We start from the raw sequence: 72089 nt of genomic DNA, 5'->3' as shown, positions 1-72089 counted from the left end.
ACAGGTGTCTCAGTGATGTCAATCCCAAGATCTGTGTTACAAATGGTTGTCACGTCCTGACCATGATAAGCTGTTATTTTCTATGGTAGAGTAGGTCAGGGCGTGACAGGGGGATTTTCTAGTTTTGTTTTTTCTATGTTATGTTCTCGTTTTGTATTTCTATGTTGGGTTGTTCTAGTTTTTGTATTTCTATGTTGGGCTTTGTTTGAGATGATCTCCAGTTAGAGGCAGCTGGTCATCGTTGTCTCTAATTGGAGGTCATATTTAAGTTGGTGTTTGTCCTACCTGGGTTTGTGGGAGATTAATTTTGAGTAGTGTATGTTTAACCTCTGCGTCACGGTTTGTTGTTTTTGTCATTCAGTTTATTTATGTATTGCATAGTTTCACAGTATAAATAAAATGTGGAACGACACACACGCTGCACTTCGGTCCGCTCATTCCTATGACAACCGTGACAATGGTGCATCTCTGAATGCATCCCCACCTCCTAATCTCACGTCTCTCTCGGTCCAACAGATTACACATCACTGACACCACTGACACAAATTTATGCTCCAGCCAGTCACTGATCAGTGTCTAAATCCTCCTAACACATGGATCCTGACAACAAATTGACCTGTACTAATCACCTGTTGGCTCTGGCTTGCTTCTCTCTGTAACGAAGAGGGTGTGCCTCACATCCCAATATATCTACTGTATCTAGCAGCTACATATATCAACTTTCAATGATTTTCCATCCTAAAAATGTTGAATAAGCAAAGTTTTTGATTTCTGGTGAAACAGGTGAAAATGGGTCTTAGAAAACATCTAGCAGAAAAAAGTCTTACAAGTTATTAGAAATATATCAAAACACAATAATGTTGAAATAAAAACCCCTGACAACTAATATCAAAATGTATATTTAGTTTTGCAAAAATTATTTGCCTTCTGTACGTTGTCTAGTGTCTTGTCATTTTGTTACCAAACACCCACATATCTTTAGAATATTTTCTAATTTCTGTCCCTCATAAGGAGGGAGGATAATGAAAGTTCACAGAAGTAACAAGTAAAGGTAGACCAACCAATTAGTTATAGTTTTTTTACTGATAACAATTTAGTTTAGGATTTATTAAGTGAATAAAAAGCATCATTCTGTTACCAAATCAGTAACAGAATGACCCCAAAATCTGTAACAGAATTGGCTACAATATGAATTCTTACTAGTCACAAACCATAATAGCCTGCTACTGTCGTCCCTTCCACTGTTCAGCTCATAACAGTTTCCTTTCTCTTTCTGTCATGTGGTTGCCAAAACAAGTGTGAAAACAGTCTGGACAACCCCCCCTCTCTCTCTCCCGGTCTCTCTTCTCCCTCTCTCCAGTTAATGTCACCTCTCTCGGCTCTTACTGACACCTACCCATGAGCCCCCTCTCTTTCCATTTACCGTAACCAGCCCAAATCTGAAGCAATCATAGATGTCTGTTTCACAAGTTTAGATAGCACACAACAGTACAGTAGAACACAGTGCAGTACAGTAAAGAAAAGTATAGGTCAGTACAATACAGTACAGTAACTGCACAGACACTGATCAGTGACTGGTTGGAGTGTTAGAATGTCTGTATGATATTTGTGCGTCTGTAACTTTCTCACTTAACATTATTCACGATTCATTCAGGATTATTCTTGATCATCGTAGCATCCACATTAATGTATTATATTCTTATTTACAATAAAAATTACTCCAAAATAACACAATACATTATTTACCATTCACTTCTATTGGGCACAAAATAATCTGAAACACAACCAAAAACAATCAGCAAATGCATCCAAAAAATCTTTAGAGTCAAAAGCTTGTAGTCATTGCGTGCTGTGAATATGGGACCAAATACTTTACTTTGTACTACTTTAATACACAAATAAGTGAATTTGTCCCAATACTTTTGGTGGCCTAAAATGGGGGGACTATGTACAAAAAGTGCTGTAAATTCTAAATAGTTCACCGCATATGAAAATACCCTCAAATTAAAGCTGACAGTCTGCACTTTAACCTCAAAGTCATTGTTTGATTTCAAATCCAAACTTTTGAAGTATAGAGCCAAAAAAACGTCATTCTTCGCTGTCACAATAATTACGGAGGGCACTGTACAACAGTCCCACTGTAATACTATTGTACTGTACTAAACTTAACTCTACTGTACTGTATTGAACTATACTCTACTGTACTGTGCTGTACTCTACTGTGCTCTACAGTGCTGTACTGTGATGTCCAAATTTGTGAAACATACTGTAGACGTCTATGACTGGTACAGATTTGGTGCGGTCCGGATCAACCACATTTTGACGGGTTTCCGGGCGGACCTCATTAGAATAATAGCCAGTGAGTAGAATAATACCCAAACATGCAAAGGGGCTCCCGAGTGGCGATGTGGTCTAAGACACAGCATCTCAGTACAAGAAGCGTCACTGCAGTACCTGGTTTGAATCCAGGCTGCATCACATCCGGCTGTGATTGGGAGTCCCATAGGGCGGCTCACAATTGGCCCAGCGTTGTCCGAGTTTGGCTGGGGTAGGCTGTCATTGTAAATAAGAATTTGTTCTTAACTGACTTGTCTAGTTAAATAAAAGGTCAAAGAAAAACAAAATGAAGAGAATAACATTAATAATTAGGCCTTTATGTGTAGTACAGATCAGGCACCCATGATGACATTCTGTTACCATCACTCTGTTATTGGGTGTTAATCCACTTCACTTATTGTAGTTCAATAACCAAAATAGATTTTTTCAAACTCAAGGTGTCATGTCATAGCTGACACCCCATTCTTTCTGCAGACATCTTCAAATCTTAATTCGGAGTAGAAAACGTGGTCACATAAAATGCTGAGTGAGATTTTGCTGTCGTTTTATTACCAAACTTTACATCTGCGCTATTCTTTGTGTAAATGTGTTTCTCTACATTTTTTATTGGAAATTGTTAAAGGGAAACTTTGGGATTTTGGCAATAAGTGTCATGGTTCCATCTGTCACCAGAAGGCAGCCAAGACCGTCCTAGAGACATTAACGACACTCAGGTGTGTCCAATTTACTCATTATGATTTCCCTGTTAAAAGAGGTGTGTTTTCTGTTGTCTGTTTGTTGTTTTTTCTAGTGTACTCTGAACCTGCTGCTACCGTTTCTCAGTAAAGTATCATGTTTATCCTTAACCACTGATTCCTCGTCTGGTCCCTTCTCTGCACCTGGGTCCAACCTTACCATGTCACAGCTATAATCTGCCTCAACATGGACCCAGCAGAGATCACCCAGATCCAGAATGCTATGACCCAACAAAGAGCACTGCTGGGGCGGCAGCAAGAACAACTCTCCCAAATATCAGAGACTCTCTGGACACTTACTGATTCCCTCCAACCACGGCCCAACCCTAACCCAGGAGGAGACAATGCCCAAGTCTCATCGCCCAGTGTTACAGGCGTCGCCGAAGTTCCTCCAGCGAACTCCAGCCCCCGAGCGGTGTGAAGGCCACCCAGGAGGATGCAAGGGGTTCCTCACTCAGTGTTCTCTGGTGTTCGAGCTACAGTCTTCCTCGTTCCACACCGATCGGGCCATGATCGCCTACATCATCAGTCTACTCTTGGGCAAGACCCTGGCTTTGGCAACGATGGGGTGGGAACAGCAGCTACCATCCTTCAGCTCCATATTAGAGTTTACTTCCAAGTCTTCAACCACCTAGTTGGTCGGACCAGAAGCGGCAAGCCAACTGTTCAACCTCCGCCAAGGGGCCAGACCAGTGGCTGACTTCGCCATAGAGTTCCGCACCCTCGCCACTGAGAGTGGGTGGAATACTGAGGCACTGGTCACTGCTCTCCACCGGTGTCTGGCTTACTCCATCAAGGATGAACTGGCCACTTGGAAACTGGGAAAGGACCTCGAGTCCCTGATAACGCTGGCCATCAGGTTGACAACCGCATCCGAGAACGTGTGAGACAGCCATTTTTTGACACCACCCCCATATCCCGGTTTCCGGATCACCCCACGCACCCCGAGCCCAGCATTGGGAGTCCAGGCAGCTGGGATGCACACGTCTGAGCCCACAGGAATGTGACTGCTGCCTCTACTGCGGAGGTCTTAGGCATCTCCGTTCTATATGCCCAGAGTTGACGGGAAAATGCCAGGGCTCGCCAGGACAAGGGGAGACCCTGACGAGCTGTGCAGTTACCTCCCGGTTACCCAGTCACCGTCTGTCACTACCCGCAACCCTCCACTGGGACAACCGTCTGCGCCGGATTCAAGCCTTCATGGACTCTGGGGCCACAGATAATTTAATTGATCAGGACTTTGCCAGAGAATTACAAATCCCCTGTGTGAAGTGTCCCATGCCTCTGCAGATTCAAGACCTCGTTGGACGGCCCATTGGCTTCGGTCAGTTGGAATATCAGACCAAGCCCGTTCTACTGCAGGTTGGGGTGAATCACTCAGACTCTTAGTTTTCTTTTGATCACTGCTCCGGAGAACCCCCTTATCCTAGGGTACCCCTGGCTAGAGCTACATAACCCATACATCCCCGAAGCCGTATGTACTCTCCCTCGACCCCTGAAGCAGCAGTCATGGACATCCGGGAGTCGCTGGAGGCAGGTTTCAATCATCCTTCTACTACGAATCCCAAGTTTTCTTCCTGGGTCACATTATCTCAGTCATCCAAATGTACCCCGTAAAGGTTGAGGTGGTCGCTGACTGGCTCCGTTTCACCAAACTCAAGCAGGTCCAGCGGTTCCTTGGGTTTACCAATTTTTACAGCCGTTTTATACGCAGTGCACCTCTCACGGTCCTAACCTGCATTCCCAGACCCGTTTTTTCTGGACTCCCGAGGCTGACAGTGCATTCATGGAACTCAAGGGATGTTTCACCACTGGACACATCCTCGTTCATCCTGTGGTAGAGGTGGACACCTTGGACACCGGAGCAGGGGTGGTCCTTTCACAGAGGAACGAGGAGGACAAGAATCTGCACCCATGCTCCTTTCTCTCCAAGTGGTACTCGTAGTGGAACGCAACTACGATGTAGGCAACCGGGAGCTCTTGGCAGTTAAGTGGGCCCTTGAGGGGTGGAGACACTGGTTGGAGGGGGCACCTCATCCTTTTGTGATCTGGATGGACCATAAGAACTTGTTCTCCATTCAAAAAGCCAAGAGGTTGAACGCTTGCCAGGCTAGGTGGGCTCTGATTTTTAACAGGTTCGATTTCACACAAGCCTATCGCCCGGGATCCAAGAATCAGAAGGCAGACGCCCCGTCCCGCCTCAATGTCTCTAATTAGGAGAGGGACTCCGAGCCCATCATCCCCAGCTCCCGCATTGTGGCCCCTGTGATATGGGGTATTGAGACCATGGTCCAACAAGCCCAGACCTGAGAACCTGACCCCGGCGGGGGACCCACTAACAGACTTTACGTTCCGCGATCAACCCATTCCCGAGTACTACAATGGGGACACTCCACTAAATTAACTGGGCATCCAGGGGTTAACTTGTTGGGGCTAGGGGGCAGTATTTTCACGGCCGGATAAAAAATGTACCCGATTTAAACTGGTTACTACTCTTTTCCAGAAATGAGAATATGCATATAATTAGTATATTGGATAGAAAACACTCGAATGTTTCTAAAACTGTTTGAATGGTGTCTGTGAGTATAACAGAACTCATATGGCAGCCAAAAACCTGAGAAGATTACAAGCAGGAAGTGGCCTGTCTGACAATTTGTCGTCCAAGTGTTGCATCTCTATCGAAAATACAGTATCTTTGGGGTTACGTGACACGTTCTAAGGCTTCCATTGGCTCTCTGAAGGTGCCAGAAAGTGGATTGCGGCGTCTGCTGTCTCTGGGCAAGGTTCAGGAGCTCTGTTTGTGAGTGGTCAGCCTGGTGGCTCAGAGCCTGGAAATGCTGCGGTCACGAGAGACCACCATGTTTTTCTTTCTCTGTTTGAATGAATACAAAGTTGTCCGGTTGGAATATTATCGCTATTTTACGAGGAAAATCGCATAAAAATTGATTTTAAACAGTGTTTGACATGCTTCTAAGTACGGTAAAGGAACATTTAGAATTTTTTTGTCACGAAATGTGCCCGCACATTACCATTTGGATAGTGACCTGAACGCACGAACAAAACGGAGGTATTTGGATAATAACTATGGATTATTTGGAACCAAAACAACATTTGTTGTTGAAGTAGAAGTCCTTGGAGTGCATTCTGACGAAGTACAGCAAAGGTAATCCAATTTTTGTAATAGTAATTCTGAGTTTACTGAGCCTCGACGTTGGCGAGTGTCTGAATAGCTAGCCGTGATGGCCGAGCTATGTACTCAGAATATTGCAAAATGTGCTTTTCCCGAAAAGCTATTTTAAAATCTGACACCGCGATTGCATTAAGGAGTTCTGTATCTATAATTCTTAAAATAATTGTTATGTATTTTGTAAATGTTTATGCTGAGTAATTTAGTAAATTCACCGGAAGTTTTGGGTGGGTATGATAGTTCTAAACATCACATGCTAATGTAAAAAGCTGGTTTTTGATATAAATATGAACTTGATTGAACAAAACATGCATGTATTGTATAACATAATGTCCTAGGAGTGTCATCTGATGAAGATCATCAAAGGTTAGTGCTGCATTTAGCTGTGGTTTGGTTTTTTGTGACATATATGCTTGCTTTGAAAATGGCTGTGTGATTATTTCTGGCTGGGTACTCTCCTGACATAATCTAATGTTTTGCTTTCGCTGTAATGCCTTTTTGAAATTGGACAATGTGGTTGGATTAACCAGAGTCTTATCTTTCAAATGGTGTAAAATAGTCATATGTTTGAGAAATTGAAGATATAGCATAATTAAGGTTTTTGTATTTCGCGCCACGGTCTTCCACTGGCTGTTGAATAGAGTGGGACGCTCACGTCCCACGTTTCCCATAGAAGTTAATCGGACACTGGAGTTCCTGAGGTGGAAATTCTGGTGGCCCAACATTATTGAGGATGTGAGATCCTTTGCTGTGGCCTGTTCCACCTGTGCCTAAAGCAAGTCTTCACTACAGCGACGGGCTGGGTTGCTCCAACCTCTGCCCATCCACAGCCGGCCCTGGTCCCACCTGTCCATAGACTATCACAGAGTTACCTCCATCCCAAGGGCTTACCAGTATCCTGATGGTTGTTGATCCATTCTCCAAGGTAGCCCATTTCATTGCCTTACCCAAGTTGCCCTCATTGAAGGAGACCCCTGATCTCATGATTACCCATGTCTTTCAACTACACAGAGTTTCCCAGAACATTGTCTCGGATCGTGGGCCCCAGTTCATCACACGGTATTGGAAAGCCTTCTGCTCCCTGTTGGGGGCGTCGTGAGTCTCTCCTCGGGATTCCACCCACAGTCAAATGGGCAAACGGAGCGGGCCAACCAGGAGCTGGAGAAGTTCCTCCACTGTTTCGTCTCCACTCAGGCCAGCAACTGGAGCAAGTTCCTCGTCTGGGTGGAGTATGCTCACAACACATACTGCCAAACTCGTCCACTGGACTGTCACCGTTTGAGTGTCAGTTCAGGTTCGCCCCCCCTCAGTTGGGATCGAGGCACCCTGCAGTACCTGGTGGACTGGGAGGGCTACGACCCCAATTAGCGGGCGGGGGTGCCTGCCAGGGACATCCTGGATCCGGGACTACTTCCACAGAGTCAGATTAACTCGTACATACCATTTGTATGTCTCTGTGTCCAGTATGAAGGAAGTTAAAGGGTACTTTTATGAGCCAATGTGTCACGTCCTGACCATGGTAAGCTGTTATTTTCTATGGTAGAGTTGTCAGGGTGTGACAGGGGGTGTTTTTCTATGTTTTGTATTTCTATGTTTAGGTTCTAGTGTTCTATTTCTAATTAGAGGCAGCTGGTCCTCATTGTCTCTAATTGGAGATCATACTTAAGTAGGTTTTTTTTCCACCTGTGTTTGTGAATAGTTGTTTTCTGTTTAGTTTTCTGTACCTGACAGAACTGTGCGCTTTCGTTTTCCCTTTGTAATTTTTTGTTTGAGTGTTTGTTAGATTCTAATAAAAGATCATGAACACGTGCCACGCTCCATCTTGGTCTACTCCTTTTGATGAGCGTTACAGAACTACCCACCACAACTGGATCAAGCAGCGAGTCCGGGAGGAGATGGATTCCTGGTCTCTGGAGGAGTTGCGAGAGAGGATAGACTGGACTTGGGGGAAAGTATTGGAGAGATACAGAAGCCTGCCGGGGAAGCACGAGAGGCAGCCCCAACATTTTGGGGAGGGGGGGGGCACATGGGTAGATTGGCGGAGTCAGCGTTGAGACCTGAGTCAACTCCCCGTTCTTATCGTGGTGAGCATGAGCCTGCTCCTCGCACTCTCCCTCCAGTGCGCCTCCACAGCCCAGTACGTCCTGTGCCTGCTCCTCGCACTCTCCCTCCAGTGCACTTCCACGACCCAGTATACCCTGTGCCAGCTCTACGCACCCGTTCTCCAGTGCGTCTCCCCAGTCCGGTGAGACCTGTTCCAGCTCCACGAAAGAAGCCTCCGGTGATGATCTATGGCGCGGAACCTGTAGTGATGATCCATGGCACGGAGACTGCAGCGACGATCCATGGCACGGAGCCTGCAGCTACGGTCCCCGGGCCGGAACGTCCAGCGACGCTCCCCAGTCCGGAGCCTCCAGCGACGCTCCCCAGTCCGGAGCCTCCAGCGACGCTCCCAATCTGGAGCCTCCAGCGACGGCCTGTAGCCCGGAACCTCCTGAGACGGCCTGCAGCCCGGAACCTCCTGAGACGGCCTGCAGCCCGGAGCCTCCTGAGGCGGCCTGCAGCCCGGATCCTCCGGCGGCGGCCTGCAGCCCAGAACTTCCGGCGATGATCCACGGTCCGGTGGCACAGAAGCAGAGGGATCAGTGGGCGGAGCGGGGGTTATGCCCCGAACCAGAGCCGCCTCCTCTACTGGAGGATTTCGCTGGATGATAAGGTTCTGGGTACTGCACCAGAGCCGCCGTTGACACTTGTTACCCTCCCTACCCGCCCTTTTGTTTTTTGTTTTTGTTTTTTAGTGGTATTTGGAGTCTGCACCTTTCGGGGGGGGGGGGGGGGTACTGTCATGTCCTGACCATGGTAAGCTGTTATTTTCTATATTAGAGTGGTCAGGGTGTGACGGGGGTGTTTTTCTATGTTTTGTATTTCTATGTTTAGGTTCTAGTTTTCTATTTCTATGTTGTTTTTTTGGGATGATCTCCAATTAGAGGCAGCTGGTCCTCGTTGTCTCTAACTGGAGATCATACTTAAGTAGGGATTTTTTCCACCTGTGTTTGTGGGTAGTTGTTTTCAGTTTAGTTTTCTGTACCTGACAGAACTGTGCGCTTTCGTTTTCCCTTTGTTATTTTTTGTTAGAGTGTTTGTTAGATTCTAATAAAAGATCATGAACACGTGCCACGCTGCATCTTGGTCCCCTCTCTACGACTATCGTTACACAATGCTAATTAGCATTAGTGCAATGATTCAATCACTGGAAGTCTATGGATATCTACTTGCATGCTATCAAATACCCATAGACTTCCATGTCATTGTGCTGACGCTGGTTAGCAACTTCCTTCAAACTGCTCGCAGAGACATACTGTAAAAATGGTATCCACAAGTTCATCTGACTCTGGGGAAATAGATAAAGGGCTTCATTGCCAAAATCCCAAGGTATCCCTTTAAAATTAATAATTGTGCATAGAGTTGTATGGTTTGTTTAACTTTACAATCAATGTTTCCATGGAATTGCCCTCAAGCATCTGGTTCTGGTACTGTGTAATGGCTGTCGTCGGAATGAGACCAAAGCGCAGCGTGGAAAGTGTTCATGATGTTTTATTTTCACCAAAAACACTCAAACAAAACTAACAAAAATGAAACGAAAGCGCACAGTTCTGTCAGGTACAGATACGAAACAGAAAACAACTAACCACAAAACACAGGTGGGAAAAGGCAGCCTAAGTATGATTCCCAATCAGAGACAACGATAGACAGCTGCCTCTGATTAGGAACCATACTCGGCCAAAAACAAAGAAATAGACAACATAGGATGCCCACCCCACATCACACCCTGACCTAACCAAATAGAGAAATAACACGGCTCTCTAAGGTCAGGGCGTGACATATTGTGTATACTGAGTGCACTACACTGTATGTACTAGACTGTGTGCTCTCATCCCAACTACAGAACACCATAAAAGGAAATACAACCTGTTCTACCCAATGGTGTTTATATATATATATATATATATATATATATATATATATATATACTGAACAAAAATATGAATGCAACAATTTAATTGATTTTACAGAGTTACAGTTCATATGAGGAAATCAGTCAATTGAAATAAATGAATTGGGCCCTAATCTATGGAATTGGTTGGTCAAAGATACCTTTTAAAAAAAAATGGGCCTCAGGATATCGTCACAGTATTTTTGTGCATTCAAATTTCCATCTATAAAATGCAATTGTGTCCGTAGTTTATGCCTTCCAATACCATAACCCCACCGCCATCATGGGGAACTCTGTTCACAATGTTTACATCAGCAAACCGTTTCAACACACAATGCCATACACGTGGTCTGCTGCTGTGAGGCCGGTTGGAAGTACTGCTAAATTCTCTAAAAGTCATTGGAGGCGAATTATTATAGAGAAATTAACATGAAGTTCTCTGGCAACAGCTGGACATTCCAATTGCACACTCCCTCAAAACTTGAGACATCTGTGGCATTGTGGTGTGTGACAAAACATTTTAGAGTGGCCTTTTATTGTCCCCAGCACAAGGTGCACCTATGCAATAAGCATCCTGTTTAGTCAGATTCTTGATATGCTACACCTGTCAGGTGGATGGATTATCTTGGCAAAGGAGAAATAACAGGGATGTTATAACGCCGTGGCCATAGAGAGGGGTTTTTTGTTCTTTATTTTGGTTAGGCCAGGGTGTTACATTGGGTGGGCGTTCTATGTTCCTTTTTCTATGTTTTTGTATTTCCTTGTTTTGGGCCGTGTGTGGCTCCCAATCAGGCACAGCTGAAGCTCGTTGTTGCTGATTGGGAGTCACACATAAGGAGCATGTTTTTCCTTTGGGTTTTGTGGGTAATTGTTTCTGTTAGTGTTTGCACCTGACAGGACTGTTGGCTGTCGGTTTTTTCTTGTTTTGTTTGCATAGTGTTCTTTAATAATTAAAAATGATGAACACTAACGTTTTGGTCCACTCTCTCTTCAGACAGCCCTTACAGAATTACCCACCAAAAACGGACCAAGCAGCGGAGGAAGGAGAGGCACCAGGAGAAGGACTCATGGACTTTTGAGAAAATGGAGAGGATCGTTCAGGATTCCTGGAGATGGGAGGAATTACTGGACGAAGGTGGACCATGGGCTCAGGCTGGGGAGTATCGCCGCCCGCAGTGGGAGATCGAGGCGGCGATAGCTGAGAGGCGCTGGTGTGAAGAGAGGGAGTGCAACAGGCACGAGAGGCAGCCCCAAAAAATGTTTTGGGGGGGGCACACGGGGAGTGTGGCGGAACCAGGAAGGAATTCTGGGCCAACTCCCCGTGCTTACGGCAGGCAGCGCAGTACTGGTCAGGCACCGTGTTATGCGGTAAAGCGCACGGTGTCCCCAGTACGCGTTCATAGCCCGGTGCGCTATAGGCCAGCCCCCCGCAAGTGCCATGTGAGTGCAGGCATCGAGCCAGGACGGGTTGTACCAGCTCAGCGCGTCTGGTCTCCAGTGCGCCTTTTCGGGCCAGGGTATCCTGCACCGGCTCTGCGCACTGTGTCTCCAGGGCGCTGGGAGGGTCCAGTTCACCCAATGCCTGCTCTCCGCCCGTGCCAGGCCAAAGTGGGCATTCAGCCTGGAGTAAGCATGTCGAGCGTACATACCAGAACTCCAGTGCTCCCCCACAGCCCGGTTTATCCTGTGCCTCCTCCTCGGTCCAGGCCTCCAGTGGGTCTCCCCATCCTGGTCCGTCCTGTGCCTCCTCCTAGGTCCAGGCCACCAGTGGGTCTCCCCATCCTGGTCCGTCCTGTGCCTCCTCCTAGGTCCAGGCCACCAGTGGGTCTCCCCATCCTGGTCCGTCCTGTGCCTCCTCCTAGGACCAGGCCACCAGTGGGTCTCCCCATCCTGGTCCGTCCTGTGCCACCTCCCAGGACTAGGCCTCCAGTGGGTCTCGTCTGCTCGGAGCTGCCCGCTTGTCAGGAGCTGCCAGAGTGGCCCGCTTGTCAGGAGCTGCCAGAGTGGCCCGCTTGTCAGGAGCTACCAGAGTGGCCCGCTTGTCAGGAGCTGCCAGAGTGGCCCGCTTGTCAGGAGCTGCCAGAGTGGCCCGTCTGCCCGGATCAGCCAGAGTGTACATACACAAAACATTAGGAACACCTGCGCTTTCCATAACATAGACTGACCAGGTGAATCCAGGTGAAAGCTATGATCCCTTATTGATGTCACTTGTTAATTCCACTTCAATCAGTGTCGATGAAGGGTAAGAGAGAGGTTAAAGAAGGATTTTTAAGCCTTGAGGAAATTGAGACATGGATTGTCTATGTGTGCCATTCAGAGGGTGAATGGGAAAGACAAAAGATATGGTGCCTTTGAACGGGGTATGTTGGTAGGTGCCACCTCAAACACAAGAAAGAGGATTTCGACGCCCACCATCTCAAATTGTTCTGAAATCGTTTCTGAAGCTAGTAAAATTATTTTGTTGAAGTAGAATTTGAACTCTGAGAAATTAAGCTAATTCAAGTCACTTACATTATTTACCAAAAAGTATTGTGAAAGTACCATATTTTTACCACTAGATGCTACTGTTCCTGCTATACCCCCACTGTAACGGTTGTCGTCGGGAATGGAGGACCAAAACACAGCAGGAATGTGGATGCTCATCTTGTATTTATTTTAAGTCAAGAAAACACCAAAATAACAAAAACGAAGAACTCACGAACAACAAAACAGTCTTGTCAGGCTCACACACGCAAAACAAAAAACAATCTCCCACAAACACTACACCAAACAATTACCCATATATAGGACTCTTAATCAGAGGCAACGAGAAACACCTGCCTCCAATTGAGAGTCCAGCACCCAAACCTAAACATAGAAAACCTAAACTAGACAGAATGCAGAAATACAACCTAGAACATACTAACCTAGAACATACACCCAAAACCCAGGAACACATAAATCAAACACCCCTCTACAACACACAAAACCCCCACCATACAAAACAAACATCCCTCTGCCACGTCCTGACCAAAATACTAAACAACTACTCCCTCTGCTGGTCAGGACGTGACATCCACACTCTTTTATCCATTTTGCTGGTCTCTTGTGTTTATTAAATGGATCACATTTCCTTTGCAACTTTGGGTAGAAAACCAATAGATTTGTCTTATTATTAATGTCACGACCTGATCTGTTTCACCTGTCTTTGTGATTGTCTCCACCCACCTCCAGGTGTCACCCGTTTTCCCCATTAGTCCCTAGGTATTTATTCTAGTGTTCCAGTTAGTCTTGTCAAGTCTACCAGAGTGCTTTTCCATGCGCCTGTTTTTTCTTATCTCTCTTTTGCTAGTCCTCCCGGGTTTTGACCCTCGCCTGCCTTGACTCTGAACCCACCTGCCTGCCACTCTGTACCTCCTGGACTCTGACCTTGTTTATGATGTTTTGCCTGTCCACGACCATTCTCTTGCCTGCCCCTTGAGTTATAATAAATATCAGAGACTCAAACCATCTACCTCCCGTGTCTGCATCTGGGTCTCGCCCTGTGCCCTTATAGTACGAACTAGCCATGAAAGACCCAGCAGACTTGGACCAGCTACACCACACTGTCTCCCTGCAGGGAGCCACCATTGGGAGGCAATTGGGAGGCATGAGGAGCTACTGCTGGACCTTTTGGAAGGGCTTCGTTCCTTGACGGAATGCCACGACCAAGGGTTCAAGGATATTATGGAGCAAATCAGGGAGTTAGCTTATAGGCAGCCACCTCTGAGACTCCCCAACCACCCAGTAACTTTTTTTACCATTAGTGGTGGGTTTGTACAGCCTAATATGTGGGTATCTGGAAACCACAGTGAGTCAATATAGCTTCTCCTCATTGAGTCTCCCCACATCCCTATTGTTTTGTGATTTTCTTGGCTCCAGAAGCACAACCCCGATATTGACTGGACCACGGGTTTAATCCTGGGTTGGACTCACCAACTGTCTTCCAGGCCCTGCTCAACGATGTGCTCCGGGACATTGAATCGTTTTGTTTTTGTCTACCTCGACGATATCCTGGTTCTCTCGTTCTGCCCAGGAACACATTCTCCATGTTTGTTTGTAAAAGCTGAGAAGTGTGAGTTCCACTGCTCCACTATCTCCTTTCTAGGATACATCATCGCTGAAGGGAATGTTCAGATGGATCCAGAAAAGGTGAGAGCGGTGGTGGACTGGCCCCAGCCCACATCCAGGGTGCAGCTACAACATTTTCGGTGGTTTGCTAATTTCTACCGCCGTTTCATTCGGGGCTACAGCAACCTGCCCCCCCCCCTGCACTCACCTCTCCCAAGGTACCGTTCACATGGTCTCCAGCAGCGGACAAGGTTTTTGGGGATCTAAAGCAGCGATTCCCTACTGCCCCCATCCTCATCCATCCGGACCGACTCGTCAGTTTGTGGTTGAGGTTGACGCTTCCGACGTGGGAGTAGGGGCCATCCTTTCCCAGCCATCCTCCTGGACTCTGACCTTGTTTATGATGTTTTGCCTGTCCACGACCATTCTCTTGCGTGCCCCTTGGATTACAATAAATATCAGAGACTCCAACCATCTACCTCCCGTGTCTGCATCTGGGTCTCGCCCTGTGCCCTTATAAATACAATGAATTGTGTGGTCATCCTCACAATTCAAGCCGATCCTCCATGAAAGCAATTCAATTTGTTTTAATAGCAACCTAATGCTTCACCCCAACTCTCCTTGAATAGTCCAGCAAGTGGCCGCTCTCTGAGAGGGCTATCCCTGTGCAATTCTCATACGAAAACTTTACCTACAAGCTAAAAACTTTGAAGAAATAGGCTAGGGACTAAAATGTTTTGACAACCCTAATAAAATAATTAATTGCATGGCAGTATTAGGTTTCAATTCAACGTCTATTCCGTATTGGTTCAATGTAATTTCATTGAAATGATGTGGAAACAATGTTGGTTAAACCAGTGTGACCAGTGGGGTGTTGGTCTGTGATCCACTCCAAACTGTCAATGTGTAAATCATTAATCCAAATTGTGTTGATATTGCAATAAATATTGTCATTTCACATAGCCATACCACAACGTAGCTACTCTACCTGCTTCATTCATGACAAGAAAACTAATTGGAACTAGCTACCCAGCTAATAACAAACATTCCCACAAACATTCCCACAACAAATTCATGTGTCAAGTTTTCTGAGTGTTGGTTGAATATTCCATCAACATCACACTAAACATATACAGAACATGGTTGCCATGTTCTCAGAATATAAGATAATATTCTAGACATGTTTCATGCTAATGTCGCAGGAGCATTTCAGTGTATCAGAACGTCGCCTGGTGGTCCCAAATAAACATTAGGGGAACTTTATGGGTAACATTTCAAAAATGTTCTCTCTCCCTAGAATTGTTAGTTGGGTAGCTAGTCAAGTTGCTAGTTAATTAGGTTGCTGGTTAGCTTATATTAACCATGAAAACAAAATACGCATGAACGTTTTAAAATGTTAGCTGTCACCTTGAGGCTTGAAAGGGGGTAAACGTTTATTTGTCTGAAAGGAAGTTAGCTTTTTCCCCCCTATCAAGCCTAGCTAGCTAGCCCTACTGGCTTCTGGCCAAATTAGCTAACATTCTTGATTCTAGTTATTAAGCTAAATAAAACATATACAGTTAGCTACTCCCTTTAGCATTATCTTCTTTGAGGTATTTTCTGAACAGCTTCTCACTCCCTTGTTTCTCCAGTTGTCAGTTCGACCACACCGTTTCCACACTCATTTGTGACATCCAAATTCAAAAATTACAGTTAGAACACAGCAGAAAAGACGGGATTCTTGTTATCTGCTGCTATGGACCCTTTTCATCCAGTGTCACCACAGTGAGGCACAAGGTCATTTCACTCCCTCTGTTATCCCCACCATCTTCTGACCCCATCACACTCACCTTACTCTCCTCTCATCCCCACATCCCCTCCCCCAGGCCCTGAGGTGTGAATCCACTTCATACAGTATACGCACACGCACACATGCACTCACACACAACTATGTTTTCTTTACTTGTCAGGACATTTTGGGGAGTAAAAATGTATTCCCATTCAAAATCCTATTTTCCTGAACCCCTAACCCTAACCCTAAACCTAAACCTAAACCTAACCTAACCCTTATCCTCACCCTTACCCTTACCCTAACGTTAACCCTAACCCCAACCTTAACCCAAACCCCTAACCTTAACCCTAACCTTAACCCCAAGCTTAACCCCAAAACTTTAACCTTTAAACCTTAAACCTAAAATATAATTTTTACTTTTCAGGACATGCTAAGTGTTTTCTGAATTGTTCTTGTTTTTCTATGTTGTCAGGACATTCTTGTCACTTGTAAGGACATTCTGGTCCACACACACACACGCCCTCACACACACACAGGCACACACACACATGCAGGCACACACACACACACACACACACACACACACATTCTCCGTCCATTCTCACCTTTCTCGTGTCCTGAGTCGCTAACAGACCTTTCTCATTCACACGCCAGCCATGCCCTGACAACTATATACTCCACAGGGGCAAAATCCAGTGACTCTCCATAAGTAGGATGTAGATGCAGTGTCAAGGGTGGTGTCCCAAATGACACCTTATTCTCTACATAGTGCACTACTTTTGACCAGAGTCCTATGGGCCCTGATCAAAAGTGGTGTATTGGAGAAGCTTCACCTGAGATGGCTGCTGTCCACTGTCCAGTGGTGCTGAATGCCAGCTCTCAGAATCCTCCTTTCACCTCTGTCCATGGCGCTGAAACATTTGCCTTCTTGGTGTCTACACACAAGACACAAGAATAAAACATAAAATCCAGTATAAAACAGTATGTGGTGAACATTTCCTTTACTGTGAACTGGCAGGTCTAGTGCTAGTGTTGCAGCCTCCTGCCTACATGTCTATGGTATGTTGTCAGCATAGCTTTGAATCCGGCCTATTGCCATTTGACTCAACCTCTTTCTATCGTTACCTTTCAGTACAGTCATCCCTCTATCTCTGTTCAATAAAATCAGGAACTACTTATAAATATATATAAAAAAATAATCGTGAGGAACGAGTTTAACGGAAGAGAGAGAAATGCATCTCAGGGGTAACTTAGAAGTTTTGGTTTTTTGTTTTGATAACTAGATAACTAAAAATAAATCCATTACAAATGCTGTGGGATGAGACTGCAGATACCATGCTGCACTCCTTACAATTACAGCTGAACCATCAGTACTCCCAGCCTCCATAAATCTATTGAAATTACCATAAGCAAATTGGTCAACAAATCGGACACATCCCAGTTTTAGGTGTTTACTTATATGACCCTCTTGGTCTCGGTAATGCATTTTAACCTTTGGCACAGTCAGCTGATTGGCTGATCAAGAAAAGTACAGGTACTGCAATGGGCATATGATCTCAAAGTACAGGTACCAGAATGGGCATATGATCTTGGAGTGGAAGGGGTGAGGAGGGAGGGGGAGCTGGGTGAGGTTGTTGAAAAATGCATGAGTTTGTGAGCTGAGGCGTGGGCCAGAAAATTAAACCCTACCTCGCTATATTTGCTGAGTTGCAATGGTGGAGGAGCCGGAATTAGGAGGTTTGAGTAGAATAGAGGTGGGAAGGGGTAAGCGGTTTCCCTCCCTAGTGTGTGTTTGTACATTGGCAGAATAAAAAACACTTCCATTGGCAATGGGAAGGAAAGGTGAGAGAAGTGACTATGCACAACAAAGTTAAACAGAGGAATTACATTTTTTCCCTCTAATGTGTAATGGAATGCCATGCTCAACCTTCCTCTCATTTACTTTCAGTCTCTCTTCATCATCATCCTCACCCTGATCTGGAACAGCAGGAGCAGAGGAAGCAAAATAAAAGGAAAAAATATATACAAATGGATTATTCCTCTTCTTTTTCATTTGAGGACAGAATATAACGCAAAGCAATGGGGGCAAATGGTTTTATCGTTTTTTTGGGCACTGACATTAGTACCTGGTTGATTAGATATAAACCCCAGCCAAAAGCCTAGCTATCCCCCCCCACACACACACACACTGGTTGATTAGATATAAACCCCAGCCAAAAGCCTAGCTATCCCCCCCCCCCACACACACACACGCACTCACACAAACGCACACACACATTAGAACACACACAAAAACACACACACACACACTCAGACACGCGCTCACACTCAAACGCACACACATGCCAAAACACACACGCCACACACGATACACACGCTAGGACTGACCTTGATCTCCAGTCGCTATTTTTAGAAACATACTTAATTCCCCCCTGTAACGACCAGAACACCTCTACTACGCCCGTTGGTCATAAAAGATTTGAGAACCACTCTTGTACCAATTAAAGCAAGAAAATACATGTTTACACTCCAACAAACCTGATGAATATTCACCACACAGACCTGGCATCTACAGTATTTTTAGTTAACCTTCATTTAACTAGGAAGTGCCATCATTGAGGTCAGAGCAAAGGTTTGGCCCAGTTTACTTACTGAATCGAGTTTATTCTTTGGTTACATACTGCTGAAGTACTGAACACACAGAAGGAGTAATGACATTGTGTAATATCAATGGTGTTATCTTTCCCGTATGATGTCATATCATTGTGTGTCATGTAGTGTTATGTGATTGGGAGGAGTAGTGATACTGTGTTAGTGTAAAAGTGGGGTGAGTCTGAGGGAGATGCTTTAGGCTGTTCTGTGTAGCTTTGAGGAAAAACACTCTGTTATGTGCTTAATTGTTCTTAAACTGCAGTATTTCAGGCCTCAACCCTTACTTCCCAGACTGGTACGACAATGAATAGCTTCACCATTGAGCAGAGCGCTCCCTCACAAACAAACAAGCAGAACCAAAATAGCGTCTGCATTGATCTTGAACGGAACATGAATCAGAGAGAGAGAACAGGTAGAAAAAGTCCTGAGGAGGGGGAGGGGGAGAGCAAGAGAGAGAGAGAGAGAGTGAGAGACACAGACAGACAGACAGACAGACAGACAGACAGACAGACAGACAGACAGACAGACAGACAGACAGACAGACAGACAGACAGACAGACAGACAGAGACACAGAGACACAGAGACACAGAGACACAGAGACACAGAGACACAGAGACACAGAGACACAGAGACACAGAGACAGACGTCATCACCTGTTTTTACTGTATCACTAAAGCTTTATCTACAGTCATTCCATTTTCCTCCAGCTCCTCCACCAATTTGGATAACTGTGCTAACAGTATGCTGTGTAAACAGACTGTTTTCATGCAGGGAAAACCTTCCTGTCAGCGGGAATAGAGCTCGTTGAACAACAGCACCTGGCTTAAAGGGATAAATATTTATAGTACTGGACTCCAGAGAGGATACAGGAGCTGAATACACACTATGTCACAATAGCAGGGTTACTGACTCAAAAGCAAACGGGATAATTTTCTAAAAGTGGATGACATATCAATACTCTCTATGTTTTACTAGGGTCTCACAGAGTAGCAAGGGAGCCATTTGCATCGGATTACAAGCTGTAAATCTGGAGGATGATTCCATGCTGGCTGGACAGTAAGGCTAAGGGTTTCATATGAGTATTGATTGCTAAGTACACATGAGTAGTTTAAACAGAGCAAACACACAAGTGTACAGTAGGGTCCGAAATTATTGACACTGTTGATAAAGATGAGCAAAGTCAGCTTTTTAAACCAACATGGCTCAGTTTAAATTGTTTTTACATTGTAGTAAAACAAAATCTCATTTGATATGCATTTTGACATAAAATTAAATATTGTATGCAAAAAACAATGGAACATTATATTATTTTCTCATAATAAAATTGCTCATAGAACAACATTTTGTTTAACAAGTAATAAAACAAAATCTGAAATATGTACACTACTGTTCAAAAGTTTGGGGTCACTTAGAAATGTCCTTGCTTTTTATTGAAAATTAAAAATATTGTCCATTAAAATATCATCAAATGGATCAAAAATACAGTGTAGACATTGTTAATGTTGTAAATGACTATTGTAGCTGGAAACAGCTGTTTGTTTATGGAATATCTACAGAGGCCCATTATCAGCAACCATCACGCCTGTGTTCCAATGGCACTTTGTGTTAGCTAATCCAAGTTTATAATTTTAAAAGGCTAATTGATCATTAGAAAACGATTTAGCAATTATGTTAGCACAGCTGAAAACTGTAGTTTTGATTAAAGAAGCAATACAACTGGTCTTCTTTAGACTAGTTGAGAATCTGGAGCATCAGCATTTGTGGGTTCGATTACAGGCTCAAAATGTCCAGAAACAAAGACTTTTCTTCTGAAACTTGTCAGTCTATTCTTGTTCTGAGAAATGAAGGCTATTCCATACGAGATATTGCCAAGAAACGGAAGATCTCGTACAACGCTGTGTACTACTCCTTTCACAGAACAGCAAAAACTGTCTCTAACCAGAATAGAAAGAGGAGTGTAAGGGCCCGGTGCACAACTGAGCAAGAGGACAAGTACATTAGAGTGTCTAGCTTGAGAAACAGACAAGTCCTCAACTGGCAGCTTCATTAACTTTTTTAGGATAGGGGGCAGCATTCGGAATTTGGGATGAAAAGCGTGCCCAAAGTAAACTGCCTGCTTCTCAGGCCCAGAAGCTAGAATATGCATATAATTGGTAGAGTTGGATAGAAAACACTCTAAAGTTTCTAAAACTGTTAACCTCTACGGGCTAGGGGGCAGCATTGAGAATTTTGGAAAAAATATGTACCAATTTTTAACTGCCTCCTACACCAACTCAAAAGCTAGAATATGCATATTATTGTTCAGGTTTGGATAGAAAACACCCTAAAGTTTCTAAAACTGTTTGAATGGTGTCTGTGAGTATAACAGAACTCCTATGGCAGGCAAAAACCTGAGAAGGTTTCATGCAGGAAGTACCCTGTCTGACAAGGTGTTGTTGTTCTTGCTTCTGTTTATTGAAGAGTCAGGATCTTAGCTGTAACGTGACAATTCCTAGGGCTCCAATAGGCTCTCAGAACCCGGGAAAAACCTGAACGATGACGAGGCAGCCTCAGGCTGAAACACATTATCTCCTTTTCCAAGTGTCCCATCAGAGGACAATAGAATTAGGCGCGTGCGCGATTCGCCCCCGTGGAGTATTTTCCTTCGGCTGTTTAGCTAATTGCAGATTCCCGGTCGGAATATTATCGCTTTTCTACGAGATAAATTGCATAAAAATTGATTTTAAACAGCGGTTGACATGCTTCGAAGTACGGTAATGGAATATTTAGAATTTTTTTGTCACGTTCTGCGCCATGCGCACGACCGTGATTTAGCATTCTGAGTGTCTAGAACGCACGAACAAAACGCCGCTGTTTGGACATAACGATGGATTATTTGGGACCAAACCTACATTTGTTATTGAAGTAGAAGTCCTGGGAGTGCATTCTGACGAAGAACAGGAAAGGTAAGACCATTTTTCTTATAGGAAATGTGATTTTGGTGAAGGCTAAACTTGCCGGGTGTCTAAATAGCTAGCCCGTGATGGCTGGGCCAAGTACTTAGAATATTGCAAAATGTGCTTCATCCGAAAAGCTATTTTAAAATCGGACATATCGAGTGCATAGAGGAGTAATGTATCTATAATTCTTAAAATAATTGTTATGCTTTTTGTGAACGTTTATCATGAGTAATTTAGCAAATTGTTAGTAAATTCCCCGGAAGTTTGCGGGGGGTATGCTTTTTCTGAACGTCACATGCTAATGTAAAAAGCTGGTTTTTGATATAAATATGAACTTGATTGAACAGACATGCATGTATTGTATAACATAATGTCCTAGGTGTGTCATCTGATGAAGATCATCAAATGTTAGTGCTGCATTTAGCTGTGGTTTAGGTTTTTGTGACATTATATGCTAGCTTGAAAAATGGGTGTCTGATTATTTCTGGCTGGGTACTCTGCTGACATAATCTAATGTTTTGCTTTCGTTGTAAAGCCTTTTTGAAATCGGACAGTGTGGTTAGATTAATGAGAGTCTTGTCTTTAAATAGCTGTAAAATAGTCATATGTTTGAGAAATTGAAGTAATAGCATTTCAAACGTTTTAAAAATCGCGCCACAGGATTACACTGGCTGTTACGTAGGTGGGACGAATTCGTCCCGCCGGTCCCATAGAGGTTAAAATAATGTCTGTGAGTATAACAGAACTTATTTGGCAGGTGAAACCCCGAGGACAAACCATCCAGGATTTTTTTTTTTGAGGTGACAGTGTTTTCAATAAGGTTTCTATGTGGATTTAGATTTCTAAGGCACTTGCTTGCAGTTCCTATCGCTTCCACTGGATGTCAACAGTCTTTAGAAATTGGTTGATGTTTTTCTTTTGAGTAATGAAGAAGTACGGCTGTTCAGAACGAAGGTCGAGTCTAGTGTACTGTTGTGGTTGGGGGCGCGCGACCTGAAAGCTCGCTCTACTTTGTTTTCGTCCGGTATTGAACACAGATTATCCCGTCTTAAATTTGATTGATTATTTACGTAAAAAAAGACCTAAAGTTGTATTAGGAAAGTTGTTTGAAATGTTTGGATCAAGATTACAGGTAACTTATTAGATATTTTGTTGTCATGTTGCGCGAGTTTGAACCGGTGTTTTTCTGAATCAAACACGCCAAATAAATTGACATTTTGGAGATATAACGACGGAATTTATCGAACAAAAGGACCATTTATGATGTTTATGGGACATATTGGAGTGCCAACAGAAGAAGATCTTCAAAGGTAAGGCATGAATTATATCGTTATTTCTGAGTTTTGTGTCGCACCTGGCGGGTTGAATTATGATTGTCATGTGTTTGTTTGATGGGGTGCTGTCCTCAGATAATAGCATGGTTTGCTTTTGCCGTAAAGCCTTTTTGAAATCTGACACAGTGGCTAGATTAACAAGAAGTTAGGCTTTAATTTGGTGTATTGCACTTGTGAATGTATGAAAGTTAAATATTTCAATTTATTTTTTTTGAATTTCGCGCTCTGCCATTTCACCGATGTTGTCGAAACGTTCCGCTTGGTCTTTTTTGAATAAATTATGATTGCGGAATACTTTTGCAGGTACGTGGGGCACATCATGTCATCACTTAACTATAAACTCCACTCCACATTTAATTATAAATGCCTACTTCCTGCAAATATTTATTTGCAGGACAAGGATTGTCCTGACTTTCAAGAATGCCTGAATTGCTTCACGTTGTTTTTCTGGTTGGATGCCAAATTTCACCATCCAATTATTTTAGATGTCCAGTACTGCAAGTTGCACCATGGCATGGACCTTGGAGATATGTTGGTACATGACAATTATTAGAATGTGGCAAACATTACTCAATTATTGCATTCTATCCATGTTGGCTTTTGCGGGCTCATTGAGACATGAAACAGATACAGGCATAAAGGCTGTCGCCAATTTATTAATGCGCAATTTGTCTAAATGGGTAATGGAAACACTTCAACCACTACATTTGTATTAGACAATGTATGTTTTTGCAAAACAGTGTTTTTTTAGGTGTGACATCATTATGCCCAGCTGTTTTAATCGACACAAGATAGTTATTAAATGGTAACGCACCCTAACAGGCACTTGTCACATCTATTTTCTATGCAAACTTTCTAAACGTCAACAAAAAAATCACTGGACAAGTTCATGGAAACATAGCTACTGAGAATGAAAAGCATAGTTAACATGAAAGGTGTTTCTCACCTTGAATCAACTTAGAAGTGGGTGTGTGTTTGTCTGCGTGCATGCGTGGGTCTGTGCTTGCATGTGTGTTTGTTGTGATAATCCCTCATAGAGAATTCCAGAGAAAGACTTATCAAGAGCACTTTTAATTGTGGTAATTGTGAAATCAATTAGTTACACTGATCGGTTTGATCAATAGCCATTTAGTAGACATTTTTAGGCTGGGTATCATGCCTGATCACTATATCCTCTTTCTCTACCTGCCTTTCGCCTTTCCTTCCTCATCGGCTGCTCGGTTGGTTTGGGTGAGTGGTACTCTACTAGTCAGCCTGTTTCTCTGAAGGACATCTGAACACTTTGAAAGGGGATAACAAATCTAATATCAAACAAGCCTGGTGTCAGCATTTATTAGAGAAATCTGATTCTCTCTCCCTCTCCTTCTCTCCATCCCTCTATCCTCTCTACTCCCTCCTCCCTCCTTTCTCAGTATTCCGACACACAGCGGATCCTTTGAAGTTTGAAAGAATGCAGGATCGCAAATTACCCAAGAGACATGGCTGATAGTGTTTGAAGCCCTCCGTTGATAGCGCTGCACCCCCTTCCCTCTCTGTCTTTCCTTCGCTCCCTCTCTCCATTCACAACAAGTTTAACAAATAAACCCATGCATAAATGCGCACACAAGCTACATTCAATCAGTGTACCAAGTAGGACCCTAGGGGAATGGACGTAGTGGTGTGCCATAGTAGCCCTCCAAGCAGCATTACAACAGTAAACCCACTGACAGTGATGGGCCAGAGAATACTGGGGGAAACTGAGAATTCTGATCCATTGAACAGCCTGTAGCATGGGGAGGGGTGGGTAGGAGTCTCTCTCTGAAGTATTGTACGATAAAATGCCCATTACGGCATTCCCACAACCCAGTACTACTATTCATTCAATTTGCCCTTGCTTCCTCTATAGAGATGTTGACACCTCTTCTTGAAGTAATCTCTGATAGAACATTGGATAGGTGAATTCAAGTGTTTCTTTAACCTATGCAGTTATGGCAGATCAAGGATCACTTCTAAGAAGGGAAAGAGGGTGGAAGGGAGGGAGGATGAAGGGAAGGAAGAAATTAAGGATGGAAGGAAGGAAGGCAGGAAGGAAGGAAATAAGTACAAAAGGAAATATGAAAGGAAAGACGGAAGGAAGAAAGGAAGGAATTAATTAAATTAAATAAGGAAGGGAGGAAAGAAGTTAAGAATGACAGAAGATAGGAAGGAAGAAAGGTATGCAACTACATTTTCCCCATGTGTGGAAAATTAAGATTGTTGTCTATTGGTCATTTGTCATATCCATCGACGTCTGAGTCCCAAGGACACCTGCGATCATCGATGTTCCGATCCATGTTGTGAACCTTGGCCTTTCATGTACAGTTTACAGTCCTGCTTTGATTGTTGTCACTGTACACTGTTGGAGCGTATATTACTGTACCACAGATTCATTCGAAAAAAAGACTATGGAGGCAAAATGCTGACAAAAAAAAGTTTCAGCACAGTTTCAGTTTCACAGTCAAAATACTGTCCATGTTCTTGTAGATGATGCAACCACTTTCAATCTCAGTGTAATGCTCTGTTGTACTTTGAATATTAAACTCTTTCTTTAGTAGCCAAATATATTTTGCATTGTTAAAGCTCTGTTGTTCTAGCGCTTTTTGTGTGTATACATGTGGCAAAGCTTATGTGTTTACTGTATGTAAATGTGTGCTGTTGTGTGTATAATCTGTTCGTCTGGGAGTGTGTAATGTGGTGAAGGTGGAAGCCTGCCTCATTTGATGATAATCACACACACACACACACACACACACACACACACACACACACACACACACACACACACACACACACACACACACACACACACACACACACACACACACAAACACACACCTACACACACATTACCATGTGTTGGTAGTTTGGGGGCCTCACATCCAATCCCGTAATGAACCAGCCAGGTAGTTCAAGACTTACGTCGAAATTGGAAAATGTCCTGAGGAAAATGCCTTCAAAACCAGCCACTACGGGCAACAGTGAGTGCTATCACCATCAAGTAGGCTTTGGTTTTGCTGGGGCGTTGTGGCTGAGTGTAATCCCATGATTCTGGTTTAGAAGGTTACGTGTTCGAACCCAGTCGTGGACAGTGTTTTTTAAATGTATGGTTTTAACCCTATCCCAAACATTAACCCTTATCTTAACCATTCGGAATTTGACGTTTGGAGAAATGGAATGATACAGAGCAGCGGGAGCAACAAAAACACTTTCGAAATTTGATGTTCAGAGAACGTGGAAGAACGTCAAATTCTGCAGTGAGACTGTGAGCGCTTGTTGAATGAACAGTGATCAAGGGTCATCCCAGCTGTCATGATCAAGGATCATCCCTGCTGTCATAGTTGCCTCGTGTTATCGCCTGTTCAAAAGTACTCAAACTCCCTTGCCTGAGCTGAAAGGAAAGTTACACGCACACACACTCATATTCACATCCAATCAGGAGGAGTGTATGTATGCGAGGTGGGGGCTGGAATCTAACCTATTTAATATGAACAAGGGAAGCTCAAACGTGCCTCCCTTTTCCTGCATCCATGGAATGGTTTGCCAGAGATCCCAAATGAAACAATCATTTCCATACCCCATTTGTTTCACTGGAAGAACTCGTTTAAATATATAATTGAACGGTAGCAGTACCAAACAAAGCTTGAGTATGTCGATACAACGTAGTAAACACAACAACCTGTAAGCTCGGCCAATAGGGATGCAGTGGTGACAGTGTATACGGAGATGCGTACAGATGGAAAGATAACTTTAGTAACACTCGCGCGCACACACACACCCACATACACACACACTCCCCTATCCTTCATCTTACCACATACAAACAGTATGACCAGACCACAGTAAGATGGATAGAGGGTATGGTGTACTGAATGCCCTCTGGTCGCACGCTCGATCAACAGCTACCGAGTCACCACAATTTGCTTTTAGCACCTCCTAAAGTCTCCTAGGAGGTGTGTGTATGTGTGTGTGTGTGTGTGTGTGTGTGTGTGTGTGTGTGTGTGTGTGTGTGTGTGTGTGTGTGTGTGTGTGTGTGTGTGTGGGTGCGTGAGCATGTGTGTATATATTTGTGGATGTGTGTGTGTACCCCTTTGCATGTGTGTTTGAGTGAAAAAAGAGAGTAAGAGTGACAGACAAACAGATAGAAAGAGTATATGAGGAAAAATGATTCTAGTTGCTTCAACAATCTACTTATTGATAGGTCAAAAAGGATGTTCCAACTCAAGAAGCATAAGAAAGAGGATTTTGACACCCACCATCTCAGAGTGTTTCTGTAATTAGAAACAGATCAAATCAAATCAAATGTTATTGATCACATACACATATTTAGCAGATGCTATTGCAGGTGTAGCGAAATGCTTGTGTTCCTAGATCCAACAGTGCATTAGTATCTAACCATTCACAACAATACACACAAATCTCAAAGTAAAATAATGGAATTAAGAAATATATAAATATTAGGACGAGCAATGTTAGAGTGGAATTGACTAGAGTAAAGTAGACTACAGTATACAAACTCAGCAAAAAAAGAAAAGTCACGTTTTCAGGACCCCATCTTTCAAAGATAATTAGTAAAAATAAAAATAACTTCACAGATCTTCATTGTAAAGGGTTTAAACACTGTTTCCCATGCTTGTTCAATGAACCATAAACAATTAATGAACATGCACCTGCGGAATAGTCATTAAGACACTAACAGCTTACAGACGGTAGGCAATTAAGGTCACAATTATGAAAACTTAAGACACTAAAGAGGCCTTTCTATTGACTCTGAAAAACACCAAAAGAAAGATGCCCAGGGTCCCTGCTCATCTACGTGAACATGCCTTAGGTATACTGCAAGGAGGCATGAGGACTGCAGATGTGGCCAAGGCCAGGGAAATTGCAATGTCCGTACTGTGAGAAACACCTAAGACAGCGCTACAGAGAGACAGGATGGACAGCTGATCGTCCTCGCAGTGGCAGACCACGTGTAACAACACCTGCACAGGATCGGTACATCTGAACATCACACCTGCAGGACAGGTACAGGATGGCACCAACAACTGCCCGACTTACACCAGGAACGCACAATCCCTCCATCAGAGCGCAAACTGTCCACAATAGGCTGAGAGAGGCTGGAATGACGGCCTGTTGTAGGCCTGTTGTAAGGCGGGTCCTCACCAGACATCATCGGCAACAATGTCGCCTATGGGCACAAACCCACCGTCGCTGGACCAGACAGGACAGGCAAAAAGTGCTCTTCACTGACGAGTTGCGGTTTTGTCTCACCAGGGGTGATGGTCGAATTTGCATTTATCGTCGAAGGAATGAGCATTACACCGAGGCCTGTACTTTAGAGCGGGATCGATTTGGAGGTGGAGGGTCCGTCATGGTCTGGGGCAGTGTGTCACAGCATCATCGGACTGAGCTTGTTGTCATTGCAGGCAATCTCAATGCTGTGTGTTACAGGGAAGACATCCTCCTCGCTCATGTGGTACCCTTCCTGCAGGCTCATCCTGACATGACCCTCCAGCATGACAATGCCACCAGCCATACTGCTCGTTCTGTGCATGGCTTCCTGCAAGACAGGAATGTCAGTGTTCTGGCATGGCCAGTGAAGAGCCCGGATTTCAATCCCATTGAGCACGTCTGGGACCTGTTGGACTGGAGGGTGAGGGCTAGGGCCATTCCCCAAAGAAATGTCCGGGAACTTCACAGTTGCACACCAGATATTGACTGTTACTTTTGATTTTGACCCCCGCCCCTTTCTTCAGGGACACATTATTCCATTTCTGTTAGTCACATGTCTGTGGAACTTGTTCAGTTTATGTCTAAGTTGTTGAATCTTGTTATGTTCACACAAATATTTACACGTTTTGTTTGCTGAAAATAAACGCAGTTGACAGTGAGAGGACGTTTCTTTTCTTGCTGAGTATACATATGAAATTAGTAAAACAGTATGTAAACATTATTAAAGTGACCAATTTCCCATTAATAAAGTGACCAGTCATTCCATGTGTACTGTATGAACAGTTGAAGTCAGAAGTTTACATACATTTAGGTTGGAGTAATTTTAAAACTCGTTTTTCAACAACTCCACAAATTTATTGTGAACAAACTATAGTTTTGGCAAGTCGGTTAGGACATCTACTTTGTGCATGACAGGAGTAATTTTTCCAACAATTGTTTACAAACAGATTATTTCACTTATAATTCACTGTATCACAATTCCAGTGGGTCAGAAGTCTACATACACTAAGTTGACTGTGCCTTTAAACAGCTTGGAAAATTCCAGAAAATAATGTCATGGCTTTAGAAGCTTCTGATAGGCTAATTGACATAATTTGAGTCAATTGGAGGCGTACCTGTGGATGTATTTCAAGGCCTACCTTCAAACTCAGTGCGTCTTTGCTTGACATCAAAAGAAATCAGCCAAGACCTCAGATAAGAAATTGTAGACCTCCACAAGTCTGGTTCATCCTTGGGAGCAATTTCCAAACACCTGAAGGTACCACGTCCATCTGTACAAACAATAGTATGCAAGTATAAACACCATGGGACCACGCAGCCATCATACCGCTCAGGAAGGAGATGCGTTCTGTCTCCTAGAGATGAACTTTAGTGCGAAAAGTGGTAATCAATACCAGAACAACAGCAAAGGACCTTGTGAAGATGCTGGAGGAAACAGGTACAAAAGTATCTATATCCACAGTAAAACGAGTCCTATATAGAAATAACCTGAAAGGCCGCTCAGCAAGGAAGAAGCCACTGCTCCAAAACCGCCATAAAAAAGCCAGACTATGGTTTGCAACTGCTCATGGGGACAAAAATTGTACTTTTTGGAGAAATGTCCTCTGGTCTGATGAAACAAAAATAGAACTGTTTGGCCATAATGACCATTGTTTTGTTTGGAGGAAAAAGGGGGAGGCTTGCAAACTGAAGGACACCACCCCAACCGTGAAGCACGGGGGAGGCAACATCATGTTGTGGGGGTGCTTTGCTGCAGGAGGGACTGGTGCACTTCGCAAAATAGATGGCATCATGAGGAAGGAAAATTATGTGGATATATTGAAGCAACATCTCAAGACATCAGTCAGGAAGTTACAGCTTGGTTGCAAATGGGTCTTCCAAATGGACAATGAACCCAAGTATACTTCCAAAGTTGTGGAAAAATGGCTTAAGGACAACAAAGTCAAGGTATTGGAGTGGCCATCACAAGGCCCTTACCTCAATCCTATAGAACATTTGTTGGTAGAACTGAAAAAGTGTGCGCGAGCAAGGAGGCCTACAAACCTGACTCAGTTACACCAGCTCTGTCAGGAGGAATGGGCCAAAATTCATCCAACTTATTGTGGGAAGCTTGTGGAAGTCTACCCGAAATGTTTGACCCAAGTTAAACAATTTAAAGGCAATGCTACCAAATTTTTTATTTGTATTTTTTTATTTCACCTTTATTTATCCAGGTAGACCAGTTAAGAACAAGTTCTCATTTACAATTGCGACCTGGCCAAGATAAAGCAAAGCAGTTCGACAACATACAACAACACAGAGTTACACATGGAGTAAAACAAACATACAGTCAATAATACAGTAGAAAAATAAGTCTATATACAATGTGAGCAAATGAGGTGAGATAAGGGAGATAAAGGCAAAAAAAGGCCATGGTGGCAAAGTCAATTCAATATAGCAAGTAAAACACTGGAATGGTAAATTTGTTGTAGAAGAAAGTGCAAAGTAGAAATAGAGATAATGGGGTGAAAAGGAGCAAAATAAATAAATAAATAAATACAGTAGGGGAAGAGGTAGTTGTTTGGGCTAAATTATAGATGGGCTATGTTCAGGTGCAGTGATCTGTGAGCTGCTCTGACAGCTGGTGCTTAAAGCTTGTGAGGGAGATAAATGTTTCTAGTTTCAGAGATTTTTGTCGTTCGTTCCAGTCATCGGCAGCAGAGAACTGGAAGGAGAGACGGCCAAAGGAGGAATTGGCTTTGGGGGTGACCAGAGAGATATACCTGCTGGAGCGCGTGCTACAGGTGGGTAATGCTATGGTGACCAGTGAGCAGAGATAAGGGCGGACTTTACCTAGCAGGGTCTTCTAGATGACCTGGAGCCAGTGGACTTGGCTACGATTATGAAGCGAGGGCCAGCCAACGAGAGCGTACAGGTCGCAGTGGTGGGTAGTATATGGGGCTTTGGTGACAAAACGGATGGCACTGTGATAGACTGCATCCAGTTTGTTGAGTAGGGTATTTGAGGCTATTTTGTAAATGACGTCGCCGAAGTCGAGGATCGGTAGGATGGTCAGTTTTACGAGGGTATGTTTGGCAGCATGAGTGAAGGACGCTTTGTTGCAAAATAGGAAGCCAATTCTAGATTTAACTTTGGATTGGAGATGTTTGATGTGAGACTGGAAGGAGAGTTTACAGTCTAACCAGACACCTAGGTATTTGTAGTTGTCCACATATTCTAAGTCAGAACCGTCCAGAATAGTGATTCTGGACAGGCGGGCAGGTGCAGGCAGCGATCGGTTGAAGAGCATGCATTTAGTTTTACTTGTATTTAGGAGCAGTTGGAGGCCATGGAAGGAGAGTTGTATGGCATTGAAGCTCGTCTGGAGGGTTGTTAACACAGTGTCCAAAGAAGGGCCAGAAGTATACAGAATGGTGTCGTCTGCGTAGAGGTGGATCAGAGACTCACCAGCAGCAAGAGCGACATCATTGATGTATACAGAGAAAAGAGTTGGCCCAAGAATTGAACACTGTGGCAACCCCATAGAGACTGCCAGAGGTCCGGACAACAGGCCCTCCGATTTGACACACTGACCTCTGTCAGAGAAGTAATTGGTGAACCAGGCGAGGCAATCATTTGAGAAACCAAGGCTATTGAGTCTGCCGATGAGAATGTGGTGATTGACAGAGTTGAAAGCTTTGGCCAGGTCAATGAATAGGGCAGCACAGTATTGTTTCTTATCGATGGCGGTTACGATATCGTTTAGGACCTTGAGCGTGGCTGAGGTGCACCCATGACCAGCTCTGAAACCAGATTGCATAGCGGGGAAGATGCGGTGGGATTCGAAATGGTCGGTAATCTGTTTGTTGACTTGGCATTCGAAGACCTTCGAAAGGCAGGGTAAGATAGATATAGGTCTGTAACAGTTTGGGTCAAGAGTGTCCCCTCCTTTGAAGAGGGGGATGACAACAGCTGCTTTCCAATCTTTGGGAATCTCAGACGACACGAAAGAGAGGTTGAACAGGCTAGTAATAGGGGTTGCAACAATTTCGGCAGATTATTTTAGAAAGAAAGTGTCCAGATTGTCTAGCCCGGCTGATTTGTAGGGGTCCAGATTTTGCAGCTTTTTCAGAACATCAGCTGAATGGATTTGGGAGACAGAGAAATGGGGAAGGCGTGGGCGAGCAGCTGTGGGGGGTGCAGTGCTGTTGACTGCAGTAGGGGTAGCCAGGTGGAAAGCATGGCCAGCCATAGAAAAATGCGTATTCAAATACTAATTGAGTGTATGTAAACTTCTGACCCACTGGGAATGTGATGAAAGAAATAAAAGCTGAAATAAATTATTCTCTCTACTATTATTCTGATATAAAGTGGTGATCCTAACTGCCCTAAGACAGGGAATTTTTACTAGGATTAAATGTCAGGAATTGTGAAAAACTGAGTTTAAATGTATTTGGCTAAGGTGTACGTATCTTCCAACTTCAACTGTACATAGGGCAGCAGCTTCGAAGGAGCAGGTTTGAGTATCCGGGTGGTAGCCTGCTAGTGACATTGACTAAGTTCAGGGCAGGGTACTGGATGGAGGCCGGCTATTGATGGCTATTTAGCAGTCTGATGGCCTTGAGATAGAAACTGTTTTTCAGTCTCTTGGTCCCAGCTTTGATGCACGTGTACTGACCTCGCTTTCTGCATGATATTGGGGTGAACAGGCAGTGGCTCGGGTGGTTTATGTCCTTGATGATCTTTTTGGCCTTCCTGTGACATCGGGTGATGTAGGTGTCCTGGAGGGCAGGCACTGTGCCCCCGGTGATGCGCTGGGAAGATCATACCACACTCAGGAGAGCCCTAACAAGTGGTGATACAGCCCTCAGTATGCTCTCAATGGTACATCTGTAAAAGTTTGTGAGGGTCTTAGGGGCCAAGCCAAATTTCTTCAGCCTCCTGTGGATGAAGAGGAGCTGTTCCGCCTCCTTCACAACACTGTCTGTGTGGGTAGATCATTTCAGATTGTTAGTGATGTGTACGCCGAGGAACTTGAAGCTTTTCACATTCTCCACTGTGGTCCTGTCGATGTGGATGGGTGTGTGCTCCCTCTGCTGTCTTCTGAAGTCCATGATTTGCTCCTTCGATTTGTTGACGTTGAGGGAGAGGTTATTTTCCTGGCACCACTCCACCAAGGCCCTCAACTCCTCCCTGTAGGCTGACTCATCATTGTTGGTAATCAGGCCTATTGCTGTTGTGTCGTCTGCAAACTTGATGATTGAGTGGAGCCATCAGGCTTGTGAGGGTTAACACTTTTAAATGTCTTACATCGGCCACGGACAACAAGAGCCCACAGTCCTTGGGAGCGGGCCTAGTCAGTGGCACTGTGTTATCCTCAAAGCAGGCGAAGAAGGTGTTTAGCTTGTCCGGGAGATACACGTGGCTGGTTTTCCCTTTGTAATCCGTCATTATCTTGAATCCCTGCCACATACATCAGGTGTCTGAGCCGTTGAATTCCAACAGAACAATGACCCTAAGCACACAGCCAAGACAATGCAGGAGAGGCTTAGTGACAAGACTCTGAATGTACAGTCATGGCCAAAAGTTTTGAGAATGACACAAATATTAATTTTCACAAAGTCTGCTGCTTCAGTTTGTATGATGGCAATTTGCATATACTCCAGAATGTTATGAAGAGTGATCAGATGAATTGCAATTAATTGCAAAGTCCCTCTTTGCCATGCAAATTAACTGAATCCCCCAAAAACATTTCCACTGCATTTCAGCCCTGCCACAAAAGGACCAGCTGACATCACGTCAGTGATTCTCTCGTTAACACAGGTGTGAGTGTTGACGAGGACAAGGCTGGAGATCACTCTGTCATGCTGATTGAGTTCGAATAACAGACTGGAAGCTTCAAAAGGAGGGTGGTGCTTGGGATCATTGTTCTTCCTCTGTCAAACATGGTTACCTGCAAGGAAACGCGTGCCATCATCAATGCTTTGCACAAAAAGGGCTTCACAGGCAAGGATATTGCTGCCAGTAAGATTGCACCTAAATCACCCTTTTATCAGATCATCAAGAACATCAAGGAGAGTGGTTCAATTGTTGTGAAGAAGGCTTCAGGGCGCCCAAGAAAGTCCAGCAAGCACCAGGACCGTCTCCTAAAGTTGATTCAGCTGCGGGATCGGGGCACCACCAGTACAGAGCTTGATCAGGAATGGCAGCAGGCAGGTGTGAGTGCATCTGCACGCACAGTGAGACAAAGACTTTTGGAGGATGGCCTGGTGTCAAGAAGGGCAGCAAAGAAGCCACTTCTCTCCAGGAAAAACATCAGGGACAGACTGATATTCTGCAAAAGGTAAAGGGATTGGACTGCTGAGGACTGGGGTAAAGTCATTTTCTCTGATGAATCCCCTTTCTGATTGTTTGGGGCATCTGGAAAAAAGCTTGTCCGGAGAAGACAAGGTGAGCTCTACCATCAGTCCTGTGTCATGCCAACAGTAAAGCATCCTGACGCCATTCATGTGTGGGGTTGCTTCTCAGCCAAGGGAGTGGGCTCACTCACAATTTTGCCTAAGAACACAGCCATGAATAAAGAATGGTACCAACACATCCTCCGAGAGCAACTTCTCCCAACCATCCAGGAACAGTTTGGTGACGAACAATGCCTTTTCCAGCATGATGGAGCACCTTGCCCTAAGGCAAAAGTGATAACTAAGTGGCTCGGGGAACAAACATCGATATTTTGGGTCCATGGCCAGGAAACTCCCCAGACCTTAATCCCATTGAGAACTTGTGGTCAATCCTCAAGAGGCGGGTGGACAAACAAAAACACACAAATTATGACAAACTCCAAGCATTGATTATGCAAGAATGGGCTGCCATCAGTCAGGATCTGGCCCAGAAGTTAATTGACAGCATACCAAGGCGGATTGCAGAGGTCTTGATAAAGAAGGGTCAACACTGCAAATATTGACTCTTTGCATCAACTTCATGTAATTGTCAATAAAAGCCTTTGACACGTATGAAATGCTTGTAATTATACTTCAGTATTCCATAGTAACATCTGATAAAAATATCTAAAGACACTGAAGCAGAAAACTTTGTGGAAATTAGTATTTGTGTCATTCTCAAAACGTTTGGCCATGACTGTACTTGAAAGGCCCAACCAGAGCCCAGACTTGAACCCGATCGAACATCTCTTTAGAGACCTGATAATAGCTGAGCAGCGACTCTCCCCATCCAACCTGACAGAGCTTGAGAGAATCTGCAGAGAAGAATGAGACCCAAATACAGGTGTGCCAAGCTTGTAGCGTCATACCCAGGAAGACTCAATGCTGTAATCACTGCAAAAGTTGCTTTAACAAAGTATTAAGTAAAATGTTTGAATACTTATGTAAATGAGATATTTCAGTTTATTTTTATTTTTTTAATGCATTTGCAAAAATGTAAAAACAGTTTTTGCTTTGTCATTATGGGGTATTGGGTGTAAATTCATGAGGAGGAAAACAACTATTTAACCCATTTTAAAATAAGGCTGTAACATAACAAATGTGAAAAAAGTCAAGGTGTCTGAATACTTTCTGAATTCACTGTATTTACTGTATATACAATACTAATTAAAACATTTCTGCTACTTGTTTCAAATGTTGTGGAAAATATGTTTTACAGTGGTAAATATGAAAATTAAAGCTTCCAAATGAAATGAACACTCCCACCTGTCATGGTTTAAACCATTTGTTTTCTCGTGCGGTAGGGCTGAATTTCGGCCTCAGCTGAGCTCCTTTACGCATAGACTTTCCTTAGTACTTCCTCATTTTCGCCATTTGTTTGCCATTCGTCCTTGATAAAAATAGCCTTTATTCCAATGCATTAGATTTATCTGTTGATTCATCATTGTTTGCTTTTGTCAATCAGCTGTTTAGAGCGCTCATTGCTTTGTTTTTCAGGTGTGCGTGGGTACTGGTGTTGTCACAGTATCCACAGAAGATGGCGCCCCTCCTCGGTCGGGCGGCGCTCGGCGGTCGTTGTCGCCGGTCTACTAGCTGCCACCGATCTATGTTTCTGTGTTCTTTGGTTTTTGTCTGTCTAGGTCCGCACCTGTTTCTTGTCTGTCATTAGTGTGTGTGGGGGGGGGGGGGGTCCTTTGGGTTCGTTTTTTGTGCGGGATTAATTGTATGTCAGCGAGCAGTGTTTGTGTACGCTGTTGTTGTGTGTTCCCAGTTGCGGAACACGTTGAATTATTATTATTGCTGGGCTGTGCCCCGTGCGTATTTTTCATTCATGGATTACCTGTTTTTCCCTTTTGGGTATTGTGCTCACCCTGTGCCTTTTTGACCACCGAGTGTTCGGTGTAAATAAACTTCGGCACTACTGGACATAAGTCTCCTGCGTTTGACTCTGCCCCTTCCTCCTGCCCTTGAGGATCCGTGACAGAATCCCGCACCGAATTTATATGGAGTCAGCAGGAGCAGAAGCACCGTCAGTAGCGGAGCAGGTGTCACAGCACGCCAGCCTCCTCCACCGCCTTGGCTCGGCGATGGACCAGGTGCTGGCCCGATTAGAGAGCTGGGAGAGAGGTGCTTCCCCCACCGGACCAGCTCCGGTTCCTCAGCTGGCGCCCCTACCGACACCCCCTGAAGCGGGTTCGAGTGGGATCCGGATTACGCCGCCGAGGGAATTTGATGGGACGGCCGCAGGGTGTAAGGGGTTTTTGCTCCAGATTGAACTGTACCTGGCGACCGTCCGCCCCTCTCCCTCCGACGAAGAAAAAGTGAGCGTCCTCGTCTCTTGTCTTACGGGTAGAGCCCTGGAATGGGCCAACGCAGTCTGGGATGGCCCAGACTCGGCTCAGGGCGACTACCCGGAGTTCACCCGTCGCTTCCGGGCGGTATTCGATCATCCCCCGGAGGGCAAGGCAGCGGGTGAGCGGTTGTTTCACTTGAGACAGGGGACGAGGAGCGCTCAGGACTTCGCCCTGGAGTTCCGGACTTCGCCCTGGAGTTCTGGACCCTCGCCGCGGGATCGGGGTGGAATGAGCGGGCCCTGATGGATTACTATCGTTGCAGTCTCCGAGAGGATGTCCGCCGGGAGCTGGCTTGTAGGGACCACACCATCAGCCTAGAACAGCTGGTGGATTTGTCCATCAGGCTGGACAACCTGCTGGCTACCCGGGGACGTGCTAGTCGGGGCCTGTTCGTTCCACCTCCCAGCCCTCCTGCTCCACTGCCCATAGAGATAGGAGGAGCTGCTTCGAGGAGGACCGGAGGGGGGGGCCTCTCCTGAACCCACTGTGGGCGCAGAGGACACACTGCGGACCGGTGCTGGAGGGGTCCACCCGGGAGTTCGGATGGCAGGCAGAGCACTACGTCGACCCCCCAGGTGAGTCAGCACCAGCCACACCCAGAGCCCCCTGTTGACCACATGTACACTTCAGTTTGTTTTCCCGATTTTTCCCCTCACTTCCAGTATAAGGCACTAGTCAATTCAGGTGCAGCTGGGAGTTTTATGGACCGTGGGGTCGCTAATAGGTTAGGGATTCCCCTGGTTCAGCTGGACCACCCCTTCCCTGTGCACGCCCTAGATAGTCGACCGCTAGGATCCGGCCAAGTGGGGGAGGTTACTGTGCCACTGGTTATGGTGACGTGGGGGGGTCATGTGGAACGTATCAGCCTATTCCTCATTGACTCCCCGGCGTTTCCGATGGTACTGGGAATCCCCTGGCTAGCCACTCACAACCCTCAGATTTCGTGGAGGCAGAGGGCTCTTAAGGGGTGGTCGAGGGAGTGCTCAGGTAGGTGTATAGGAGTTTCCATCGGTGCAACCACGGTGGAGAGTCCAGACCAAGTCTCTACCGTGCACATTCCCTCTGAATATGCCGATTTGGCTATCGCCTTCAGTAAAACGAAGGCAACTCAATTACCACCCCATCGACAGGGGGATTGTGCGATAAACCTCCAGGCTAAAAGTCACATGTATCCTCTGTCTCAGGAGGAGACAGCGGCTATGGAGACATACGTCACTGAGTCCTTGAGACAGGGATACATTCGGCCATCTAAATCACCCGTCTCCTCTAACTTCTTTTTTGTGAAGAAGAAGGAGGGAGGTCTGCACCCGTGCATTGACTATAGAGGTCTAAATTCTATCACAGTGGGGTTCAGTTACCCACTACCTCTCATTGCTACGGCAGTGGAGTCATTTCACGGGGCGCGCTTCTTCACCAAACTAGATCTCAGGAGCGTGTATAACCTGGTGCGTATCCGAGATGGAGACGAGTGGAAAACCGCATTTAGTACCACATCTGGCCATTATGAGTACCTCGTCATGCCGTATGGGTTAAAAAATGCTCCTGCTGTCTTCCAATCCTTTGTGGACGAGGTTCTCAGAGACATGCTCGGACAGGGTGTGGTGGTGTACATCGATGACATCCTGATCTACTCCGCCACATGCGCCGCGCATGTGGCTCTGGTGCGCAAAGTGCTTGGGCAGCTGCTGGAGCATAACCTATACGTCAAGGCTGAGAAATGTGAGTTCTCCAAACGAGCTGTCTCTTTTCTGGGATATCGCATTTCCACCACAGGGGTGGTGATGGAATGTGACCGCGTTACGGCTGTGCGTAATTGGCCGACCCCTACCACGGTGAAGGAGGTGCAGCGGTTCTTGGGGTTCGCCAATTATTACCGGAGGTTTATCCGGGGTTTTGGTCAGGTGGCAGCTCCCATTACCTCACTGATGAAGGGGGGTCCAGTGCGACTGCAGTGGTCGGCAGAGGCGGACAGAGCCTTCCGTCGTCTGAAGGTTCTGTTTAACGACACTCCGGTGCTGGCGCATCCGGATCCCTCTTTGCCATTCATAGTGGAGGTGGACGCGTCCGAGGCTGGGGTAGGAGCAGTGCTGTCGCAGCGTTCGGGCACTCCTCCGAAGCTCCGCCCCTGCGCATTCTTTTCCAAGAAGCTGAGCCCGGCGGAGCGCAATTATGATGTGGGGGACAGGGAGTTGTTAGCCGTGGTCAAGGCTTTGACAGTGTGGAGACATTGGCTTGAGGGAGCACGTCACCCTTTTCTCATCTGGACCGACCACCATAACCTGGATTACATCCGGGCAGCGAGGAGACTTAATCCTCTTCAAGCCAGGTGGGCCATGTTCTTTACGAGGTTCCAATTTACCCTTTCATACATTCCGGGTTCTCGGAACCAGAAGGCCGACGCACTGTGGCGTCTCTACGACACCGAGGAGCGGACCATCGATCCCACTCCCATACTCCCTGCTTCCTGTCTAGTGGCACAGGTGGTATGGGAGGTGGATGCGGACATCGAGCGGGCGGTTCAGTCAGAACCCACTCCACCTCAATGTCCCGCGGGTCTGAAGTTTGTTCCGTTTGGTGTTCGCGATCGCCTGATCCGATGGGCCCACACTCTACCCTCCTCGGGTCATCCTGGGGTGGAACAGACAGTGCGAGGCCTGAAGGGAAAGTACTGGTGGCCCAACTTGGTTGAGGATGTAAGACACTATGTCTCTTCCTGTTCGGTGTGCGCCCAGTGCAAGGCTCCTAGGCACCTGCCTCGGGGGAAACTACAGCCCCCCCCCACAGCGACCTTGGTCTCAACTCTCGGTGGATTTCCTCACGGATCTCCCGCCATCTCAGGGGAACACCACGATCCTGGTCGTTGTGGATCGGTTCTCGAAGTCCTGCCGTCTGCTCCTGTTGCCCGGTCTTCCTACGGACCTACAGACCGCGGAGGCCCTATTCACCCATGTCTTCCGGCACTACGAGGTGCCCGAGGACATCGTATCTGATCGGGGTCCCCAGTTCACTTCCAGGGTGTGGAGGTCGTTTATGGAGAGGCTGGGGTCTCGGTCAGCCTGACCTCGGGTTTTCACCCCGAGAGTAATGGGCAGGTAGAACGCATTAACCAGGATGTGGGCAGCTTTCTGCGGTCGTATTGCCAGGACCGGCCAGGGGAGTGGGCGAGGTTCGTGCCATGGGCCGAGATGGCCCAGAACTCTCAGCGCCACTCCTCTACTAACCTGTCACCTTTTCAGGTTGTATTAGGTTATCAGCCGGTCCTGGTTCCCTGGCAGCAGAGCCAGACGGAGGCTCCTGCCGTGGAGGAATGGGTACAGCGCTCTCAGGAGACCTGGAGTGCTGTCCAGGAGTGCTTGAAGTGGGCGATAGGTCGACAGAAGGAGAGCGCTGACCGCCACCGCAGTGAGGCCCCCGTGTATAATCCGGGGGACAGAGACTGGCTCTTGACCTGGAACCTGCCCCTCCGCCTGCCCTGCCGGAAGCTGGGTCCGCGATTTGTGGGGCCGTTCAAAGTCCTGAGGAGAATAAACGAGGTGTGTTATAGGTTACAACTCCCTTTATATTACCGTATTAACCCCTCGTTTCATGTGTCTCTCCTCAGGCCGGTGGTAGCTGGTCCACTGCAGGACGCTGGGGTGCGGGAGGTCCCTCCGCCCCCCCTGGACATCGGGGGGGCCCCGGCGTACACAGTCCGGGCCATCCTGGACTCCCGACGTCAGGTAGGGGGCCTGCAGTACCTCGTGGACTGGGAGGGGTACGGCCCGGAGGAGAGGTGCTGGGTTCCGGTGGGGGACATTTTGGATCCAGCTATGCTGCAGGAGTTCCATCGTCTCCGTCCGGACCGGCCGGCGCCTCGCCCTCCGGGTCGTCCCCGAGGCCGGCGTCGGCGCGCTGCGGGAGCCGCGCGTCAGGGGAGGGGTACTGTCACAGTATCCACAGAAGATGGCGCCCCTCGGTCGGGCGGCGCTCGGCGGTCGTCGTCGCCGGTCTACTAGCTGCCACCGATCTATGTTTCTGTGTTCTTTGGTTTTTGTCTGTCTAGGTCCGCACCTTTTTCCTGTCTGTCATTAGTGGGGGGGGAGGGGGGTATTTAGTTTGGTCCTTTGGGTTCGTTTTTTGTGCAGGATTAATTGTACGTCAGCGGGCAGTGTTTGTGTACGCTGTTGTTGTGTGTTCCCAGTTGCGGAACACGTTGAATTATTATTATTGCCGGGCTGCGCCCCGTTCGTATTTTTCATTTGTGGATTACCTGTTTTTCCCTTTTGGGTATTGTGCTCACCCTGTGCCTTTTTGACCACCGAGTGTTCGGTGTAAATAAACTTCGGCACTACTGGACATAAGTCTCCTGCGTTTGACTCTGCCCCATCCTCCTGCCCTTGAGGATCCGTGACAGGTGTTCTCTGTACCATCCATGGCCAGAAGAAGACCATTTATTTGTTGTAGCCTAGTCTAGTAGTTGACCTTGAGTGTTAGGGTGACCATCCCTTTTCTCCCTATACGGAGGGTGCTCTAGCAAACATACAGCAGAGACCTGAGGACACCATCCAACCTGGAGTGAGTAGTGTTTGATGCTATTTTGAAAGCCAAGAGGAAAAATAATACAATTAAAATAAAGTACATTACAATGATTTATTTATGGGGACTGAATTCTGTGTTAAGGCTCCCAGGCTTGCAAGGACAAACCAGATACAAATTCAATTAGCACTAAGGTGTGATGTAAAAGGTGTTGAGACCTTTGGGCCCAACAAGTGGCAAGGAGTCTTTGAAGCATCCTCTGAAGCTCCCTTCTGCTGTGGCATGTGACTGTGAATTTACAATGACTATCCCAAAGTCATTATATCTTAAATTTTTTTGCATTTAATTATTTTGTCATTTGCCTCATGACTCCTGCATACTTTGTTGACTACAAACTTTCTTTACCCAACTGTGGGACAGACTATATTTGTTGCTGGAGGCTCCGGGCCGCGGACCGTCTCAGGAGGCTCCGGGCCGCGGACTGTCTCAGGAGGCTCCGGACTGGAAACTGTCACCGGGAGCTCTGGACTGGGAACTGTCACCGGAAGCTCTGGACTGGGAACTGTCACCGGAAGCTCTGGAACAGGAAGGCGCACTGGAGGCCTGATGCGTGGGGCCGGCACAGGTGTGGCCAGACTGGTAACACGCACCTCAGGGCGAGTGTGGAGAGCAGGCACAGGACGTATCTGACTGAGGACATGGACTTCAGGGAGAGTACGAGGAGGAGGCACAGGACGTACCTGACTGAGGGCACGCACTTCAGGGAGAGTGCGAGGAGGAGGCACAGGACGTACCTGACTAAGGACACGCACTTCAGGGAGAGTGTGAGGAGGAGGCACAGGACGTACTGGGCTGTGGAGGCGCACTGGAGACCTGGTGCGTAGAACCGGTGCAGGATATACTGGACCATGGGGGCGCATTGGAGGTCTGGAGCGTAAAGCTGGCACAACCCGTCCTGGCTGAATGCTCACTTTAGCCTGGCAAGTGCGGGGCGCTGGCACAGGACGAACTGGGCTGTGAAGGCGCACTGGCGAAACAGTGCGTAGAGCCGGTGCAGGATATCCTGGACCGAGGAGACGCACCGGAGACCAGGAGCGCTGAGACGGCACAACCCGTCCTGGCTGAATGCTCACTTTAGCCCGGCAAATGCGGGGAGCCGGCAACGAGCGCCCTGGGCTGTGAATGCGCACTGGAGATACGGTGCGCATCACCGCATAACACGGTGCCTGACTGGTCACACACTCCCCACGGTAAGCACGGGGAGTTGGCTCAGGTCTAAAACCTGACTCCGCCAATCTCCCCGTGTGCCCCCCCCAAACAAATTTGGGAGCTGCCTCTCGGGCTTCCGTCGTTGCCGTGCTAATTCCTCGTATCGTCGCCGTTCCTCTTTTGCTGCCTCTATCTCCTCCCTTGGACGGCGATACTCCCCAATCTGCGTCCAGGGCCCCTTGCCGTCCAGGATCTCGTCCCATGTTCCCTCCTCCTGGCCACGCTGCTTGGTCCTCTGGTGGTGGGAGATTCTGTCATGCTTGTGTATAGAAACGGACCAAGGCGCAGCGCGAGTATCGTTCCGCATCTTTATTATATTGTGAAACTTAGCCAAACAAACAATAAACTATAAACAAAACACAAACCGTGACGACAGACGTGCAACATGCACTAACTCAAAATAATCTCCCACAAACACAGGTGGGAAAAACAACTACTTAAATATGATCCCCAATTAGAGACAACGATGACCAGCTGCCTCTAATTGGGAATCATACAAAAACCCCAACATAGAAAAAATAAACTAGAACACAACATAGAAAAAATAAACTAGATAATCCCCCAAGTCACGCCCTGACCTACTCTACCATAGAAAACAAGAGCACTCTATGGTCAGGACGTGACAGTGCTGCTACCATGCCGTGTTGTCATGTGTTGCTGCCTTGCTATGTTGTCTTAGGTCTTTGTTTACATAGTGTTGTGTTGTCTCTCTTGTTGTGATGTGTGTTTTGTCCTATATTTATATTTAATTTTTAATCTCAGACCCCCGTCCCCGCAGGAGGCCTTTTGATAGGCCGTCATTGTAAATAAGAATTTGTAAATAAGACTTGCCTAGTTAAATAAAGGTTGAAAAAAATAACCAAATAAATGCCCCGTGTTATTGAATAGGGGAAACTTTATATCGGTGGAAAGTGGGGATTAAGCTGCAGCCACTACAAGAAATGTAACATAAACACAAGGGGAGCTATTCAATAGAGGAGGCGAAAACGCTACATCAGGAACCACAGCTGTGCCGCAGCAAGGCAAATTGGTGCTGTGATTTTGTCATGGCAATGGCAAAACATAATCTAGTGACGAATCAAGGAGCCAATAGCGATATTTACTGAAAAACAGTTGGCAACACTGTCAGGAATTGTCATAATTGTTTTGGTGGGAAAACGAAGGTGCAAGCCAAATACAGTGCCTTCAGAAAGTATTCATACCCCTTGACTTATTCCACATTTTGTTGTGTTAGTCTGAATTCAAAATGGATGAAATAAAAAAACACACAATACCCCATAATGTCAAAGTGGAAACATGTCTTTAGAAATGTTAGCTTTTCAAATGTATCAAATTTATTGAAAATGAAATACATATCTAATTTACATAAGTATTCACACCCCTGAGTCAATAAGGGGTGTTAGGTAGCCTAGTGGTTAGAGCTTTGGGCCAGTAACTGGAAGAATGCTGGATTGAAATCCCAAGCTAACAAGCTGAAAAATATGTCGTTCTGCCCCTAAGCAAGACAGTTAACCCACTGTTCCCCAGGTGTCGAAGACGTGGATGTCTAAGGCAGCCCCCTGCACCTCTCTGATTCAGAGGGGTTGGGTTAAATGCGGAAGACACATTTCAGTTGAAGGCATTCAGTTATACAATTGACTAGGTAGCCCCTTTCCCTTACTTTGTAGAAGTACATTTGGTAGTGATTACAGCTGTGATTCTTTATAGGTTTGTCTCTAAGAGGCACCTGGACACCTGGATTTTGCAACATTTGCCCATCATTCTTTTCAAAATTCTTCAAGCTCTGTAAAATGTGTTTTTGGTCATTGCCAGACAGCCATTTTCAGGTCTTGCCATAGATTTTCAAGTAGATTTAAGTCAAAACTGTAACCCGGCCACTCATTCATTGTCTTCCTTGTAAGCAACTCCAATGTAGATTTGGCCTTGTGTTGTAGGTTATTGTTATGCTGAAAGGTGAATTAATCTCCCAGCATCTGGTGGAAAGCAGACTGAACCAGGTTTTTCTCTAGGATTTTGCCTGTGCTTAGATCCATTCTGTTTCCTTTTTATCCAGAAAAACTCCCCAGTCCTTAGCGATTACAAGCATACCCAAGACATGATGCAGCCACCACTATGCTTGAAAATCAGTACTCAGTAATGTGTCGTATTGGATTTGCCCCAAACATAACACTTTGTATTCAAGACAAAAAGTTAATCGCTTTGCCACATTTTAGTGCCTTGTTGCAAACAGAACACATGTTTTATTCTGTACAGACTTCCTTCTTTTCACTTTGTCAATTGGGTTAGTATTGTGGAGTAACTACACTGTTGTTGATCCATCCTAAGTTTTCTCCAATTACAGCCATTAAACTATAACTGTTTTGAAATCCCCATTGACCTCATGGTGAAATCCCTGAGTGGTTTCCTTCTTCTCCGGCAACTGAGTTAGATAGGATGCCTGTAGTGTCTCAGTGTATTGATACACCATCCAAAGTGTAATTAATAACTTCACCATGCTGAAAGGGACATTCAATGTCTGATTTTTATTTTTACCCATCTTTGCAAGGCATTAAACCTCCCTGGTCTTTGTGGTTTAATCTGTGTTTGAAGTTTACTGCTAAACTGAGGGATCTTACAGATTGTATGTGTGGCGTACAGAGATAAGGTAGTCATTACAAAATCATGTTAAACACTGTTATTGCACAGAGTGTGTCCATTCAACTTATTATGTGACTTATTAAGCACATTTTTACTCCTGAACTTATTTAGGCTTGCCATAACAAAAGGGTTGAACACCTACTGACTCAAAAGATTTCAGCTCAAGAGATTTTTAATTCATTAGTAAACATTTCTAAAAACATTATTCCACTTTGACATGAGGTATTGTGTGTAGATCAGTGACAAAAACATCTAAATTGAATCAATTTTAAATTCAGGCTGTAACACAACAAAATCTGGAAAAAGTAAAGGGGTGGAAATACTTTCTGAAGAGACTGAAAATATAAACACTTGGTTTTATTTTTTTTCCATGTTTCATGGCACTCCAGTTGTCCGTTTGTCTCAATAATACAATTCCATCATGTTAGTATGAAATATATCACATTGCTGTATGTTAAAATGCACTTAATTTAGAAGTTAAATCCTATTTAAGTGTTTACCATTATGGTAGTTTAATCTCAATCACCCAAAGAGCTATGGTTAATTTAGGCTCCACATTTCCACCCTGTTAGGATTATGCAATGACTGTATGGCAGGGATTGTCAATGGCAGGCCATGGATCAAATTAGATTTTATTTGTCCCCCCATAGTTTTTTTATTTAATTTAACATTTGCATTGGATATACAAGATCATCACTAAGAATTCACCTGAGTATTTCCACTCATGAATAAAATGTGAAATTATTGTTTTTGTCAAATACAATAACTCTGGGCTTCTGCATCAATTTGCAGAGTACACATTATTTATAATTATGTTCCGCCCCCCGACCATCCACTCAAGAAAAAAAATCGGCCCACGGCTGAATCTAGTCGATGACCCTTGCTGTATAGGATTATGCACCTAAGAGCGATTTAAGTGCCTGAGATAGACCAATATGTTTTTCTGAAAGCCAAACATATTCTTTTCAAGAGTCTGCAAAGCTGTCATCAAGGCTTTCAAAGTACTGTAGCCACCCTTTGCCTTGATGACAGCTTTAAACACTCTCGGCATTCTCTCAACCAGCTTCGTGAGGTAGTCACCTAGAATGCATTTCAATTAATAGGTGTCCATTTTTAAAAGGTAATTTGTGGAATTTCTTTCCTTAATACGTTTGAGCCAATCAGTTGGTGTTGTGACAAGGTAGGGGTGGTATACAGAAGATGGCCCTTTTTGCTAAAAGACCAAGTCCATTTTATGGCAAGAGCAGCTCAAATAAGCAAAGAGAAACAAGTCCATCAATACTTGAAGACATGAAGGTCAGTCAATACAGAAAATTTCAAGAACTTTGAAAGTTTCTTCAAGAGCAGTCGCAAAAACCATCAAGCGCTATATATACTGAACAAAAATATAAACGCGACATGCAACAATTTAAAAAATATCAAAAAAAATTTGAGTTACAATTCATATGAGGAAATCAGTAAATTGAAATAATCATTCATTTCCAGCCAGTTTGTGCTGTTCTGTGAAGGGAGTAGTACACAGCGTTGTACGAGATCTTCAGATTCTGGCAATTTCTCGCATGGAATAGCCTTCATTTCTCAGAACAAGAATAGGCTGACGAGTTTCAGAAGAAAGGTCTTTGTTTCTAGCCGCTTTGAGCGTGTAATCGAACCCAGAAATGCTGATGCTCCAGATACTCATTTAGTCTAAAGAAGGCCAGTTTTATTGCTTCTTTAATCAGGACAACAGTTTTCAGCTGTGCTAACATAATTGCAAAAGGTTTTTTTAATGATCAATTAACTTTTTAAAATGATCAACTTGGATTAGCTAACACAACGTGCTATTGGAACACAGGAGTGATGATAGCTGATAACCGGCCTCTACACGCATATGTAGATATTCCATAAAAAAATAATTTCCAGCTACAATAGTCATTTACAACATTAACAATGTATACACTGTATTTCTGATCAATTTGATATTTTAATGGACAAAATGTGCTTTTCTTACAAAAACAAGAACATTTCTAAGTGACCCCAAACTTTTGAACGGTAGTGTACATATTTTCTCAATTACCTCGACTAACCAGTGCCCCCGCACATTGACTCTGTACCGGTACCCCCTGTATATAGCCTCGTTATTGTTATTTTACTGCTATTCTTGAATTATTTGTTGCTTTTATTTGTATATTTTTTTTCTTAACTGCATTGCTGGAACCTCTACAGGATCGGTGTGCTAATGTGATTAGCATGAGGTTGTAAGTAACAAGAACATTTCCCAGGACATAGACATATCTGATATTGACAGAAAGCTTCAATTCTTGTTAATCTAACTGCACTGTCCAATTTACAGTAGCTATTACAGTGAAAGGATACCATGCTATTGATTGAGGAGAGTGCACAGTTTTGAACAGAAATGCAATGGTTCATTGGATAAGTCTAAAACTTTGCACATACACTGCTTCCATCTAGTGGCCAAAATCCAAATTGCACCTAGGCTGGCATAATTCATTATGGTCTTTCTCTTGCATTTCAAAGATGATGGTACAAAGAAACACGTTTTTTTCTTTGTATTATCTTTTACCAGATCTAATGTGTTATTCTCCTACATTAGTCTAACATTTCCACAAACTTCAGTGTTTCCTTTCAAATGGTATCAAGAATATGCATATCCTTGCTTCAGGTCCTGAGCTACAGGCAGTTAGATTTCGGTATGTCATTTTAGGCGAAAATTGAAGATAAAGGGGCGGATCCTCTTAAGGGTTTGTAAGTCAGCATTTCACTGTAAGGTCTACACCTGTTGTATTTGGTGCATGTGACAAATAAAATAAAATTGTATTTGTTACTATGACAAACAGACCAACTTGCTATCTGTCTTGCTCAGACACTTTCACCTTCTATGATATGGTGGAGATCTCATTTCAAAATGTAAACAATGTTGCAAAGGTCGGAGAGGCAAACGGCAAGGTTTATACAAATTTCCACTGTTGCAAACCAATTGCTAGGCTAGAAGCAAGGGGAAATAATGTTTAGGTGCTTTTTTTACAGTGGAGATCAAAATTGTCTGGCTGGGCCAATGGGACAGTTGCTTGCACAGTGAGATGGAACAGTAAATATGCCAGAGTGTGAATTATACCGTGACATTCGGGGGTCTCAATTTTTTAGTAAAGGCGTTGTTTTTTTTGTTAGCGTTTAATTTGGCATGAACACAACCAGTCATGATTTCATATTATTGTCATACAAATCACTTCAAAGAGTAGGCTACCTGCGCATGTTCGTCCACTCCAAAATAATTCCAGCATCCAAACAGTGCACAATGCACTCGCGCCATTTGATGAATGGAAAGAGACATTTGATACAAAGCACCGAAAACTGTAATGACATTCAACAATTGTCATTCGGTCTCCACTCTTGTAGCCTGAATTAATTGATGCATCTTGCTGATAAAAGTACCTTTTCCGTAGAAAGAAAAGTTGGAATACCTGAAAAGGGGCTGAGATAGAGGACGATCTTGAGATGACAAGTGCAGCCACATGGATAGTAAAAAAAATAAAAAATATGACACAGAGGTGAGGGTGTTAGTTTAATTAGGAATATGCTTTTATTTTAATATTTACCACTGTAGCAGTACAAAAGCATTGTAAACAAATATAATGGTTAAATTAGCATTATTTATAGACCCCCCCCCCCTCAATTTTGACTTTGTTGCATGTAGAGGTACTCATGTTTCATTCAGGGGGTCTGAGACCGCCCTGGGCACCCTGTAATTCGCATTCTGAAATAGGTTTTTGCCATAATAGCCGGTGGCAGACGTTTTTGACCAACCAGCATCCAGAATTAGACCTCTGCATTATACAAGCGCAGGCCTATAATCTGTTCCAGAGAGACTGTGACAGTGCCAATCACGATTTACACAAAATGGGCCCTTTGAAACATTCACTGAGCCCTTCACTGCAAACGCACCTTTACTTCCCTTTTTTGGTGTAATGCATAGCGTAAGCTCATCATAAAACAATGCTAAACACATTCTATACATTCTAAAGACAAAAGCCTCTCAGTGGCCTTCCATCCTCACAATTCTCTCTCTCTCTCTCTCTCTCTCTCTCTCTCTCTCTCTCACACACACCCTCAGTTCCTTGTCTCTACAAACAGGGCTTCAATAATAGCTCTCTGATGAGATGATGAGTGGTGTAATGCACAGTGTAAGCTCATCATAAAACAATGCTAAACACACAGGCACACCAGACATCTTAGCACTGTGAGATTACTAATGATGTTTGTTGTGTTTAAGTGGAACCATCTATTCAGTGCTTTACAAGACTATTAGGCATGCTGCCAGTTTTCGGTATTATACGAATACAGAAGGGAGACGATACATGTGAATCATACACTATTGGGGACCGTACCGGGGCATCTGGGAAAACAGAGAGAGAAGGAGAGTCTCTTTTTTAAACATTTTTTTGTTGTTGTTGCATTTCATCAGTTTGGCTCTACGGTGAGAGGCGGGGAGCGGTGAAGGGGGTGGGCCGCCCCCTACCAGGACGTGCTGGGGAGTCTAGTCTTAGGGTTGAGGGGGTGGAATCAATGCCTTATGTACATGGGGAATAGGATGAGAAAACAAAAAGTTAATTGTCTTATGACCTTTTGTTTGCCTTCCTTTTACTCTTGTGGGGAAAGTGTTCTGTTCATTTATTAATTTTCTTAAAGTTGGATGCTTTAATTTTAAAGCTTTGTGGTCCTCTGAAATGTTGCTGTGTCAGTGTATACAGGCCTACAATTTAGCAATGTCATGGTTGCCTATTAGTAATTGTGATACAGTCACATTTTACATTATGTTGATCTTATATCTGTTTAGTCATGTGGTTCTGATCACAAAATTGTATTAGCATGTCATTAGATTTACTTGAACTGAATAGTAATGGAGTTGAGCATTTTTTTTATTACTGGACTACAAACTGTTCCTTATTTCACTACTCCATTACTATGCAGTGACAAAGCAATTACTAATATACTATGTAACAACATGTAAATGCAATGTTAGTTACTATTCTATTCTTGTCAGAATGGTGTCCACATATCCACAAACCCTAAATCAAGAAGCATTTTTGACTGTTCTACGCACCAGATTTAGCCCTGTCTTACAGCTAGACAGTTTTCTGATGCTGGAAACCACCCACTAGCTGGCCAGAAACTACGAAAGGGTCTTGTTGCAAAGTTACTGTAAGCTATGTAACTGGAGAGATGATCAGGGAACACACTTTAAAGGGATGAAGATGACTGGCAATGAAGTGATAAATAAGAATTTCCTCCTGCTCTCTTTCGCTCTCTTTCTCGAGTGTGTGTATGAGAGAGATAGGGAGGGGGGGCCTTGTTTAGCGAAATAGTATGGAAAACCTTTTCCATCTGGCCAAGGGCCCATCAACTTAACCAGAAAAAAAGTATTTGTGATGACAAACAAATGAGACTTTCCTCTGAGTGAACATCCACCCAAGAAGGTTAAAGTACTGAGATAGCACCAACACAAATTTGTACATATGAAAATACCTAAAACAACTTCTGTTCTAACTGTTCCTAATATCAAATATGCATACTTTATCTATTTTACATCATGGGCTGATGTTGACATACTTCTGCCTAACACAAATGATCAAGTACCAAAACCATCACTCCTGCTACCATACAGAGCTGCCAAGATCCGACACAGACATGCAAAAGCTGAACAGTTTGAATTGACACAACAAAAGAAAGATATTTCTATATCCTGCTCAGACTAGTGAAGCAAGAGAATTGGAAACTAGAAACATTATCAAGCAGCGTTGAAAAATGCAGAAAGTTATTGATACTTCATAAGCAAGGCCTCACACATCTCCCTCACACACACACACCTATAACTCTTAGTAATGAGTTTAGACTCATATAGGAGTTTAGACTCATTACAAACACTTTTTATGGAGGCTGGAGCTGAGAGAGAGAAAGAGAATTGTGTGTGAGAGAGAAGTATCACAGGAGCAATAGGAAACCATGAAAATAACTTTACTTTTTGAGACAACATTGAACCTCATACCTGGCCTGTCTGAATGTGGTGGATGAAAACTTCTGAGATGGCAACAATTAAACTTTTTTTGTCCAGGTTCTGTTCCACACTTGGATGTGCATAAGCACACCGTTCTCAGAGACAGTAAAGTCTGAAAACACAGAAAGAAGAGACCCCAACCCCAAAGATCCTTGAGAGACAGAGTTACTTCAGTAACTCCCACTCATCCTCTGACACGACCCTGTAAATCTGACTTTAGCTGAGTAGACATGGCGAGTAATAACACAGCATTCACGCCAGGGAGCCATTGACCAAGAGCAGACGCCTGGGGTGTCATAATGACAATATTGCGCTGGCGAAGTGCTAAATGACAGTGAGCTAAGGGACGAGGAGATGGAGCAAAGATGGCGGATCGATATAGGATCAATAGGACCCTGCCAGGTAATCAAAAAGTTCTGTGATTAACAACAGTTGATCAATCCACCATTAAGATGTGTGGGTGTGTGTGTGATAGATGTCCAAGATAGAAGACAATAGAAGACCATGTTGAAAGTTCGTTAAATATCGTTCATTTACACTGAGTGGACAAAACATTAGCTCTTTCCATTACATAAATTGACCATGTGAAAACTATGAATCCTTATTGATGTCACCTGTTAAATCGACTTCAATGAGTGTAGATGAATGGGAGGAGACAGGTTAAAGTAGGATTATTAAGCCTTGAGACAATTGAGTCATGGAGTGTCTTTGTATGCCATTCAGAGAGTGATTGGGCAAGACAAAATATTTAAGTGCCGTTGAACGGGATATGATAGTAGATGCAAGGCACACCGGTTTGAGTATGTCAAGGACTGCAACACTGCTGCATTTTTTTCATGCTAAACAGTTTCCCATGTGTATCAAATTATGGTCCACCACCCAAAGGACATACAGCCAACTTGACACAACTGTGGGAAGCATTGGAGTCAACATGCCTCCACAAATTGATGGCTGTTCTGAGGGCAAAAGGGGGTGCAACTCAATATTAGGAAGGTGTTCCTAATGTTTCGTACACTCAGTGTATATAAAAGTGGTCTTTCAACCTGCCAATAACGGCAGACATATTTTGATATGCGTTGCTGAAAGCTCAGTATAAACTCAGCAAAACAAGAAACGGCCCTTTCTCAGGACCCTGTCTTTCAAAGATAATTCGTAAAAATCCAAATAACTTCACAGATCTTCATTGTAAAGGGTTTAAACACTGTTTCCCATGCTTGTTCAATGAACCATAAACAATTAATGAATATGCACATGTGGAATGGTCGTTAAGACACTAACAGCTTACAGACGGTAGGCAATTAAGGTCACAGTTATGAAAACTTAGGACACTAAAGAGGCCTTTCTACTGACTCTGAAAAACACCAAAAGAAAGATGCCCAGGGTGCCTGCTCATCTGCGTGAACGTGCCTTAGGAATGCTGCAAGGAGGCATGAGGACTGCAGATGTGGCCAGGGCAATAAATTGCAATGTCTGTACTGTGAGACGCCTAAGACAGCGCTACAGGGAGACAGGACGGACAGCTGATCGTCCTCGCAGTGGCAGACCACGTGTAATAACACCTGCATAGGATCGGTACATCTGAACATCACACCTGTGGGACAGATACAGGATGGCAACAACAACTGCCGAGTTACACCAGGAACGCACAATCCCTCCAACACTGATCAGACTGTCCGCAATAGGCTGAGAGAGGCTGGGCTGAGGGCTTGTAGACCTGTTGTAAGGCAGGTCCTCACCAGACAAAACCGGCAACAACGTCGCCTATGGGCACAAACTCACCGTCGCTGGACCAGACAGGACTGGCAAAAAGTGCTCTTCACTGACGAGTAACGGTTTGGTCTCAAAGCGACATTCGTTCATGTCGTTATAGAATGGATGTTTCGTCGGTCTTCATGTTCAATGATACCTAATTTCTAGCTGCAGACTAGTACTTAATATCAAAGACTTGTTATTATGCTGTATTGATAGTTTAACCACGTGGTATGGTTAAAGTTCAGTAGAGGAATGCATGGTCAAACCTATTGGCCAACTCGTAATGGAGTGGAGGCCTGGTCTGAAGAAAGTAATTCTGGGTGGGGCTTATATACTGAACGTGACAAGCTGTCACATGATGCCTTGTCCTGTCTGTGTCCCTGGGGGCATGCCGATGACTGAGTTAAGCTTTGTACAGAAATACAAATCTATCACATTAACATCAGTACATAGCATCTCAACATATTCCAAATAGCTTTATCCTTATTAATACATTTTATACAACCATTTAGATGCAAGTCCCATAGCTGAGGCTATTATATAAACATTATTATGGTAATATGGCAATATTGTCTCTCCTGAGTTCCATTTAATTGTACCAAGCGGACCAGTTCGTAGCTGGATTCTTCACCGATCTTTTATTCCTTCTCCAGAACATTAATGTCGTTCGGTTCCCCAATTCTGTGAGGTGGAAGAATCCTTTGTTCTCTTCATGAAAACACTCTGTCTCTTTATACTGGGGCCATGAGGCAGGTCATTCTCCTTTGGAATTTTACGACCGCCTTCACACAGCCTTGTGTCAGAAGTATAGAGGTCGGGGGATGGTGCATAGAAAACCCAGAGGGCAACGACATGACAGAGGACAGATGATATTTACGTACTATGCTTTTAGCACTAGGCGGTACCGTTCTGTGAGCTTCTGTGACCTACTACTTCGCATCTGCTCAGTTTTTGCTCCTAGACGTTTCCACTTCACAATAACAGCACTTACAGTTGACCAGGGCAGCTCTAGCAGGGCTGAAATTTGAAGAACTAACTTGTTGGAAAGGTGGCATCCTATGAAGGTGCCACGTTGAAAATCACTGAGTTGTTTAGTAAGGCCAATCTACTGCCAATGTTTGTCTAAGGAGATTGCATGGCAGTGTGCTCAATTTTGTACACTTGTTAGCAACGGGTGTGGATGAAATAGCCGAATCTACTAATTTCAAGGGGTGTCCACATACACTATATAAACAAAAGTATGTTTCGCTAAGAGGGTTTTAACCAATACGGGAGTGATTGTCTCTCTTGCTTGTAATTGTGGGTTCATCAAAGTCAAAGGGTCATCAAATGGTTCTGAATAACCTAATGAATAAATACATATGCTTTGCCAATATTAATTTGTCATTAGCCAAGAATGACGCCGGAGGGGATGGCTGCTGTTTTACATGCTCCTAACCAACTGTGCTATTTTATATATTTTTTGCATTGTTTGCAGTGTTTCTGGTGGACGGAAACTTTAACGCGGGGAGACTTAAACCCGTCTCCTGCGCCACTAGGGGTGCTAAAACTCTAGCCCTCCCTCGTCCTCCCTTCGGCAAATCTGACGATGACTCCGTTCTCCTGCTTCCTGTTTACAAACAAAAGCTCAAACAGGAAGTACCAGTGATGTGCTACATACGGAAGTGGTCGACTGTTTTGCTAGTACAGACTGATATACAGTATGTTCCTGGATTCATATCAACTGGATTCATCCCTTTGCAACTGGATCCTGGACTTCCTGACTGGTCGGCCCCAGGTGGTGAGGGTAGGCAACAACACCTCCGCCACGCTGACCATCAACACGGGGGCCCATCTTGGGTGTGTGCTTAGTCCCCTCCTGTACTCCCTGTTCAACCATGACTGAGTGGCCACGCATGACTCCAACACCATCATCAAGTTTCCTAATGACACAACGGTGGTAGGCCTGATCCCGAGGGCAATGGGTCAGCATACAGGGAGGAGGTCAGAGACTTAGTGTGTGCAAAGCTGTCATCAAGGCAAAGGGTGGCTACTTTGAAGAATCTCAAATATAAAATATATTTTGATTTAACACTTTTTTGGTTACTACATGATTCCATATGTGCTATTTCATAGTTTTGATGTCTTCACCCCAATTCATAGTGCCAACTGTAAAGTTCGGTGGAGGATGAATAATGGTCTGGAGCTGTTTTTCATGGTTTGGGCTAGGCCCCTTAGTGTCAGTGAAGGGAAATCTTAATGCTACATCATACAATGACATTCTAGACTATTCATTCTGTTCTTCCAACTTTGTGGCAACAGTTTGGGGACGGGCCTTTCCTGTTTCAGTATGACAATGCCCCCGTGCACAAAGCGAGGTCCGTACAGAAATGGTTTGTCGAGATCGGTGTGGAAGAACTTGACTAGCCTGCATAGAGTCCTGACCTCAACCCCATTGAACACCTTTGATTTGGAACACCGACTGCAAGCTAGGCCTAATCGCTCAACATCAGTGCCCAACCTCACTAATGCTCTTGTGGCTGAATGGAAGCAAGTCCCCGCAGGAATGTTCCAAAATCTAGTGGAAAGCCTTCCCATATTAATGCCCATGATTTTGGAATGAGATGTTCGACGAGCAGGTGTCCACATACTTTTGGTCATATGGTGTATCTACCTCAAGTACCTCGTACTTCTGCATATTGATCTGGTACTAGTACTCCCTGTATACAGCTCCATTCTTGTGTATTATATTTAATTCCTCTTGTGTTAGTTACTATTTCATGTTTTATTATTATTATTGGGAAATCCTTGGGAAAGGTTCGTAAGCAAGCATTTCACTGTAAAGTCTTTTTGGCGCATGTGATGAATGAAATTTGATTTGATTTTGATTAGATATTTACCTAAACTCTCTCTCAACCAGCATGCACGTACATGCGCGCACATACACAATCTTTTTATCCCCCTTTTACACCCTCCCTTAATACCATTCCACTTCCTCTCATATGTTCACACCTTTCTACTCTTTATTTTATCCTCTCCCGCTCTTCGCCTCCTTTCCTCTCTGCTCCTCTCCCCTCCCTTACCCAACCCCAGTGCTTTGCTCAGCAAAACTCCCAAGCTTTAGCCGTCACTGAATCCCAACATTTCCACACACCCAAGCATTCTGACTCTGCGGTTAGCTACTTGGCTAAAGCGGTAATTTTGAGTTTGGTCGAGTGTGTGTGCGAGTGCGTACGTGCATGCATGTGTGTAATATTTTTATAAATGCAGATCAGTAGCAACAATATTTTTCCTCAATGTGTGGCCCATAAAGTGTACACAGCATACAACAACACAGAGGTTTAACAAGCTTATGTACGATATGAAATATTGTATGGTGTGTTTGAGGTTCAGTGATGCTTTGATAGTTGAATTTGAGGCTGTAAGTTAGTAGTGTTAATTACAGTCTACTAATTAGCACAGAGACGTGTCATTAAGCACAATGAGCCACCCGAGGGCCTGACGGGGAGAGGACTGCTCTCTCTCCTTCATTTGCTAGGTCTCTCTATCCTGACCCCGAACTCCCAATTTGCATTGCCCTGCTCACTTTCTCTCTCTCACTCTCTCTCTCTCTGTCTCTCTCTCTCTCTCTCTCAACAACAAATATTAGAAAGGTGCAAGTATTCTAGAGAAATGTAATTGGCATAGTACCTTTTACAGGGCTTTACATGTAGTATATTTGATGCTGAAAGCTATCATCTTCCATATTGAGAGCTCTCCCCACCAAGTCAGAAAGGAGGGAGGTGTAAAGATGCGCGCTGAGAGTCGGGAAGCAAGTTCAGGGAGTGAGTGTTTTAATAAATAAATGCAACATAATACAAAACAAGAAACATGAACAATGCACAGACAAGAAACAGAAACAATAACGCCTGGGGAAGGAACCAAAGGGAGTGACCCATATAGGGAAGATAATCAGGGAAGTGATGGAGTCCAGGTGAGTCTGATGACGTGCAGGTGCACATAACGATGGTGACAGGTGTGCGCCATAACGAGCAGCCTGGTGACCTAGAGGCCAGAGAGGGAGCAGACGTGACAGGAGGGGAGGCCATGGCCACATCCTGTAAATATGGAATGGATACTGTAGCTTTCAGGTCAAGTCTCATGGTCTGACAAACACCGCTCTAGCTCTGCCACCTTTCACCACAGATGTGGAAGTGCAACATCGGCGGATGCAGTGGACTAGGATGCATCCAATGAAAAAAACATATCTTTAGCTTAAACTGATGTATTTTGATGGGGATTTTTTTATTATGTTACTTTGAATGACGTACCGGTGTAAATAGTGAAAAGGGGAATATTTGACATGGTTTCTCTCTCCAGACCAGGCAGGGCAGAACTGACGAATCCACACCCAGAGGGGGGGGGGGGGGGGGGGCTCCTCTTCGGGTGTGAGTCCCGTCTTGGATCTGGATGCCGGATCTCCATGTTGTATGTTCCTCTATAATGGAGAACATGGATAACGAGTCATGTTTTGCGTGGGGGAAACGTGTACAGTAGGTGTCTATATAAGATGTGGACATGGGGGAGGGGTGCAAAACTACAGCAGGGGTTGATACAGTAAGAAGCGGCGGAAAGGATGATATCTTCTTCTTGCTATCTAAAAATGTGTCTAGTCAATTATGATGCAAAAGGCACCCTTATTAATTAATGGCAGAAGAAAAAACTAAATACTTTGAATCTTGTTGAGAACTTTCTGAGATATCTCTTTGTTATTGCGTCTATTTGTATCTCAATGGTGTTTGTTTGTTGCTAGTTAATCCACCAGTCAACACATTCTAAAGCCAGCGATGAGGATTCTAGTCGGCCAGGCCTCCCTCAGTATGTTTGATCACTTAACCGCTGCCTGCTGAGCTTGTGGCCCCTATAGTGTGTGTATGTGTGGCTGCTGCTGTGCACTGTATATGCACACACATAATCTACTAGTAAGGCACACACATACTGTATGCATGAAGATACACACGTGTGCACTGTGCACAAACACAGATATACACTAATGGGACGAAACGTTAGGAACATCTTCCTAATATTGAGTTGCACCCCATTTGCCCTCAGAACAGCCTCAATTCATCGGGGCATGGACTCTACAAAGTGTCGAAAGCGTTCCACAGGCATGCTGGCCCATGTTGACTCCAATGCGTCCCACTGTCACGCCCTGACCGGAGAGAGCTGTTTTTCTCTGTTTAGTTAGGTCAGATTGTGATATGGGGTGGGCATTCTATGTATTTTATTTCTATGTGTTGGCCAGGTATGTTTTCCAATCAGAGGCAGCTGTCTATCGTTGTCTCTGATTGGGAACCATATTTAGGCAGACTTTTCCCACCTGTGTTTTGTGGGTAGTTATTTTCTGTTTTGTATTTCATTACCTGACGGAACTGTTTGGCTTTTCGGTTTGTTTCTTTGTTCTAGTGTTTTCATTGTTTAATAAATATAATGAACACTTACCACGCTGCGCTTTGGTTCCCTCTCTACGACAGCCGTAACATCCACAGTTGTGTCAAGTTGGCTGGATGTCCTTTGGGCGGTGGACCATTCTTGATACACACAGGAAACTGAGCTAAAGGCTAGAGCTGCCGTTTTCAAGGAGCGGGACTCTAATCCGGAAGTTTATAAAAAATCCCGCTATGCCCTCCGACGAAGCATTAAACAGGCAAAGCGTCAATACAGGACTAAGACCGAATCGTACTCACCGGCTCTGACGCTCGTCGGATGTGGCAGGGCTTGCAAACCATTACAGACTACAAGGGGAAGCACAGCCGAGAGCTGCCCAGTGACACGAGCCTACCAGATGAGCTAAACTACTTCTATGCTCGATTTTGGGCAAATAACTCTGAAACATGCATGAGAGCACCAGCTGCTCCAGACGACTGTGTGATCATGCTCTCCGCTGCCGAAGCGAGTAAGACTTTTAGACGGGTCAACATTCACAAGGCCGGAGGGCCCGACGATTTACCAGGACTTGTACTTCACTGACATTTTCAACCTCTCCCTGTCCGGGTCTGTAATACCAACATGTTTTAATCAGACCACCATAGTCCCTGTGCCCAAGAACACTAAGGTAATCTGCCTAAATCAAATCAAATCAAATCAAATGTATTTATATAGCCCTTCGTACATCAGCTGAAATCTCAAAGTGCTGTACAGAAACCCAGCCTAAAACCCCAAACAACAAGCAATGCATTTGAAAGAAGCACGGTGGCTAGGAAAAACTCCCTAGGAAAAACTGCCAGGTAGTCCTGAGGCATGGTCCTAGGGCTCAGGTCCTCCGAGAGAAAGAAAGAAAGAGAGAAAGAGAGAATTAGAGAGAGCATATTTAAATTCACACAGGACACCGGATAAGACAAGAGAAATACTCCAGATGTAACAGACTGAGCCTAGCCCCCGACACATAAACTACTGCAGCATAAATACTGGAGGCTGAGACAGGAGGGATCAGAAGACACTGTGGCCCCATCCGATGATACCCCCGGACAGGGCCAAACAGGCAGGATATAACCCCACCCACTTTGCCAAAGCACAGCCCCCACACCACTAGAGGGATGTCTACAACCACCAACTTACCGTCCTAAGACAAGGCCGAGTATAGCCCACAAAGATCTCCGCCATGGCACAACCCAAGGGGGGGGGGGGCGCCAACCCAGACAGGAAGACCACGTCAGTGACTCAACCCACTCAAGTGACGCACCCCTCCCATGGACGGCATGGAAGAACACCAGTAAGCCAGTGACTCAGCCCCTGTAATAGGGTTAGAGGCAGAGAATCCCAGTGGAAAGAGGGGAACCGGCAAGGCAGAGACAGCAAGGGCGGTTCGTTGCTCCAGCCTTTCCGTTCACCTTCACACTCCTGGGCCAGACTATACTTAATCATAGGACCTACTGAAGAGATAGGTCTTCAGTAAAGACTTTAAGGTTGAGACTGAGTCTGCGTCTCTCACATGGGTAGGCAGACCATTCCATAAAAATGGAGCTCTATAGGAGAAAGCCCTACCTCCAGCCATTTGCTTAGAAATTCTAGGGACAATTAGGAGGCCTGCGTCTTGTGACCGTAGCGTACGTGTAGGTATGTACGGCAGGACCAAATCAGAAAGATAGGTAGGAGCAAGCCCATGTAATGCTTTGTAGGTTAGCAGTAAAACCTTGAAATCAGCCCTTGCCTTAACAGGAAGCCAGTGTAGGGAGGCTAGCACTGGAGTAATATGATCAAATTTTTGGGTTCTAGTCAGGATTCTAGCAGCCGTATTTAGCACTAACTGAAGTTTGTTTAGTGCTTTATCCGGGTAGCCGGAAAGTAGAGCATTGCAGTAGTCCAGCCTAGAAGTAACAAAAGCATGGATACATTTTTCTGCGTCATTTTTGGACAGAAAGTGTCTGATTTTTGCAATGTTACGTAGATGGAAAAAAGCTGTCCTTGAAACAGTCTTGATATGTTCTTCAAAAGAGAGATCAGGGTCCAGAGTAACGCCGAGCTCCTTCACAGTTGTATTTGAGACGACTGTACAACCATCCAGATTAATTGTCAGATTCAACAGAATATCTCTTTGTTTCTTGGGACCTAGAACAAGCATCTCTGTTTTGTCCGAGTTTAAAAGTAGAAAGTTTGCAGCCATCCACTTCCTTATGTCTGAAACACAGGCTTCTAGCGAGGGCACTTTTGGGGCTTCACCATGTTTCATTGAAATGTACAGCTGTGTGTCGTCCGCATAGCAGTGAAATTTAACATTATGTTTTCGAATGACATCCCCAAGAGGTAAAATATATAGTGAAAACAATAGTGGTCCTAAAACGGAACCTTGAGGAACACCGAAATTTACAATTGATTTGTCAGAGGACAAACCATTCACAGAGACAAACTGATATCTTTCCGACAGATAAGATCTAAACCAGGCCAGAACTTGTCCATGTAGACCAATTTGGGTTTCCAATCTCTCCAAAAGAATGTGGTGATCGATGGTATCAAAAGCGGCACTAAGATCTAGGAGCACGAGGACAGATGCAGAGCCTCGGTCTGATGTCATTAAAAGGTCCTTTACCACCTTCACAAGTGCAGTCTCAGTGCTATGATGGGGTCTAAAACCAGACTGAAGCGTTTCGTATACATTGTTTGTCTTCAGGAAGGCAGTGAGTTGCTGTGCAACAGCTTTTTCAATTTTTTTTGAGAGGAATGGAAGATTCGATATAGGCCGATAGTTTTTTATAATTTCTGGGTCAAGATTCGGCTTTTTCAAGAGAGGCTTTATTACTGCCACTTTTAGTGAGCTCGGTACACATCCGGTGGATAGAGAGCCGTTTATTATGTTCAACATAGGAGGGCCAAGCACAGGAAGCAGCTCTTTCAGTAGTTTAGTTGGAATAGGGTCCAGTATGCAGCTTGAGGGTTTGGAGGCCATGATTATTTTCATCATTGTGTCAAGAGATATAGTACTAAAACACTTTAGTATCTCCCTTGATCCTAGGTCCTGGCAGAGTTGTGCAGACTCAGGACAATGGAGCTTTGGCGGAATACCCAGATTTAAAGAGGAGTCCGTAATTTGCTTTCTAATGATCATGATCTTTTCCTCAAAGAAGTTCATAAATTTATTACTGCTGAAGTGAAAGCCATCCTCCATTTGCGAATGCTGCTTTTTAGTTAGCTTTGCGACAGTATCAAAAATAAATTTCGGATTGTTCGTATTTTCCTCAATTAAGTTGGAAAAATAGGATGATCGAGCAGCAGTGAGGGCTCTTCGATACTGCACGGTACTGTCTTTCCAAGCTAGTCGGAAGACTTCCAGTTTGGTGTGGCGCCATTTCCGTTCCAATTTTCTGGAAGCTTGCTTCAGAGCTTGTGTATTTTCTGTATACCAGGGAGCTAGTTTCTTATGACAGATGTTTTAAATTTTTAGGGGTGCAACTGCATCTAGGGTATTGCGCAAGGTTAAATTGAGTTCCTCGGTTAGGTGGTTAAGTGATTTTTGTCCTCTGACGTCCTTGGGTAGGCAGAGGGAGTCTGGAAGGGCATCAAGGAATCTTTGGGTTGTCTGAGAATTTATAGCACGACTTTTAATGCTCCTTGGTTGGGGTCTGAGCAGATTATTTGTTGCAATTGTAAACGCAATAAAATGGTGGTCCGATAATCCAGGATTATGAGGAAAAACATTAAGATCCACAACATTTATTCCATGGGACAAAACTAGGTCCAGAGTATGACTGTGGCAGTGAGTAGGACCAGAGACATGTTGGACAAAACCCACTGAGTCGATGATGGCTCCGAAAGCCTTTTGGAGTGGGTCTGTGGACTTTTCCATGTGAATGTTAAAGTCACCAAAAATTAGAATATTATCTGCTATGACTACAAGATCCGATAGGAATTCAGGGAACTCAGTGAGGAACACTGCATATGGCCCAGGAGGCCTGTAAACAGTAGCTATAAAAAGTGAGTGAGTAGGCTGCATAGATTTCATGACTAGAAGCTCAAAAGACGAAAACGTCATTGTTTTTTTTTGTAAATTGAAATATGCTATTGTAAATGTTAGCAACACCTCCGCCTTTGCCGGATGCACGGGGGGTATGGTCACTAGTGTAACCAGGGGGTGAGGCCTCATTTAACACAGTAAATTCATCAGGCTTAAGCCATGTTTCAGTCAGGCCAATCACATCAAGATTATGATCAGTGATTAGTTCATTGACTATAACTGCCTTGGAAGTGAGGGATCTAACATTAAGTAACCCAATTTTGAGATGTGAAGTATCACAATCTCTTTCAATAATGGCAGGAATGGAGGAGGTCTTTATACTAGTGAGATTACTAAAGCGAACACCGACATTTTTAATTTTGCCCAACCTAGATCGAGGCACAGACACGGTCTCAATGGGGAAAGCTAAGCTGACTACGCTGACTGTGCTAGTGGCAGACTCCACTAAGCTGGCAGGCTGGCTAACAGCCTGCTGCCTGGCCTGCACCCTATTTCATTGTGGAGCTAGAGGAGTTAGAGCCCTGTCTATGTTCGTAGATAAGAGGAGAGTACCCCTCCAGCTAGGATGGAGTCCGTCACTCCTCAACAGGCCAGGCTTGGTCCTGTTTGTGGGTGAGTCCCAGAAAGAATTATCTACAAATTCTATCTTTTGGGAGGGGCAGAAAACAGTTTTCAACCAGCGATTGAGTTGTGAGACTCTGCTGTAGAGCTCATCACTCCCCCTAACTGGGAGGGGGCCAGAGACAATTAATCGATGCCGACACATCTTTCTAGCTGATTTACACGCTGAAGCTATGTTGCTCTTGGTGACCTCTGACTGTTTCATCCTAACATCGTTGGTGCCGACGTGGATAACAATATCTCTATACTCTCTACACTCGCCAGTTTTAGCTTTAGCCAGCACCGTCTTTAGATTAGCCTTAACGTCGGTAGCCATGCCCCCTGGTAAACAGTGTATGATCGCTGGATAATACTGCGGGTAATGGAGTCGCCAATGACTAGGGTTTTCAATTTGTCAGAGCTAATGGTGGGAGCCTTCGGCGTCTCAGACCCCACAGCGGGAGGAGTAGAGACCAGAGAAGTCTCGGCCTCCGACTCCGACTCGCTTAATGGGGAGAACCGGTTGAAAGTTTCTGTCGGCTGAATAAGCGACACCGGTTGAGCATTCCTACAGCGTTTCCCTCCAGAAGCCATGAGAAAGTTGTCCGGCTGCGGGGACCGTGCGAGGGGGTTTATACTAACGTTACTATCTGTACTTGCTGGTGGCACAGACGCTGTTTCATCCTTTCCTACACTGAAATTACCCTTGCCTAACGATTGCGTCTGAAGCTGGGCTTGCAGCACAGCTATCCTTGCCGTAAGGCGATCGTTCTCCTGTATATTATAAGTACAACGACTGCAATTAGAAGGCATCATGTTAATGTTACTTAGCTTCGGCTGTTTGAAGTCCTGACGAACCATGTCCAGATAAAACCTCCGGGGTAAGAAAGTTGAATGAAAAAAGTTGAGTGAGGGAAAAAGTAAAAATATACGGTAATGAAAAAGTAAAAACCGTCAGGTAGCAAAGTAAGATCGGCCCATAGCAACAACTACCGACCCATAGCAATCATCAATACCATCATCCCAGAAACCCTTGACCCACTCCAATTTGCAAACTGCCCCAACAGATCCACAGCACTCCACACTGCCCTTTCCCACCTGGACAAAAGGAACACCTATGTGAGAATGCTATTCATTGACTACAGCTCAGCGTTCAACACCATAGTGCCCTCAAAGCTCATCAATAAGCTAAGGACCCTGGGACTAAACACCTCCCTCTGCAACTGGATCCTGGACTTCCTGACAGGCCATCCCCAGGTGGTAAAGGTACACAACCGCCACGCTGATCCTCAACACGGGGGCCTCTCAGGGGTGCGTGCTCAGCCCCCTCCTGTACTCCCTGTTCACTCATGACTGCATGGCCAGGCACGACTCCAACACCATCATAAACTTTGCCGATGACACAACAGTGGTAGGCCTGATCACCGACAACGATGAGACATCCTATTGGGAGGTCAGAGACCTGACCGTGTAGTGCAAGGACAACAACCTCTCCCTCATTGTGATCAAGACAAAGGAGATGATTGTGGACTACAGGAAAAGGAGGACCGAGTATGCCCACATTCTCATCGACGGGGCTGTAGTGGAGCAGGTTGAGAGCTTCAAGTTCCTTGGTGTCCACATCACCAACAAACTAACATGGCTACCAAGACTATTTGCAGTGCCCCCCACCCCCCCTTTACACCACTGCTACTCTCGGTTGTCATCTATGCATAGTCACTTTAATAACTCTACTACACGTACAGTTGAAGTCTGAAGTTTACATACACTTAGGTTGGAGTCATTAAAACTCGTTTTTCAACCACTCCACACATTTCTTGTTAACTAACTATAGTTTTGGCATGTCAGTTAGGACATCTATTTTGTGCATGACAAGTAATTTTTCCAACAATTGTTTACAGAAAGATAATTTCACTTATAATTCATTGTATCACTATTCCAGTGGGTCAGAAGTTTACATACACTAAGTTGACTGTGCCTTTAAACAGCTTGGGAAATTTCAGAAAATTATGTCATGGCTTTAGAAGCTTCTGATAGGCTAATTGACATAATTTGAGTCAATTGAAGAAGTACCTGTGGATGTATTTCAAGGCCTACCTTCAAACTCAGTGCCTCTTTGCTTGACGTCATGGGAAAATCAAAAGAAATCAGCCAAGACCAAAGACTGTAGACCTCCACAAGTCTGGTTCATCCTTGAGAGCAATTTCCAAATGCTTGAAGGTACCACATTCATCTGTACAAACAATAGTACGCAAGTATAAACACCATGGGACCACGCAGCCGTCATACCGCTCAGGAAGGAGACACGTTCTGTCTCCTAGAGATTAACGTACTGACTGTTTGGCCATAATATGTTTGGAGGAAAAAGGGGGAGGCTTGCAAGCCGAAGGACACCATCCCAACCTTGAAGCACGGGGGAGGCAGCATCATGTTGTGGGTGTGCTTTGCTGCAGGAGGGACTGGTCCACTTCACAAAATAGATGGCATCATGAGGGAGGACAATTACGTGGATATATTGAAGCAACATATCAAGGCATCAGTCAGGAAGTTAAAGCTTGGTCACAAATGGGTCTTCCAAATGGACAGTGACCCCAAGCATACTTCCAAAGTTGTGGCAAAATGGCTTAAGGACAACAAAGTCAAGGTATTGGAGTGGCCATCACAAAGCCCTGACCTCAATGCTATATAAAATGTGTGGGCAGAACTGAAAAAGCTTTTGCAAGCAAGGAGGTCTACAAACCTGACTCAGTTACACCAGCTCTGTCAGGAGGAATGGGCCAACATTCACCCAACTTATTGTGGGAAGCTTGAGGAAGGCTACCCGAAACGTTTGACCCAAGTTAAACAATTTAAAGGCAATGCTACCAAATACTAATTGAGTGTATCTAAACTAAACTTCTGACCCACTGGGAATGTGATGAACGAAATAAAAGCTGAAATAAATCATTCCCTCTACTATTATTCTGACATTTCACATTCTTAAAATAAAGTGGTGATCCTAACTGACCTAAGACAGGGAATTTTTACTAGGATTAAATGTCAGCAATTGTGAAAACTGAGTGTAAATGTGTTTTGCTGAAGTGTATGTGAACTTCCGATTTCAACTGTACATTCTACCTCAAATAACCTATGCCCCCGCACATTGACTCTGTATCGATACCCCCCGTATATATTCTCGCTATTGTTATTTCACCGCTGCTCTTTAATTATTTGTTACTTTTATTTGTTATTCTTATCTGTATTTTTTTGAAACAGCATTGTTGGTTAGGGGCTCATAAGTAAGCATTTCACTGTTGTATTCGGCGCATGTGACTAATATTATTAGATTTGATTTGAAACTGTTGAGCGTGGAAAAACCCAGCAGCGTTTTAGTTCTTGACACACTCAAACCTGTGTGCCTGGCACCTACTACCATGTCCCATTCAAAGGCACTTAAATATTGTGTCTTGCCCATTCACCCTCTGAATGGCACACATACACAATTCAAGTCTAAATTTTCTCAAGGCTTAAAATCCTTATTCAAGTGGATTTAACAGGTGACATCAATAAAGGATAATAGCTTTCATCTGGATTTTCCTGGTCAGTCAACCGTATGTCATGGAAAGAGCAGGTGTTCCTAAGGTTTTGTACACTCAGTGTACATGTGAAGGTTCCCACATACAGTAGAGACACACTCTCTGACACAGGCAAGCAGTACCCGCCCCCCCGCAACACACACGTACACTTTGGAGCCCACTCACTGATACATGAAAGCAGACACACACAGACGTGGAGCCTCCATGGGCCTGAGGGATCACTAATGGCCTTGTACTGTGCAGTCAGGGAGAGTGAGGGTGAATAGCAGAGCAAGGTGAAGGCATGCATCTCCTCCAGTTAAACACACACACACACACACACACACACACACACACACACACACACACACACACACACACACACACACACACACACACACACACACACACACACACACACACACACACACACACTGAGCATCTCTCCAGTCAAACGGGCCTGTCCTGATGAAGCTGCCGTTTCTAAAAGAAGCAGAGCATGACTTATGCAGTTCAGTCTTCACCTGAGGCTTTTTTCCCCCTCTGCACCACGTTCCTCTCAGCCAGCTGTTTTCTCAATCCGCCATGTCTCTCCCTCGTTCTCTCTATCATCTCACTTTTAACTTCTCTTCTTCATCTTACTGTACTGTAAGTTAACCGTCACTGCTCGGCTCTCTACCTTACCTGCTACACTTGACTTTTCCCCATCTCTCTTATCTTCCCCCCTCTCTCCTTCCTCCTCCCCCACTCTCTCTCTCCTCCTCTCACCCCTCTCTCTCTCTCTTTCTCTTTCTCTTTCTCTCAAATTCCTCCTCTCTTACTCTGTATGGTTCTGGATGGATTGCTGGGCAGATGAAGGGTAGGAAGACTAGTGGTATCAGATTTTCATAAGTGTGTGTAAGAGGAAGCTTCACGTCATATAATATAATCTGCTCCGTCAGGGTTATGTTTCTCAATACAATAAGAGTAACTATGGCAAAAGTCGACTGTGATTACTGCACCAGCGGATGTTATGTGTGTGTGCATGCATGCATGCATATGTGCGTGTGACAGACAGACAGAGAGGGAGAGAGAGAGACATTGCTGGAAACACAACAAGCCAGAAAAAGGTCACCTCCCCCAGAACAGAAGCATGGTGGGAAGTCTCCAGTTTAGCCAATCAGAGAGTCCATCTCTCTCAGAGGTTTCCTGTGTCCTTGAGGAGTGGATCCAGAGTGGCCTTTCTGTCCTGTCATGTCACTACTGCATGTTCCTGTGACCAGGGAAACCAAGCGTGGCTAACTAGAGAACGTCACATGGTCACATCTCCTGGGCAGCTGCACACTTCAGGCCCAGTTCTACAGTTCTAACGATGCAACTGTGGAACCATCCCATGGTGGTTTTCTGTTCCACTGCCATTCATAGTACAGTATAGCCTATCTGCAAGGACGGGGCTGCAGTGTGTGTGGGGTGGGTGTGTGCATGTGTTTTTTTTTGGTGTGCGTGCGTGCACGATTGTGTGTGTGTGGTGGGGGGGTTTGTGACATGGGACTCAGGGTGGGCACTCTGACCTTGTTCTTACCTGTAGCGAAACAGAAGGCTCTCACAAGGGGTGGCTGAACCATCGCAATCGAGGTGATACAAAGTTTGTCGTTCTCTTTCAAAAATCATCTTTCAGCATCTGTGGCATGATGGTCCAGGATAGAATGTAATTTAATCTGTTTCTGACTGTTTTGCTCTCACACAACCTCCACATAACCTCAAAATAACCATCTGACCCCTCAATTCAATACTCCAAGTATTCAATAAGCAATGACTCCATTCCTGAGAGACTAGGGTTATTACAAGGTTATGTCTTAACATTCCATTCCATAAAATAGGCATGGAGGAACCATATAATGAATTATATTTATATGGGATGGATAACAGTACAGATGTGTTAGCCTTTGATTTAACCCTTTAACCCCTGATAAACCCTTAACCCATCGTTCTGCTAAAAATATCTATTCATCATCCTTTTTTTCTTTTTCTTGTCCTCTGTTTGATCTGCAACCCACAACCTCCCTCCCTCCCTCCCTCCCTCCCTCCCTCCCCCCCTCCCTCCTCTCCTCCCATCAATGTAGACTATAGACTGGGTGCCGGCCAGTTGCGTAACCTCTGGGCTGTTCCCAGCTCTTGTTAGGGACATCTTTTTGTGTTTAATCGTGGGAGATTGAGGGGATTAAGGCTGAGATTATGTACAGACAGATTACACTGACCCCGATATCAGGAGGCTGGCGAGAGAGATGGGGGAAGAAAGGAGGGAGGAGGAGAGTAGGGGAGGGATAGGGGGAGGGGAGAAAGAGGGCAAGGATAAAAAAGAGAAAGGGCAGGGGGAGGGATGGGTAGAGGACAGCGGGAAGGCTGGGCTGGGGGAAGGATGGGTGAAATATAAGAAAGCTCAGGAAATAAATATACATTTTATTTTTTTTACACATATTTTCCACTTTTTTGGGGGTAGGCACAAACATACCTCCATACTTCTATTCATTTTTTTTAACCGGTACCAGTTACCTTCAGACAAGACAAGACACCTGTGGGGTTCATAGTTAGTAGGCCAAACCGTTTCCATGCTACAGAAGTTTTTGTGAGAACCGATTTTCACGATGTCTCATGTCTGACAAACACCACTGTAGCTCGGCCACCTTCCACCACAGATGCGGAAGGCTACCATAGGCGGATGCGGTGGATTGAAACGCAGCCCATGCAAAAAAACATCTCTCTATCTAACCATTGACGCATAAATTCTAAATATTAATAATGGCCTTTACAGCGTGAGTTCTTTTGCACACGGTACCAGAACTCTATGCTGCTGTTTGATTGTTGCATTTTGCCACTATTCTCTACACCCCTCATTGTATCAATACCACAATGTCTGCTTCATATGAGGCTTTATAAAACTTTCTTCCTATAGTAGTAGCAGTGAGTATCTATAGTATTATTGAAAATTGTATATTTATTATTATCATCTATATTATATACAGTATATTATTATCTGAAAGAGGCTTTGTTATTAGCCTGTCTGAGGTGCTGCACGTGTGAGAGAGGTTTCCTGCCCTGAGGCAAAAATACCAGTGTATTTGATACGATAGTGGCATACAAAAATTGAGAGCGTGGTATGAACATATATTACATATGCCGACCATGGCTAAGGCTGGCATCCTAAATAGTTTCATTTATAACCACTGCACATGTAGCCTACAGAGGCCTGCCTCGCCACCAAGCGAGGAAGATTTCTCATCAAATGCGGTGAGTATTATGACTGGGATAGGTTTTAGCCTGGTCGAGGTGGAGGATAATGAGAACAGGGTGGTGGACAAAGTCATGTCAGCAACAAAGTGAGGTAGTTTGTGCGTGCGATCAGATTGAATGGTGCGTGTGTGTAATCATATATACTGTATGCAGAGACCTTGGCATGAGTGAAGCGAGGTTGTAGATATAATTGGTTATCATAAACTATGCAGCTAGACAGGATTATCTAGGTTTATGCTTGGCGCCATCTACGGGCTGAATGTTACGTGGGTGGACCAGTTATCGCTCTCCTTCCAAAACGGGGTTAAATAATGTATATAAACTTCAAGTATAACTATACAGTATATTCCTAGGAAAAGTCAATGTAATGCAACAACCAAAATAGGTCTCTTTAGTCTACAGTAGTCTACAGATTAGGCTAAAGGTTGTTGGCTATGGAAAATATGATTTGATTGAAATGACAACCATTTGGCCAAATGGCCAAATGATAAAACATAATTGCGAGAATGCATTACAAATCAAGGAATAACAAAAGTTGATTACATACTTCTCTTTTTCTTCAGAAATGGAGCCCAGGAGTCCATTTCCAGGGGCTTTATTTTTATTCAGCTTATAAACTTCTCCTGTGCTTGTCCCCCCATTAATTGATACATCCCCCATCATAATAATATTTTCTCCATCATATCCCCCCACGATACCTTCCCCCCATTTCCACCCCGCATGCACCTGAAAACCCCCACAAATGAAATGACACCCCCCCCACAAACCCCACTAAAATGGTTTCAACATTTGTGACAACCCTGTTCGCTATATGGCTAGGCAATAGCCTTGTATTGTGTGATGATCTGTGAGGTGATAACATTTTATTTGCTTTGTGATGGGTCAAAAACTGTAAACAACTTGTCAAGCCATGTGCTCTGGTTCTTGTATACACTGTAACAAGCAAATGCAGTTTTGTAATGCTGAAAAGTATGTTTGTCTATAAAGCACTTCTGAATAAGCTACCTTCTTATTTATCATCACTCATCAATATTAGAATTATAATTCCAGGTCTCAAGCATGGATTACACTTGAGGCCCCCATGCGATTTCCACAGTGTTGGGTATGGCTGCCTTTTCCTGTTACGCTCCTTGCCTATGGAATAGCCTGCAGACTAAACTTAAACTTGAGACTCTTGTCCCCCTTGCCCATTTTAAACATTTATTGGAGGATTTTTATTTTTGTATTGCTTGTAACTGTTTCGGGTAATGCAAGTTATTGTGCTGTTAGGGGAATAACCTATGTGTAAATGTAATAATCTGTTGCTGTATTTTTTTGTGTTATCTGTGATCATTTTGTTTGTCCTGTGTAGTTTCTTAATCATTGTACCTAAACTGTATGTGTAAACATGTATACACATGGCCCAGCTGTAAAAGAGACCATGGTCTCAGTCTGTGTTCCTTGTTGAAATAAACGTATATAATAATAAAAAAGTGGCCAAACTAAGTTGATATTTTCCGGGCAATGGGGCACCAATTCCGAGTTGGACGACCATTCAAATCTATTTTTCTGTCAGACCTCATTTTTTAAAGAGTTCTCAGTTGTTTTGAAATCACTGAAGTCGGAGATTTCCGAGTTTCAAGTTGTTTTGAATGCGACATTATAGTGAATGGCATTCTGGGATTAGGGAGTTTTGGCTTGTCAAACATAAACAAACATGGCTGCCATCATAAAGAATTTAGCTGCTGTTAGTTTAGCTGACACACATTTATTTTCTAAACAACATTACATTAGTCCCTTGTGCTCACCAGAGATGTGGTACATTGTAAACAAGTCTAGCTGTTAGGTTGCTAATCTTTTTTTTTTTTTTTTTTTTGTCAGAGCAACATGTTATTCAGACTTTATTAAGACCTTTATTTTCCATCAGTACACAAACATAT

Source organism: Salmo trutta, chromosome 12 (genome assembly GCF_901001165.1).
Source record: "Salmo trutta chromosome 12, fSalTru1.1, whole genome shotgun sequence".
NCBI classification, from domain to species: Eukaryota; Metazoa; Chordata; class Actinopteri; order Salmoniformes; family Salmonidae; genus Salmo; species Salmo trutta.
This window is presented reverse-complemented; position numbering follows the sequence as displayed.